Raw genomic sequence first — 71,925 nt, 5'->3', positions numbered from 1 at the left:
CAACATTCATGTGCTTTCAGGCGTTGTAATGTTACAAAGAGTTGCTGTCTCTTTCCTTACTAAATGCCTACTTCTGTTAATCAAGCTTTCCTAGAAGATGCCAGACCCCAAGAATAGGGATGAGAGAGGGAGGGAAAAAACAGTCCTTTATGGCAATAAGAAAAAAAGTTATTTTTAATTTAAAAACATCTCAAAGGGTTTAGATTAATGCATGGATAATAGATTGGTTAAATTAAATTTAGGATGCTGGGAGGCTAGCTTTTGAGGTTGACATTTACATGGTTCTCCCATATAATAAATCATCCTTTTTTTGTTTTTACTCTGATGGACTCAATCTTTAATTGGATGGATTGTGAATATGATCTGTAATGTGGACCCTTTTGTTTTTATGTTATGCTCTTGTGGAAGGTTCTTTAAATGCAATGCAGCTGGTTTTTGAAGCCTGGGTTAGGACTAAACCAGCCGTTGAAGGTGGGAGCATTGCTTACCATTCCTGTCCTTCCATTACTGCTTGAGAGCTGGTTTCCATCATCCAATCAGTTAAATCTTAACTAAATATTGAGAATTAACTTTGTGCTCAGACTCGAAATTTAAATGATGACTCCTGCCTTCAAGAAGCTTACAATATCATTGGAGTTCCGTGATTGACACTTTAAATAATTAAAGAAATAATACAAAGCAAAGTATAATTAAGTGATAAGTTGTCAGATACAGACTTAGTGAAATAGAAATGTAGAGAAAGTGAAAGTTAATGATTACAGGAGTCAGGAAATCCTCTTAGAAGAAGTTGGACTTCAGTTGGGCTCTGCGAATCCAGGAAGGGAGGAAAGTACTCCATGAAGAGAGTACGACATGAACAGACCAGAGAAAGAAACCAGAAAGTTCAGAGCCTTAGCTTCCTCATCTGGGAAATGAGTCAGGAAGCCAGACATGAGCCCCTGTGTGGCAGAGACTGTCGTTTTCAGTTTCGTGGCTCCAGCATCAAAGCAGTTTCTCTCATAGAGTAGGCATTTGATACGTGTGTCTTGACTTGAACAAACATGACATATGAAGGGGATGGTTTGGAGATTTGTCTACCCAGGGCCAAAGTTCATGTTAGCAAGCAATGAATCTCCCTCAGGAATCTGGGGCTTGGCTCTGAACCATCCTGAGAGAGTCACATTACTTCTCCCTGGGCGTGGAGCTAAGTCCTCTGAGAATACAGCGAAAGGATGTCTTGCTTATGCAACTCATTTCCTCTGAGGACACATAGCCCTGGTTGCCTCCAGCATAAGTTTCACCTGGGTTGGGGATGATGGTGACATTGGTAGGTTACTCAGGGAAATTGCTTGCCAGGAAATGAGCAGCTGGGCCATCGGTACATTGATACCTGACCACCTTCCATGGATGCCTTTAATTAAAATGACATTTTATTTTTTTTTAACGATTTATTTATTAGTATTATTTTATTATTTGATTTTATTTTTGGCTGCGTTGGGTCTTAGTTGTGGCGTGTGGGCTCTTCGTTGTGGCGCGTGGGCTTCTCTCTAGTTGCGGCATGCAGGTTTTCTCTCTCTAGTTGTGGTGCACGGGCTCCAGGGCGAGTGGGCTCTGTAGTTTGTGGCACACGGGCTCTCTCGTTGAGGTGCGCGAGCTCAGTAGTTGTGGCGCGTGGGCTTCGTTGCCCCGCGGCATGTGAGATCTTAGTTCCCTGACCAGGGATCGGGTCCACGTCCCCTGCATTGGAAGGCAGATTCTTTACCACTGCACCACCAGGAAGTCCCTAAAATGACATATTTTAATTAGCCATGTATGTGTGATAATGTGAGACAGAAGAATGAACAAACACGTTTCCATTTAATTATTTGGGAAGCGTTCTTAGCCTATTTATAAAAAGTGTATTTATGAAACTGGAAAATTCAATTTAGGTTATTTAGTCTCTTTTTCTCTAAGGGAAGAACTCTCAAATGTCACCTTCTCTTGTGGCTCTACAGGCCACTATCCTGTCTCCTCACCAAGACTCCTCCAACACTGCATACCAGCAGAATGCATTATTTATATTGCTTCCTCTGAGATCTTATGGCACATTATTCACTGGAGCAGTTATCACAGTGCATTTGACCACATTTCTGTTTTTTCCTCTCTGGGTGGTGGATTCCTGGAGGTCAGGAACTCTCTCTGTTTGATCTTTGTAGCCTTAGCACCCAGCAAAGCACCTGGCATATAGTAGGTGCTTAATAAATGGATTAAATTAATATATTGGCTCTATTGGTTTTTAAAATAAATTTATTTATTTATTATATTTATTTTTGGCTGTGTTGGGTCTTCGTTGCTGTGCGCGGGCTTTCTCTAATTGCGGTGAGTGGGGGCTACACTTCGTTGTGGTGCGTGGGCTTCTCATTGCGGTGGCCTCTCGCTGCAGAGCACAGGCTCTAGGCGCGTGGGCTTCAGTAGTTGTGGCACGCGGGCTCAGTAGTTGTGGCGCACGGGCTTAGTTGCTTCGCGGCATGTGGGATCTTCCTGGACCAGGGCTCAAACCCGTGTCTCCTGCATTGGCAGGCGGATTCTTAACCACTGCGCCACCAGGGAAGCCCTCTATTGATTATTTTTTAAGAATTTAAGATAGAATTCATCAGAAAAATTCCTCCTGTTCATTATCTTGACTTTATCTGAGACTGTAAGAGCCTCTTGGCCAAGTAAAAGCTATCCCCAGAACTTGTTTTCAGGGGATTCTAAAATGATTTCTCTCCAAGAGCCTCCAGGAAAGAAAACAGCCCTGCCAACACACCTTGATTGTAGCCCACTGAGTCGTGTGTTAGACATCTCACATCCAGAACTGTAAGATAATCAATCTGTGTTGTTTTAACCCACTAAGTTTGTGGTAGTTTGTTACAGCAGCAATAGGAAGCTAATATAGTGGGTGAGGAAAATATTGTCCAAATCACATTGTTCAGGAATAATTCACTCTTGCTGTATCAGGAGTATTTTGCGTATTCCTCAGTTAATGTCATATTATATTGATTTACTTCCGTGTTCTCGCTCTCGTAGGCTGTGTGCCTCTCCTGGTGCAAGACTGTGCTTTTTTTCATATCTGTATTCTTAGTGCCTCAAACGTCATTGAATCTCTGTGTGTTTCTATAGTGACAAAGGATGAAGTGGGGAGGCACGTGGGGCGGAGACCTGTTGATGGTGGCGTCAGCATTAGGGAGGGAAATTGCGAGAACTGGTGGGGACCGGATGGGCTGACGATAGTTCTCAGCGGTGTGGGCTGGCAGGGCTGGAAGGCAGAGAATCTGCAGGTTCACTGCGGGCATGACGAGGAAGTGCTCAAAGCAGCTTGATTTCCATGGGGCTCTCGGTCCGGGAATGATTGAACAGACTTCTGAGTCTCCCGCATACGCCTCCTCAGTAGTGAACCCCTCTCTGATTCCGTCCCACCCACTCCCTCACCCAGAGTGTTTCTCAACGCTTATAGTCCCATACAGGAAGGCACAGACTTCAGTTAGAATTGGAGCAGCTCCAATCACTAAATTATTCAATTTGGGCTTCCTGCGAGTGACACTGTTTCTGTAGTTTCCCAACACTAGATTTCAGTACGTTGAGGGGCCCTGAATGTGCCCTTTAATAGCAAAACCAAACTCTGGCAGGCTTGGCCTGAGACATTTATTCTAGTACATTAAAGCAGATTGCTCTCTCTGTGTGTGTGTGTGTGTGTGTGGTTAAAATTAAATACAAAATGGAGACTGGACTTGAGAATTCCCTGAGCAGACAAAACCATTTAAGCCAGTAAGCTCAACTAAATCTAGCTTATTTCATGAACATAAATGAAACTTAACCTAGGTTATTTCTTGTAAATACCTCTGACAATCATAAAAAAAAACCTTAAGTCATGGTCTTTAAAATGGTATGAGGTAATCACTTTTAACCAATCCCCTGCCATCTGGAACCCCCCATTGTAATAACCAGTCATTGTAAACGTTAATAACTTTCTCATTTTCACTTTTTTTTCCTCTCATTTTCACTTTATAAGCCTTGCTGTAATTTAATGCCTGTGACCTTCATATCCATCTTTGACTCTGGAAGCTCCCAGTTCCTGTTTTTATATACACAACAAACTCTTACTAAATACTATTTATTGATTTGGTGGTTTTGATTATGTTATTTCTGGATTTTTGACAGTTTTCTGACATCAGAAGTGGTATCCAGAGAAGACCCTCAACAGCTCTGAGGCCAGCGAGCAGCCATGTGCTGGTACCCACTGGGCCCATTGAGCTCACCACTTTCTTGCCAACCTTGCAGTCAGCCTGAATGTTGCTCTCTTTGCATGTTGAGCTCTCGGAATTTATTGTGCATACCTGTATTCTGCTTGTTGAAGCTTCTTGGTAAGTCACCCTTCTGTCTGAAAGGGGAGAAACTTGTGATTCCCTGGGATTTAGGCAATGGTAGGATTACTGAGCTCCTCACAGATTGTTTCAGGGAATCTAGAGGAAGAGATAGGTTCCACCTCATCTAAATCTCATTCTCCTCCTCCCTTAAAAACTCTTGCTTCTTGTATGTATACCTACTATGGACCAGGATCTTGTGCCTTTCTGGCAAAATGGATGAACTTTACAAAGGATAATTTGGAATTGTAGTGGCCACTTCGGGGAAATTTTAACTTAGATAAGATAGTCCACTTTACGGGGTGCCCTTGAAAAGAGGATTGCAAACCTCTCAGAGACGATGGAAGATACTCTTTGATTGGTATGCAGAAGTTTCTAAGAGAAAAAATGACTCTAAAAATAGCTTTTCTAAAAGAATCCTTACAGTGCGCGTGTGCGTGTGTGCGCACACACACACACACACACACGCACAAAATCTTCATTAAAAAACTTTGGCCATCTGAGCAGGTAACCTTAAATTAGTCTGTCTGCCAGAAACACAATTTGGATCCAGATTCTTTTGAGTTTTGTATTATTATACCTGAGATATGGCTAAAATTAAAAACTATAAGACCTTTGTCTCTGTCTACATGTTTATGTATATCCATATATGTATGTATATTATATATATACATATATGATATTTTTTTTGGCCGCCCCGTGCAGCTTGTGGGATCTTAGTTCCCCAACCAGGGGTTGGACCCGGGCCCTTGGCGGTAAAAGCCCCGAGTCGTAACCACTGGACCTCCACGGAATTCCGATGTATATATGATATTTTTTTTTGGTTTTTTTTTTTTTTGCGGTACACGGGCCTCTCACTGTTGTGGCCTCTCCTGTTGTGGAGCACAGGCTCCCGACGCGCAGGCTCAGTGGCCATGGCTCACGGGCCCAGCCGCTCCGCGGTATGTGGGATCTTCCCAGACCGGTGCACGAACCCGTGTCCTCTGCATCGGCAGGCAGACTCTCAACCACTGTGCCACCAGGGAAGCCCTATATATTTTTTTAATAGATCTTTATTGGGGTATAATTGCTTCACAATACTGTGTTAGTTTCTGTTGCACAACAAAGCAAATCAGCCATATGCATACACGTGTCCCATATCCCCTCCCTCTTGAGCCTCCCTCCCACCGTCCCTATCCCACCCCTCTAGGTCATGGCGAAGCACCGAACCGATCTCCCTGTGCTATGCAGCTGCTTCCCACCAGCCAACTATTTTACATTCAGTAGTATATATACGTCGATGCTACTCTCACTTCGCCCCAGCTTCGCCCTCCCACCCCATGTCGTCAAGTCCATTTTCTATGTCTGTCACTTTATTCCTGCCCTGCAACTAGGTTCATCAGTACCATTTTTGTTTTTAGATTCCATATATATGTGTTAGCATATGGTATTTGTTTTTCTCTTTCTGACTTACTTCACTCTGTGTGACAGACTCCAGGTCCATCCCCTCACTACAAATAACTCAATTTCGTTTCTTTTTATGGCTGAGTAATATTCCATTGTATATATGTGCCATATCTTCTTTATCCATTCATCTGTTGATGGACATTTAGGTTGGCTCCATGTCCTGGCTATTGTAAATAGTGCTACAATGAACATTGTGGTACATGACTCTTTTTGAATTATGGTTTTCTCAGGGTATGTGCCCAGTAGTGGGATTGCTGGGTCATATGGTAGTTCTATTTTTAGTTTTTTAAGGAACCTCCATAGTGTTCTCCATAGTGGTTGTATCCTACCAGCAGTGCAGGAGGATTCCCTTTACACCACACCCTTTCCAGCATTTATTGTTTCTAGATATTTTGATAATGGCCATTCTGACTGGCATGAGTTGATGCCTCATTGTAGTTTTGATTTGCATATCTCTAGTAATTAGTGATGTGGAGCATCTTTTCATGTGCCTCTTGGCCATCTGTATGTCATCCTTGGTGAGATGTCTGTTTAGGTCTTCTGCCCATTTTTTAACTGAATTGTTTGTTTTTTTGATATTGAGCTAGCTCCATGAGCTCTTTGTATATTTTGGAGATTAATCCTTTGTCTGTTGTTTCATTTGCAAATATTTTCTCCCATTGTGAGGGTTGTGTTTTTGTCTTGTCTATGGTTTCCTTTGCTATGCAAAAGTTTTTAAGGTTAATTAAGTCCCATTTGTTTATTTTTGTTTTTATTTCCATTACTTTAGGAGGTGGGTCAAAAAAGATCTTGCTGTGGTTTATGTCAAAGAGTGTTTTTCCTATGTTTTCCTCTAAGAGTTTTATAGTGTCTGGTCTTACATTTAAGTCTTTAATCCATTTGGAGCTTATTTTTGTGTATGATGTTAGGTAGTGTTCTAATTTCATTCTTTTACATGTAGCTGTCCAGTTTTCCCAGCACCACTTATTGAAGAGGCTGTCTTTCCTCCATTGTATGTTCTTGCCTCCTTTGTCATAAATTAGGTGACCATAGGTGCGTGGGTTTATCTCTGGGCATTCTATTTGTACCATTGATCTATATTTCTGTTTTTGTGCCAGTACCACCATACTGTCTTGATTACTGTAGCTTTGTGGTATAGTTTGAAGTCAGGGAGCCTGATTCCTCCAACTCCGTTTTTCTTTCTCAAGATTGCTTTGGCTATTCGGGGTCTTCTGTGTTTTCATACAAATTGTAAACTTTTTAATTCTAATTCTGTGAAGAATGCCATTGGTAGTTTGGTATGGATTGTGTTGAATCTGTAGATTTCTTTGGGTAGTATAGTCATTTTCACAATATTGATTCTTCCAATCCAAGAACATGGTATATTTCTCCATCTGTTTATGTCATCTTTGACTTCTTTTATCAGTGTTTTATAGTTTTCTTAGTACAAGTCTTTTGCCTCCTTGAGCAGGTTTATTCCTAGGTATTTTATTCTTTTTGTTGTAATGGTTAATGGGAGTGTTTCCTTAATTTCTCTTTCTGATTTTTCGTTGTTGGTGTATAGGAGTGCCCGAGATTTCTGTGCAATAATTTTGTATCCTGCAACCTTACCAAATTCACTGATTAGTTCTAGTAGTTTTCTGGTGGCATCGTTAGGATTTTCTATGTATAATATCATGTCATTGGCAAACAGTGACAGTTTTACTTCTTCTTTTCCAATTTGCATTCCTTTAATTTCTTTTTCTTCTCTGATTGCTGTGGCTAGGACTTCCAAAACTATGTTGAATAAGAGTGGTGAGTGTGGACATCCTTGTCTTGTTCCTGATCTTAGTGGAAATGCTTTCAGTTTTTCACCATTGAGAATGACGTTTGCTGTGGGTTTGTCATATATTTCCTTTATTATGTTGAGGTAGGTTCCCTCTACCCATTTTCTGGAGGGTTTTTTTCATAAATGGGTGTTGAATTTTGTCAAAAGCCTTTTCTGCATCTATTGAGATGATCATATGTTTTTTTTTTTTTTGATCATATGGTTTTTATTCCTTAATTTGTTAATGTGATGTATCACATTGATTTGCGTATATTGAAGAATGTTTGCATCCCTGGGATAAATCCCACTTGATCATGGTGTGTGATCCTTTTAATGTGCTGTTGGATTCTGTTTGCTAGTATTTTGTTGAGGATTTTTGCATCTATGTTCATCAGTGATATTGGTCTATAATTTTCTTGTTTTGCGATATCATTTACTGGTTTTGGTATCAGGGTGATGGTGGCTTCATGGAATGAATTGCTCCCTCTGCAATTTTTTGGAAGATTTTGAGAATGATCGGTGTTAGCTCTTCTCTAAATGTTTGATAGAATTTGCCTGTGAAGCCATCTCGTCCTAGACTTTTGTTTGTTGGAAGATTTTTAATTACGGTTTCAATTTCATTACTTGTGATAGGCCTGTTTATATTTTCTAATTCTTCCTGGTTCAGTCTTGGAAAATTGTACCTTTCCAAGAATTTGTCCATTTCTTCGTGGTTGTCCACTTTATTGGCATATAGTTGCTTGTAGTAGTATCTTATAATCCTTTGTATTTCTGCAGTGTCAGTTGTGATTTCTCCCTTTTCATTTCTAATTTTATTGATTTGCATCCTCTCCCTTTTTTTCTTGATGAGTCTGGCTAAGGGTTTATCAATTTTGTTTATCTGATCAAAGAACCAGCTTTTAGTTTTATTGATCTTTGCTATTGTTTTATTTGTTTCTATTTCATTTATTTCTGCTCTGATCTTTATGATTTCTTTCCTTCTACTGACTTTGGGTTTTCTTTGTTCTTCTTTCTCTAGTTGTTTTAAGTGTAGGGTTAGATTGTTTATTTGAGATTTTTCTTGTTTCTTGAGATGAGATTGTATTGCTATAAACTTCCCTCTTAGGACTGCTTTTGCTGCGTCACATAGGTTTTGGGTCGTTGTGTTTTCGTTGTCATTTGTTTCTATGTATTTTTTAATTTCTTCTTTGATTTCTTCAGTGATCTCTTGGTTATTTAGTAGTGTACTGTTTAGCCTCCGTGTATTTGTGTTTTTTTACAGTTTTTTTCATGTAATTGATTTCCAATCTAATAGCGTTGTGGTCAGAAAAGATGCTTGATATGATTTCAATATTCTTAAATTTTCCAAGATTTGATTTGTGACCCAAAATGTGATCTATCCTGAAGAATGTTCCAGGTGCGCTTGAGAAGAAAGTGTATTCTGCCACTTTTGGGTGGAATGTTCTATAAATATCAGTTAGATCTATCTGGTCTATTGTATCATTTAAAGCTTGTGCTTCCTTATTTATTTTCCGTTTGGATGATCTGTCCATTGGTGTAAGTGGGGTGTTAAGGTACCCTACTATTACTGTGTTACTGTTGATTTCTCCTTTCCTGGTTGTTAGCATTTGCCTTATGTATTGAGGTGCTCCTATGTTGGGTGCATAAACATTTATAATTGTTATATCTTCTTCTTGGATTGATCCTTTGATCATTATGTAGTGTCCCTCCTTGTCTCTTGTAGCAGACTTTATTTTAAAGTCTATTTTATCTGATATGAGTATTGCTACTCCAGGTTTCTTTTTTTTTTTTTTTTTAAACATCTTTATTGGGGTATAATTGCTTTACAATAGTGTGTTAGTTTCTGATTTATAACAAAGTGAATCAGCTATACATATACATGTGCTCCCATGTGTCTTCCCTCTTGCGTCTCCCAACCATCCACTCTCCCCCTCCCACCCCTCCAGGCTGTCCCAAAGCCCCGAACTAATATCCCTGTGCCTTGCAGCTGCTTCCCCCTAGCTATCTACCTTACTACGTTTGTTAGTGTATATATGTCCATGACTCTTTCTCGCCCTGTCAAAACTCACCCTTCCCCCTCCCCATATCCTCAAGTCCGTTCTCCAGTAGGTCTGCGCCTCTATTCCTGTCTTATCCCTAGGTTCTTCATGACATTTTTTCCCCTTAAATTCCATATATATGTGTTAGCATACGGTATTTGTCTTTGTCTTTCTGACTTACTTCACTCTGTATGACAGACTCTAGGTCTATCCATCTCATTACAAATAACTCAATTTCATTTCTTTTTAAGGCTGAGTAATATTCCATTGTGTATATGTGCCACATCTTCTTTATCCATTCGTCCGATGATGGGCGCTTAGGTTCTTTCCATCTCCGGGCTATTGTAAATAGAGCTGCAATGAACATTTTGGTACATGACTCTTTTTGAATTTTGGTTTTCTCAGGGTATATGCCCAGTAGTGGGATTGCTGGGTCATATGGTAATTCTATTTGTAGTTTTTTAAGGAACCTCCATACTGTTCTCCATAGTGGCTGAACCAATTCACATTCCCACCAGCAATGCAAGAGTGTCCCCTTTTCTCCACACCCTCTCCAGCATTTATTGTTTCTAGATTTTTTGATGATGGCCATTCTGACTGGTGTGAGATGATATCTCATTGTAGTTTTGATTTGCATTTCTCTAATGATTAATGATGTTGAGCATTCTTTCATGTGTTTGTTGGCATTCTGTATATCTTCTTTGGAGAAATGTCTGTTTAGGTCTTCTGCCCATTTTTGAATTGGGTTGTTTGTTTTTTTGTTATTGAGCTGCATGAGCTGCTTGTAAATTTTGGAGATTAATCCTTTGTCAGTTGCTTCATTTGCAAATGTTTTCTCCCATTCTGAGGGTTGTCTTTTGGTCTTTATTATGGTTTCCTTTGCTGTGCAAAAGCTCTGAAGTTTCATTAGGTCCCATTTGTTTATTTTTGTTTTCATTTCCATTACTCTAGGAGGTGGGTCAGAAAGGATCTTGCTGTGATTTATGTCATAGAGTGTTCTTCCTATGTTTTCCTCTAAGAGTTTGATAGTTTCTGGCCTTACATTTAGGTCTTTAATCCATTTTGAGCTTATTTTTGTGTATGGTGTTAGGGAGTGATCTAATCTCATACTTTTACATGTACCTGTCCAGTTTTCCCAGCACCATTTATTGAAGAGGCTGTCCTTTCTCCACTGTACATTCCTGCCTCCTTTATCAAAGATAAGGTGTCCATATGTGCGTGGGTTTATCTCTGGGCTTTCTATCCTGTTCCACTGATCTATCTTTCTGTTTTTGTGCCAGTACCATACTGTCTTGATTACTGTTGCTTTGTAGTATAGTCTGAAGTCAGGGAGCCTGATTCCTCCAGCTCCTTTTTTCGTTCTCAAGATTGCTTTGGCTATTCGGGGTCTTTTGTGTTTCCATACAAATTGCGAAATTTTTTGTTCTAGTTCTGTGAAAAATGCCAGTGGTAGTTTGACAGGGATTGCATTGAATCTGTAGATTGCTTTGGGTAGTAGAGTCATTTTCACAATGTTGATTCTTCCCATCCAAGAACATGGTATATCTCTCCATCTATTTGTATCATCTTTAATTTCTTTCATCAGTGTCTTATAATTTTCTGCATACAGGTCTTTCGTATCCTTAGGTAGGTTTATTCCTAGATATTTTATTCTTTTTGTTGCAATGGTAAATGGGAGTGTTTTCTTGATTTCACTTTCAGATTTTTCATCATTAGTATATAGGAATGCCAGAGATTTCTGTGCATTAATTTTGTATCCTGCTACTTTACCAAATTCATTGATTAGCTCTAGTAGTTTTCTGGTAGCATCTTTAGGATTCTCTATGTATAGTATCATGTCATCTGCAAACAGTGACAGCTTTACTTCTTCTTTTCCGATGTGGATTCCTTTTATTTCCTTTTCTTCTCTGATTGCTGTGGCTAAAACTTCCAAAACTATGTTGAATAAGAGTGGTGAGAGTGGGCAACCTTGTCTTGTTCCTGATCTTAGTGGAAATGCTTTCAGTTTTTCACCATTGAGGATGATGTTTGCTGTGGGCTTGTCATATATGGCCTTTATTATGTTGAGGAAAGTTCCCTCTATGCCTACTTTCTGGAGGGTTTTTATCATAAATGGGTGTTGAATTTTGTCGAAAGCTTTCTCTGCATCTATTGAGATGATCATATGGTTTTTCTCCTTCAATTTGTTAATATGGTTTATCACATTGATAGATTTGCGTATATTGAAGAATCCTTGCATTCCTGGAATAAACCCCACTTGATCATGGTGTATGATCCTTTTAATGTGCTGTTGGATTCTGTTTGCTAGTATTTTGTTGAGGATTTTTGCATCTATGTTCATCAGTGATATTGGCCTGTAGTTTTCTTTCTTTGTGACATCCTTGTCTGGTTTTGGTATCAAGGTGATGGTGGCCTCGTAGAAGGAATTTGGGAGTGTTCCTCCCTCTGCTATATTTTGGAAGAGTTCGAGAAGGATAGGTGTTAGCTCTTCTCTAAACGTTTGATAGAATTCACCTGTGAAGCCATCTGGTCCTGGGCTTTTGTTTGTTGGAAGATTTTTAATCACAGTTTCAATTTCAGTGCTTGTGATTGGTCTGTTCATATTTTCTATTTCTTCCTGATTCAGTCTTGGCAGGTTGTGCATTTCTAAGAATTTGTCCATTTCTTCCAGATTGTCCATTTTATTGGCATAGAGTTGCTTGTAGTAATCTCTCATGATTTTTTTTATTTCTGCAGTGTCAGTTGTTATTTCTCCTTTCTCATTTCTAATTCTATTGATTTGAGTCTTCTCCCTTTTTTTCTTGATGAGTCTGGCTAGTGGTTTATCTATTTTGTTTATCTTCTCAAAGAACCAGCTTTTAGTTTTATTGATCTTTGCTATCGTTTCCTTCATTTCTTTTTCATTTATTTCTGATCTGATTTTTATGATTTCTTTCCTTCTGCTAGCTTTGGGGCTTTTTTGTTCTTCTTTCTCTAATTGCTTGAGGTGCAAGGTTAGGTTGTTTATTCGAGATGTTTCCTGCTTCTTAAGGTGGGCTTGTATTGCTATAAACTTCCCCCTTAGAACTGCTTTTGCTGCATCCCATAGGTTTTGGGTCGTTGTGTCTCCATTGTCATTTGTTTCTAGGTATTTTTTTATTTCCTCTTTGATTTCTTCAGTGATCACTTCATTATTAAGTAGTGTATTGTTTAGCCTCCATGTGTTTGTATATTTTACAGATCTTTTCCTGTAATTGATATCTAGTCTCATGGCGTTGTGGTCAGAAAAGATACTTGATACAATTTCAGTTTTCTTAAATTTACTAAGGCTTGATTTGTGACCCAAGATATGATCTATCCTGGAGAATGTTCCATGAGCACTTGAGAAAAATGTGTATTCTGTTGTTTTTGGATGGAGTGTCCTATAAATATCAATTAAGTCCATCTTGTTTAATGTATCATTTAAAGCTTGTGTTTCCTTATTTATTTTCATTTTGGATGATCTGTCCATGGGTGAAAGTGGGGTGTTAAAGTCCCCTACTATGAATGTGTTACTGTCAATTTCCCCTTTTATGGCTGTTAGTATTTGCCTTACGTATTGAGGTGCTCCTATGTTGGGTGCATACATATTTACAATTGTTATATCTTCTTCTTGGATCGATCCCTTGATCATTATGTAGTGTCCTTCTTTATCCCTTTTAATAGTCCTTATTTTAAAGTCTATTTTGTCTGATATGAGAATTCCAGGTTTCTTTTGATTTCCATTTGCATGGAATATCTTTTTCCATCCCTTCATGTTCAGTTTGTATGTGTCCCTAGGTCTGAAGTGGGTCTCTTGGAGACAGCATATATATGGGTCTTGTTTTTGTATTCATTCAGCCAGTCTGTGTCTTTTCATTGGGGCATTTAATCCATTTACATTCAAGGTTATTATCGATACGTATGTTCCTATTACCGTTTTCTTAGTTGTTTTGGGTTAGTTTTTGTGGGTCTTTCTCTTCTCTTGTGTTTCCCCCTTTGAGAAGTTTCTTTAGCATTTGCAGTAAAGCCGGTTTGGTGGTGCTGAATTCTCTTAGCTTTTGCTTGTCTGAAAAGCTTTTGACTTCTCCGTCAAATCTGAATGAGATCCTTGCTGGCTAGAGTAATCTTGGTTGTAGCTTTTTCTCTTTCATCACTTTAAGTATATCCTGCCACTCCCTTCTGGCCTATAGAGTTTCCACTGAAAAGCCCACTGATAACTTATAGGGATTCCTTTGTATATTATGTTTTGTTTTTCCCTTGCTGCTTTTAATATTTTTTCTTTGAGTTTAATTTTTATTAGTTTGATTAATATGTGTCTTGGTGTGTTTTTCCTAGGGTTTATCCTATATGGCACTCTCTGTGCTTCCTGGACCTGAATGACTATTTTCTCTCCCATGTTAAGGAAGTTTTCAGCTATAATCTCTTCAAATATTTTCTCAGGCCCTTTCTTTTTCTCCTCTTCTTTTGGGACCCCTATAATTCGAATGTTGGCACATTTATTGTTGTCCCAGAGGTCTCTGAAATTGTCTTCAATTCTTTTCATTCTTTTTTCTTTAGTTTGCTCCTTGGCAGTTATTTCCACCATTTTGTCTTCCAGCTCACTTATTTGTTCTTCTGCCTCAGTTTTCTGTTATTGATTCCTTCTAGTGTATTTTTCATTTCAGTCATTATGTTGTTCATCTCTGTTTGTTTGTTCTTTAGTTCTTCTAGATCTGTGTTAAACATTTCTTGTATTTTCTCAATCCATGCCTCCATTCTATTTCTGAGATTCTGGATTATCTTTACTATCATTACTCTGAATTCTTTTTCAGGTAGATTGCCTATTTCCTCTTCATTTATTTGGTCTTGTAGGTTTTTACCTTGCTCCTTCATCTGTGATATTTTTTTTTGCCGTGTCTCTCTTTTTTTTTTTTTTTTTTTTATGAGTGGGATTGTGTTCCTGTCTTACGGGTTGTTTGGCCTGAGGTTTCCAACTCTGGGGTTTGTAGGCTCTTGGGTAGAGATGGGCCTTGGTGCTGAGATGAGGAACTCTGTGAGACCTCACTCCAAAGAATATTCCCTGGGGTCTGAGGTTCTCTGTTAGTCCAGTGGTTTGGACTCAGAGCTCCCACCGCAGGAGCTTAGGCCCAATTCTGGGCTCATGAACCAAGATCCCGCAAGCCACCTGGAGCGGCAGAAAAAGCAAAAAACAAAAAAAAACCCCAATAACAAAGTGAAATATAAAATTAGACTAGGAAACTAACAGATATGTTATGAAGAATATAAAAATAAAAATATAGATGAATCAACAACCGGAAAGAACTACAGTACCACAATAGTAAAAAAGAGGAGGAGGGGGAAAAAAAGGTGGGGGAAGGCCTTGGCTGTGGAGGGCAGGGCCTAAGCAAGGGTGAGGTTTGGGTGGTGGGCAGGGCCAATGCTCAGGACCCACAGGGCTGGAAAAGGCCTTGGGGGCTGTGGAGATTGGGGCTTAGGATCAAGGAACAGAAGGGGCCCAGGTGTGTCCCACCAACCCCTGGTCTCAGAGGGCAGGGGACCTCACCTAGGAGCCCAGCAGGCTTCCTGGGCTCGAGTGGGTGGTGTAAACGCCCTCCTGTCCTGCTTCTCCGGTCTGGGAGGGCCCCTACCGCCTGCTTCTCCTGATCTCCCTGGCCTCAGGGGCACTGATTCTGTCTGGCTTCCACTTCTCCTCCCTGCTCAGTACCCCTACGTCCTACTGGTTCACTTTGGGGTTCCTCCTGTCTCCTTGCGGGACTCCCCACCAGCGGCCGGCAGGCGCCCTAGTTGTGGGGAGACGCTAACTCTACATCTTCCCACACTGCCATCTTGACTCTGCCCCTGATATTTTAAAAAGAATTCTACTTAGTTAGCTTAAAGAGAAATAAGTGCCTGTATAAATTAAATATTCCTAAAACTCTCAGAAATGGAAACTCTAATCCAACTGTTTTCAAGTTCACATGATCAGGATAATCTTTGTTAAATAAAAGTCAGTTTAAGTTTGTTGGTTTAATAAAAACAGCCTTGTCTTTGGAATTGTCAATACTAAATGTAATGCAAACATATAACTTTTTCTACCTTGGTTTATTTGTCAAATAGGCTCATGCTATCTTTATGTTACAAAATAACTTAAGGGCTTCCCTGGTGGCGCAGTGGTTGAGAGTCCGCCTGCCGATGCAGGGGACACGGGTTCGTGCCCTGGTCGGGGAAGATCCCACATGCCAGAGCGGCTGGGCCCGTGAGCCATGGCCGCTGAGCCTGCACATACGGAGCCTGTGCTCTGCAACGGGAGAGGCTACAACAGTGAGAGACCCGCATACCGCAAAACAAAAACAAACAAACAAACAAAAAACAAAAAACAATAACTTAAGATGATGGCTAGCTGTTTGATGGCTAATCTAAGCATAATTGTTAAAAACAAGTAATTTAAATAAATGTAAATAAAATAAAAGTTTATACTAAGCTAAACTAAATAATGAACATTTATTCTCTAGATCATTTCCAAATAAGATAATTTACTGAGACATTGATCACTAAACATAAATTTAAATTTATTTATTTTTCTTAATTTTTACAGAGACAAAGATATTTGGGTCTATTAATAAATATGTCTTTTGCCACATTAAAACCACATTAAATATTGTACTATGAAAAACGTGTTTCTGAAAAATATAAGTTTTTACAATTATGTATTTATAAATTTGCTAATTTACTATAGGGTGCTAATATATGATAGATAGTTCACTGCTGCCTGCTTTGTAATTTTCATATGTAAAAATAGAGCTACTAGAAACAATAAACAGTGAAGGAAAACAACTTTGTATACAAAGAAAGGGAAGAAAATTGGATTTAAAAAAATATCAGTAGAGATTTATTTCATTTCTTCATAAAAAACAACTCCATAAAATATTTGAATAAAAAAGGAACGAACAGTTTTCAGTAAGTGTTTGCATATTTTTTCTACATACTTCCTTCTCCCTTCAGATTTCAAAAACAGAGTAGAACTGAGACATTCTTAATGTTGTCACAGCTACATAGCCTTTAATTCTGTCAACAGAACTTCTATTCATTCTCCATAAAGCCCCTGAATATCTAGCATTAGGAAATTAATAAACTCATTGGTCTAAACCCGAGGATACAAACCCCTAACAAGTGCCAAAGCACTCATTCATTATGAGACTGGCTCTTCCGTTTCCTTGCTAAGGATGTAGAGGTATGTTCTACATCCTGAAAATAATAGACTGAGTTTACATGGCATGGATACGAGCAATAGTTACTGCACAAGTGAATAGGACACAAAACCACCTGAGCTGGTTGTTTAGTGTATTTTAGGGAGAGGAGCTGATGTCTGGTTTTCTCTTTCCCTCTAACTCTTCTCTTTGACAACCAACAGCACATGAACATTATTTGTTAGACTATTCTGCCCTGCAGTTTTGTACTTTGATTCAAAGAAATGAAAACTGACATTGCTCTCCCTCACATTGATTGGAAGAAATCAATATAATAGTGAAATATTGCTGATTCTAGGGATATGGAACATCAAAGTGATCCTTATTATGAGGTTTGAACTTGTAATTTTAAAAAATTGTAGTTGATTTACAATAAAATGTATTTTCATATGAGGAGTATGCAAGGAATATAGGATGTGTTTTTGTTAAGGAGAAAGAGAGTAATGTGTAAAATAAAATGACTGTTTTTTTTTTCAGAAGATGAAAGGAAAAAGAAGAAGGCAAAACCTTAATGAATATAGAAAGATGCAAAAGGTTTGTGGAAGAGAAATTTTATGTTGTGAGGTCACAGCTGGCTAAAATTGAATAGATTTATTTACAAGGATTTTTAAAATGAGCCCAGTAATGTACTGATACAAAACTAGAGTTTAATTTTCTCTCTGTTAAAATCACAAAATTTCTTAGATTATTGGTCTGTTCTTAATAAAATATTATAAAAGGTTTTTCTTTACCTTTAATGTAATCTGCCTAGGAAACAAGGATTCCGTGTCATGGGAAATATTTCCTGTGTTCCACATTGTCTTTATCAGATCTTTAATTAGGAAAACTGAGTTTTTTCAATTTTAAGAGCTAAGGTTTTTTACAACTATATAACTTCCTATATTTGCCTTTGAAATCTTTCAGTTATCACTTTGGTGAACAGATAACTTACACTCCTAATTGATCAAGGGTTTCAAATCTTTTGACATTTTTAACAAACTTCCCCAAATCAAATTCTGAATGAAGTCTTTTTGACCTCAAACTAACTTTGGAATTTTCCAGAGGGCCCCTGGAAGTTCTGAAAAAATTTGCTCTTTCTCCTTATAAAAGAGAAATCTCAGTTTATTGAGGCTTATTTGATATTAAATTGCATGGCAAACATTGTCAAATAAAAAGTAATGTTTGACCTTCTTAGATTATATTTACATAGTATATATTATTAATATGTGTTCTAGAAATTATATGAAATTCCTAAAAACCTGATATGTCCTTGTATAATGTTATCAGTCAAAATTCCAGTGATTATTTTATAATATTGTATGTCACAAAATAATAATTTGGGCATCATTTTTTGGTGAATTCTCACTAGATCTTTAACCATGGATGTTTTTAAGTCTTTTGTCACAGTTATTGTTTTACTCTTGATTCCTCTCTGAAAGCACTTGTAATCATCTACAGGCAAAATGCTTCATCTTCAAAGAGATTTATGGAAAAGATATTAACAAGTACTCTAGAATACAAGTTTCTGATAACTTTAAGATCATGACACTGAACTGGGTAAGAATTTCTAAGACTCTACTGGAAAAGTGATTGATTCATAAAGCTACTAACCCAAGATGAAGCAAAACAAAAATTAATTACAGGAGACTGAATGAACTGATGAAGATGATTATAACTTTTATGACTTCATTTTAAATATTGCTGGTTGTTTAATGTTTTGTTTTCCAGATTTAAAGGACTCCTTTTGCTCCTCTCTTTTAAGCTATTAATATTTATAACTTGACAGCAATTTGAGAAAGTATACTTTTGTAAACAAAATTTGAAACATTTATCTTTTTCTCCCTACCTAATCCCTCCAGAATTCAGAAACTCTTATTAAATACTCTTCTTTTCATGACAATATATGTATTTATATAAACTCAATAAGAATTTGTTCTTCTTGTAGCAGGACACAAGTAAACAAGTCCTTAGCTTGGCTTCTTAGCCTAAAGAGACTTTAAAGGTCTAATCTGAAATTCTTTATTACCAGGCAATTTTAAAGAACTAAAGTTGACTTTATGGAGCCAGTAAAGCCCCTTGGATATTACCAAGGCTTTGACCAAAATCTCATATTTGAGAATCTGCATAGAATTACTATTCTTACTACATTTATGTAAATAATCTATCCAAGTTTAATAAGATGACTTATAAACAAATTAGTTTCACTATAAGTATTTTGACAAAAGTGGGATGACTATGGAAAAAATTGTTTCACTAGAAAACTATGGTTATCATGGTATCTCTCCTACCAGGTAAGTATAGAAAAGTATGGTGTATTCATTATCAAATTCTAGTCCTGTTAATTGTCTTTGAGGTTTCGTTATCTACTTGTAAACTTCAGAGAAATCACCACAATAGATCATGTACGGACAACCTTCATGCTTGTTGCTGTAAAGGCTGCTCAAGAAAGTTCAGTAGAATACTTGATGACATCAAAGACAGTTAAGCTGCAAACCAGGAAAATCCACAGATTGAAACTGCCATCCTTATTCCACTCCCTAAAGATGCTTCGAATTCAAATCTAGAAATGTTCTCAATTGGCTGCTCTCCAAACTCAGAAACTGAATTTATAATTTGCTCGAACTGTTAACCCTTGTTTTTCTTTTATTTCCATAGAAATGCGTCTTATTAAATTATCTTATTGCTCACATCGTATAGAGGCCTAACTTAGGTGGAGGCACACCTGCAGTACCACCTCCTGAACTAAAATATCCTCATGTTCATCCTGTCCTAGGTAATCATGAGGATATATGATTGCTAATACATCACGTTGTGCGTATGTTAAAAAAATATATTTTATACATATATATATATATATATATATATAAAATATGTGTATATATAGGTAAAGCCTGAATTTGATTACAGCCCATTCGAGTTATCTAGTTGGTTAGATCTTAGCTTCTGGGATTCTCTGCCCTTGAGAATTTTTAAAATTCTTGGCTACTATTCTGATTATAGTCATCATGTTAACCTTTCTAGTGCATTGTATCCTCCCAAGGGTTTTAAATGCCTTTTGCTGGCCTCTCATACACCAAATGATATCCATCAGGATTAGACAACCTGAAGAACTCAGTGATCTAACTTCCCATGTCTATGATGATGCAGCTGTTGGTAACAGCAACTACATGACCCTCCATCCTGTTGACTCAACTATTGGAAACAATGAACGTGTGATTCTTTAGCCTGGCTGTATCAACAGTGGTTACCAAGAGTAATGCTAAACTAGTCGGCCACACCCTTAGCTTGCTGAGATAATGACCAGAAAGGGGGGAATTGCTAAACATAACAAAAGGGAGACCAAACCTGAGGCTTCCCTGGGCAGACAAAACCATGCAAGCCACGGAAGCAAAACTAAGTTTAGATTATTTCATGAACATAAGCAAAACTTAGGTTATTTCTTTTTTTCTTTTGCGGTACGCGGGCCTCTCACTGTTGTGACTTCTCCTGCTGCGGAGCACAGGCTCCGGATGCGCAGGCCCAGCGGCCATGGCTCACGGGCCCAGCCGCTCCGCAGCATGTGGGATCTTCCCGGACCGGGGCACGAACCCGTGTCCCCTGCATCGGCAGGTGGACTCTCAACCACTGCGCCACCAGGGAAGCCCCCTTAGGTTATTTCTTATAAATGCCTCTGACAGTCATAATAAAACTTAAGTCATCTTCCTAAAAATGGTATAAGAGAATCACTTTTAACCAGTCTCCTGCCATCTGGAACCCCCATTGTAATAACGAGTCATTGTAAACGTTAATAACTTTCTCATTTTCACTTTATAAACTATCCTTTAATTTCATGCCCATGAGCTTCATATCAATCTTTGAATTTGGAAGCTCCCAGTTTGAGAGCTAAATACTATTTATTGATTTGGTGGTTTTAGTTGTGCCATTTTTTACGGTATCTATATATCTATATCTATGTCTTTATCTATACCTATACCTCCTCAGGGAGATATATATATCTCCTCAGGGAATTTTTACAGTAACTGCTAGGGCCAGGGTGAGGGAGATGCAAGAGCCTGAGCAATACATGGGGAATAACTGTGGGTTATAATAGGAACTGGAGTCAAGGAAAAAATGGCCACTTTGAAGAGCCTTTTTCGGAGTAAAACAAGGATCTTTCTTCTCTCCAGGCTTGGTTTTTTCATCTCCACAGACAAGGCCAGACAGAAGCCATATGTGGTGTCCTGTGCAGTGTGCTAATGAGTTACTTATATAAACAGAACAAAGCAGTCTAGCAATCCCATAAAGATCACATATACCGATAAACCAGCTAGAATAATGCCACTGTTTCTGAAGATAAAGTCAACTAATACTAATGGCACCATCCTGTCTTTGTGTGGCCCCATCTCCAAATAGCACAAGATACAAATTTATACCCGAAAACGTGTTATGTAAATTCAAACAACCAGCATGATTTTAATGTCTATAAAATATACAAATCCTCATCGTAAAGTCAGTTTCGAAAGCTTGCGGGCACTCTGAAGCATGTGCTTCTGCAGAGATAGTGAAGTATGTTTATAGCTTTGTTCCCTCAATGGCTATGCATCCTGGTGCAGCTGTAATTGTATCAGAGGTTCTTGTTGATTTTCCTTGGGCTGAGGAATGGCAGGGTTGGCTCCTACGCTGGCCCAGCTGAATGGGCTGCCTTGGGGTCTGAAGGGAGGCTCTATTTCCCAGCTAGGATGGTAGCAGTTGGGGTGGTGTGAAAAAAATGATGGAAAGTGGGTGGGCAAGAGAATGGAGAGAAATAGGATGCAGAGGGAGGAACGAATGGAAGAGAACTGAATTTGTTGGAGAAAGTGGATGAAGTGGGAGGGAGGGTGGCCATGACAAGGTGAAGAATGATCAGAAGATTAGGCGTGGGTAGGAGAGTTGCCCACTGAAATTTTACCTTTTAAGTCCTATTTTATTGAAAGAGACATCTTTATTGAAGAGGACACCCTGAGATGAAGATGTCCTATCCTAAAGAAACCCTCTGATCCCATGTCACTAACAGTATGACATGGTTTACATGTTTGCCATTTTTAAGCAAGAGGAAATTGTTAGAGGAAAAAGAGCACTGCTAAAGATATAAAACCTTTCAACACTTGGATTTGATGAGCAGTCATAAAGGTGGAGCTGAGGAAAGGTAAGGAAAGTGATAAAAAATCACCACTCTTTTGAAATTTCCTAGCCTGGGTTTTACTTCTGTTGGAACAAGTGGATATAATACTAAGCATTTTCATGTAACAGCTCACTAGTCTTTCAGGTTTAGGGAGAAAATCACCTTTCCATTGTTTCCTCCTCCCCCTCACAACTTTATTTTGTATAATCTCTAGTCTGGGAAATTAGCTATTTTTTAAAAAGTGGTTTCTCTATCCTAATGAAATAATGGCATGAATCAATTTGTTTGAAAGTTGATGACAGTTTTCCAACAACATTTTCTACCTGAATTAGATATCCAAAAGTATGTATGGTTTAGCAGCCCAAGGATGCTTACTAGATACTTTTCACTCTTAATGCTAGGTTGAACTGATAACGTATTGTTAGGTTTTGTTATTTGTTATGATTCTTCTACTTGTAATAATAATGACATTCATAATGTCTTATGTATCTGTCAGTGTATGATGAGGTGTCTTTGATTTTAATGATACATTTGATACCATTTCTGTTACCCTGAGACCATTTCAGAATAGAACTAACGGAGAATAACAACAAACAGGTGGGGTGGACAATCTATTATTCAGGACAGTGATTCTCACCACCATACAACTGTTGTATGTTTCCTGGCCTGATTTTGTGACCACTTTCCTTTCTATCCCTGCTGTCCAAAATTTGGTGTAGCATATACCACACTTACAACCCCACTACCACCACACACATAGAAATCAGGGTTGCTAAGCTGTTTTAAGAATTTTACTCATGCTGCCAACTGAGATAATTGTAGACATGTGGTTGAATGCTGGGATGGCTGGGTTTTAGCAGGGGTTCCCTGAGGTTAGAACTAAGGTAAGTGGGCTAAGTGATGAGATCTTTTTTTTTCTCTTTAAATAACATCTGGGACTTCCCTGGTGGTGCAGTGGTTAAGAATAGCCTGCCAATGCAGGGGACACGGGTTCAAGCCCTGGTCTGGGAAGATCCCACGTGCTGCAGAGCAACTAAGCCCGTGCGTCACAACTACTGAACCTGCGCTCTACAGCCCGCGAGCCACAACTACTGAAGCCCATGCACCTAGAGCCCGTGCTCCGCAACAAGAGAAGCCACCGCAATGAGAAGTCCGCGCACCACAATGACGAAGAGTAGCCCCTGCTCGCCGCAACTAGAGAAATCCGGCGCGCAGCAACGAAGACCCAACACAGCCAAAAAGAAAATATAAAATAAATAAATAACGTCTGCAGTGGGACATCTGTGGGGTTGGTTGCTCTGTACTCCTTTTCTAAGGAGTGCTGCATATTCCCCTCTGAGAGGCTACTTATGGAAATAGCCATACTAGTAGATGGTGACCTGTCCATGGGCCTGGGTAAGGAGGTTCCTGGTAAGTCAAATGGGCCAATCACATCACCTTGCCCTGCTGCCACAGTTGACCTGTCCAGGGGTGTGTACCTGATCCCACCTGGGCCAATGAATCTCTTTTCAGGACTTTTTGTATTTGGGATACAGATTTTTGGGTCAGTCTCCAAGCACGTGGATGTGTCTGCGATTGTAAAATGTGAAGTTCAGGAGACGCTTTGGCCATGTGGAGGAAGCCATTATTCAGAAAAAAAAGAATGAAGCCAGTATGCAAAGTATAGCAAAGATAAATGATGGAGAAGAGGCATCTTCATGGCATTGAGTCCCTGGTTCTAGCTGTTCCAGCCAACATTGACACTGTTTATACCCTGATTATACTGATGAGAATGTGTCTGGCTGGAAGGTGACTTGATTGCACAAAATTACAAGCTACCCCTACGTATCATTACACCAGCTATGTAACCTAAAAAATTCTCTTGAACTTAATTTTTTTCCCTGAACCTACTATTGCCTCAACCGAAAGTTCGAGTAAAAACCAACCAAAAAGTGTAATTTGATAAAATATTTATTGCACTGTGTTAGGTGTGGTAGAGTATAAGGAAGTATTATTACCAAACCAAACCTGGGTCTGCTCACCTGACTCATGGTAAAGCCAATCTACTGACACCGGGTTGTGGTGAAGGAAAGTATAGTGTTTATTGCAAGGCGCCCAAAGTGGGGTCAAGCAACGAGATAGGGCAACTCGTGCTCAAAAGGCCCGAACTCCCTGATGGCTTTCAGGGAAGGGCTTTTAAAGGCCATATTATAGGTGAGGATTGTAGGGGGCCTGATCATCTTGTGGACATTCTTCTGATTGGTTGGCGGTGAGGTAACAGGGTGGTATTTTGGGAGTTAAAAGTCATCAACCTTCTGGTTCCAGCTGGTCTGGGGTCTACGTGCTTATGGGCAGCATGCAGTAAACTTCTTCCACCTGGTGTGAGTTTCAGTGTCTGCCAAACAAATCAAGGACGTGGCTCAGGATATTGTCTATAGCTCTTGAGGAGGAGCTAAAGGTCCTTGACTTTGCTTTATGGCTAAATTATTATTATTTTGTCTTGCTTGACTGTTTTCCCTTTGTTTCTGTATCTTCTCACTTCTCTGAGTAAATTTGCTTCATAGAACTTGGGGAAGGCCTAGGAGGCTAAAGCTTTTCTATAAACGAGAGGCAGGAGATATGGTGGGGGAAGGGGGAATCTGTACCTGGGAAGGCTCTGTGGGGTACTGCTCAGTTTCCGTATAGCCGCCACAAAACAAAACAAAACCGTCAATCATAAGGTATGGACAACATGAATTGAAGGCGAGGTCTCTGCAGGCCAAAAGGACAGTCTTCTGGATGTGGGACTGATAAAAGCAGGGAAAGTTAGGTGGTGAGGAAAGAGGAAGCCAAAGACCGTGCTCCATTTGTAATTCATAAAGTGATTTTTTAAAAAAGCCAGCTTAATTAAAATTGACAAACTTTTAGTAAGCATGGAGTATCAAAAAACATACGGTATCAACCCTGCCTTTTAGGAAATTACCATCTTCAAGGACAAAGCAAGACGGGCATGTATTCTGGAAAGGTCCCCCCTCATTACCTTATTTTATTTCCTCCTTAGACCACTTTATCACGTTTGAAACGATATAATTTGCCAACTTGCTTGCTGACTTGTTTTCCTTCCCTATAAGGTAAGCCCCCTAAGGGCAGGGAGTTTTGTCTGTTTTGTTGCATCTCCAGAATCTACAGCGTCTTGCGCACTGCAAACAGCTGAATAAGAATTCGTTGAATGAAATGGAGAATCAGATCCTAGGGTAAAAATCATCTTAACTTTTTGGCCTTGAATCTCTCTGGGCGGGCCAAGATCTCCAACTGTCAAACACTAGGGGGCAGACCGAGATTAGGAGAGGAACAATTTTTTTCCCCTTCGGGTAAAGGTTTTCAACCTTTGCTTACGTTAGCATCATCTGGGGCGCCTTTAGACATCCTGAAGACCAGGCTGCACCCCTAATTCAGAATCTCCATAGGGTGAGGCCCAGGCATCGGTATTTTGGAAAGCTGCCCCGAAGATTCCAACGTGCGGCTAAAGGCCAACCGGGAGCCGGGGTTTGGGGGTGAAGGTCGCGCAGCCTTCAGCGAAGCGGGATAACGAAGCTCCAAGAACGTGGCTACACCTAGCCTCTAGGCACACCCCAGCGGTGCCGCCTGATGCACTTAATCAACAATGGAGGAGAGAGACTAACTCCAGCTTCTCGCCAAAGAGTGGGCCTTCAAGCGCAGCGTGGCCCCGCCCCCGGGCAACGAGGCCCCGCCCCCGCCCGCGGCCGCGCTGCAAGGGTGTGATCCTGGAGAGCCCGGTCCGGTCAGGCGCTCGCGAACGCTCTCCATCTCCCGCCTTCCATTGCCTCAACTTCCCTCCGCCAACCGGCGCGCGGGGCTCGGGTCTGTGGTCACGTGCACGGCGGCGGGCAAGCGCCATGAGGCGGGCGGCGCTGCGGTAGGTAGCCAGGGGCCTGGCGGGGCGCGGACCGGAGGGCGCCCATGCCCGCCCTCCGCGCCGCTTGCTGGCCCGGGCGGGAGGAGCGGGCTGCGAAGGGCGGAACTAGTGGCGGGGCTTTTGGGCAGAAAATAGGGCCGGGTGGGGAAGGGCGGTCGCCTACCGCGACCGTGCCGGCCTAGGGTGGGGCCCAGCGCCCCCCACCCCCCACCTTCGCGTGTTCCGGCCCGGAGTTTGATGTTAAAAGCGAAGAGGCACTTTAAGGGAGGAAGTTGGGCGTTCCCTGAAATTCCTATCTCTTTGCTCATCAGGGGGGTGGTTTGGAGTTAGCCCCTTGTCAGAAAGCTAGTACTTAGGGCTGCACGTTGCGTTTCCGGCCCTCTGCCCTCCTTTGCAGAGCGTTTTAAAGGTTGAGTGCTTGACTGACTTGGACTCGACTTAAGTGTGTTGTAATGTGGGTAGAGATTGCAGGGCATCTTTTGGGCTTTCAGGACCTCAGGACTGTGTGACCAGGGCCCCAGGTGCTGATTGCACTTTACTTTTACTGAGCAGCAAGGCCGGTAAGGCTAGGTGGGGGAGTGGCTTTGATTGGGCCCCTTTGACAAGGAGGATGCCTTTTTGCGTAAGTCATCATCCCAGCTTGTCCAGTTAAGGTGTAGGGCTTTAGACTCCAGGGCATGTCTGGCTCTCCCCCAACCCCCTTCACCGGAGCACTCCGGCTGTTCCAAGTTCTTTCTGCCTGGTTGGGTCCCAGGGGGCTCACCCCTGTTGCAGCTTCTGAATTCATCCCACTATAGGTATGCCAGCCCCCCTGGTGTGGCCCACAGTGGTTCCGAGTGACAGTGATCCCCAGCAGTTCTCTTGGGGGGCCCTGGATCTCTCTCACTGTCCCTGTGGACCTTGCTCTCATTTGAAAAAGGTTCTCTGTGTCTCTCTGTCTCTCTCATTCTCTTATTTGTTATACCGTTTGAAGGTGGGTTGAAGGTCATTACAAGAAGAGCCACAGTTGGCTTTAGCTTGCATTGGACATGATGTGACAGGCCTTCTTACAAGCTCCAGGGTTTGGTTCATGTGTCTTCTCCCAGGAAATCTTCCTTGGTCTCTCCTCCCCCCCGAGTTTGGAAGTCCTCTGTCTTTGCCCTGAACTCCTTATAAACCTGTGGCTCGTTTCCTTTGAGTCCTGTTGAACCTTAAGCAGGTACTCCATTAGTGTCTAGAGAGAGAAAGAGTACATAAATGAATACAGACTGTCTGACATGATTAGGTTATTTGACTGGTGGGCAATCTTTGTACTTCTTTTTTCCCCCAGCTCACAAAAGAGCCATCTGAATTTGTTTAGTCTCTAAATTGAGGCATTTCCCCAGAGTGGAGGGCATATGAGTGGCATTGCCTGTTTTTGTACTGAAAACTCTTCCCGGACACCCACCCTAAGCTTGGAACCCAGAACAGCTAAGACACTTACGTTCACACCTTCATGCGACTTTTGTGACTCCCTTGGCTAGCCATGGAGAGGTTGGGCTCCTTGGTCTCCTTTTATTGGAAAGGTTGAATCATGGAGTCCTAGGGCCTGACTGTAGAGGCCTCTTGACAGCTTCTTCTAACGGCCTAGGGATTTGCTGTAGGTAAAACTCCTGAGGGCTTCGCAGGGAATAAGCCATTAACCCTGAGGTACTGAGGTGTTAAGCAGTGATTGAACCATTCCCCTGCTCCCTCCACCTCAGTGTTGCATACATAAAGGGAAGTAGCCTGAGATTGTGAGAAGAGCAGTTTCCTTACATGTATGGTGTGTATGAGGTGGGGAGGGATTAGAAGAGCCGGGCTCTATCCAGTGTGCCAGTTGACTAGCAGGGAAAAAGTCATCTAATTCCTTCGGGCCTCAAGTTTTTTCAGGAGGTTGGTCTGAATCACAATTTTTTAAATCTAGGGGCCCATGGGGGTGTCAAAAGGGAGTGGTCTGTGAACCATCTGAAATAGTATATACTATTTTGTGTATCAATAAAAATGTATTCCCCCCCCACCAACTACTAGGCACGAGGGTCCACAGGTTTCATCTGATTATCAGTAGGGATTATATCAAATTGTAGTGAAAGGTTACAATAAGCTGAATGTTCACAAGAGAATAGAAATTTATTATACCAGTATATGATTAGTATAATCAACGATTTTATTTTTTTAATATATATATATTTTTAATAAATTTATGTATTTATTTATTTTTGGCTGCGTTGGGTCTTCGTTGCTGTGCGCGGGTTTTCTCTAGTTGCGGCGAGCAGGGGATACTCTTCGTTGCGGTGCGTGGGCTTCTCATTGCGGTGGCTTCTCTTGTTGCGGAGCACCGGCTTTAGGCGCTTGGGCTTCAGTGGTTGTGGCTCGCGGGCCCAGTAGTTGCGGCTCACGGGCTTCAGTAGTTGTGGCATGCAGGCTCTAGAGCACAGGCTCAGTAGTTGTGGCGCACGGGCTTAGCTGCTCCGTGGCATGTGGGATCTTCCCGGACCAGGGCTCGAACCCGTGTCCCCTGCATTGGCAGGCGGATTCCCAACCACTGTACCACCAGGGAAGCCCTAATCAATGATTTTTTAAAAAGCACTCACATTAGGCCTTTGCTGTGTTACAGGGATATGTTTTCAAATTTATTATGGCAGTATGCAACCAACAGGGCTGCAGGACCACAGTTTTCCAAATAATTTGGCCCAACTGTTTCTCTGTATTCATCAGCCCCCTCTTTACTATCTCCATTTGAGTCTCCATTCAGAGATGGTCCATTGTAGTGCCTGGCTTATTTCCAAATTTCTGGTCATTTTTGACTTTTAGGGGAGACTTTGGAGAAGCTTGCCTTTCTGGAATAGAGTTTTTTAAGTACTTTTTTTTGGCTGCGTTGGGTCTTCATTGCTGCACACAGGCTTTCTTTAGTTGCTGTGAGAGGGGGCTACTCTGCGGTGGGATCTTCCCGGACCAGGGCTCAAACCCGTGTCACCTGCATTGGCAGGCGGGTTCTTAACCAGTGTGCCACCAGGGGAGTCCCCATGGTCAGGCTCTGAACCTCCGTATACTACACTGCTTTTCACTCAGGCAGGATGGGATGGTTTTCATCACTTTTCAGAAAATGCTGCTTCTTAAGGAACAAAACAAATGCTTGTATATATGTGTATTTACCCAAATATGTGAGATCAGTTTTACAGCTCCTGTTAGTTTGTGATGAGTATTCACAGTATTTAGCCATTCAGAGTCAGATCTCATTTCTTATATTGAGATCATCTACAGCAACTATTATTATTGCTAATTAATGTATCGAGGGCATGATTTTTTTTGCTCTTTCAGTTAATAGTAGCAATGGAAGATTTTAGCTTTTTCCAGTGTGCTTTTTAAAACCCGATATATTCAGTTGCAGAACGATAGTTTCTGAGATGGCAGAAGGAAGGACCACATGCTCTTGTTTCCTTCAGTGAGGGATTTGAACCTACAGAAAATACATAAAATGAAATAGTGAAAAAGAAAAAAGTTTAACTCACGTTCTGAGAAAATGCAAATTAGAAGGTCAAGAGCAAGAAGACTGAAATATTAATTCACATATAAAAGTACATAAATTGAAAATTCATTGTGAAAAAATAAACCACAACTATGTAAGGTAGAGGCTTGTTAGCTGTGTGATTGGAGAATAAACACAAAACCAAAACCCCAAACGCTTTAGGAAGCATTCCAGGCTTAGTGAACCAGCAGGGATTGTATCAGGGCCAGTGTGATGAGTGGCTGGCTAAGGAGTTGAATTAGCCAGTGAGCTTGTGCTGCTATTTTTGTGTTCTCTGCAGTTAGAGTAGTTGACTTGGTGAAAGGACCAGGATTTGTTCCAGTAGGACAAGTATCAAAACTACATGTAGATTTTACCAAATATTTTTACTCAGAGGCTCTTCCTTTATGCTGTAATTCAGAAGAGAAATCTATAATAAATTTGGGCTCTAAAGAAAACTTAAAATATGCTTTTTAAAAATAGGTTAGTCGGGCTTCCCTGGTGGCGCAGTGGTTGGGAGTCCGCCTGCCGATGCAGGGGACACGAGTTCGTGCCCCGGTCCGGGAAGATCCCACATGCCGCGAAGCGGCTGGGCCCGTGAGTCATGGCTGCTGAGCCTGCGCGTCCGGAGCCTGTGCTCCGCAACGGGAGAGGCCGCTGCTGAGCCTGCGCGTCCGGAGCCTGTGCTCCGCAACGGGAGAGGCCGCAACAGTGGGAGGCCCGCGTACCGTAAAAAAAAAAAAAAAAAAAAAAAAAAATAGGTTAGTCATCATTGGACCTGGCATTAGGTAGTAAGAATTTACTAGTCACTTGAGCTAGAATGAGTAAGAGTATCTGGGGTTCTCTACCTTTTCAATGCCTTGCCTTCTTCCACTGTGCTCTCAACAGATCAGTTTGTCAGTCCCTGATACTATACGTGTGTTAGCCCTGATAGGATAGTGTGTGGTTAGGAGTCGACAGTTAAGCAATAGTGAGCCAAAATCAAGTTAAACAACTTATTTTGGGAGAACAGTTTCGGCATATTGGGGTAAATAGCTTTGACTTTATTCCATTGGGGAGTAGGAAATTTCTGCCTAGGTCCAATAAATACTCTCTTTGAGTAATCCTGGAAAGGGTTAATTCTGTTGTCAAAGTTGATTGACTTATAATTGGGTTTAGCTTATTTATTGAGGAAGTATGGTATGACAATAACAAAATAAATGTTCATAATTAGTTTACTCAGCTGTTTACCAACTTGATTTTGGGCTTCTGAAGCTAATAAGAATAAACCCATTAAACCTGGTTGATATCTTTTATTTATTTTGTAGATCATTACCTAATTGGTCTCTGCTCTCAAGAAATGTTTACTCTTATTGGAGAGATGATTTACGGAGTAGCCTCATATGCAAATATACATACACTTGAGAAACACGTACAGACCCTATAAGACAGTATTTACTAAGGGTGTGGGGTGGCTGAGTGCTCTGGAGGAGGCACAGGTCTTTGGGGTTGCCAGGGAAGAAGTCATGGAACCTTCTCGAAGCGTGTTTCATCTTGCTTTGTAGGCTTTGTACCCTGAGCAGAGGGCTGCTTGCTCCCAGCAGAGGACTGACTCAAGGATCTCAGAATCCCGAGAGAGTCTTCCACATTCATGAAGGCAAGCATGGGTGTTTACCTTTTAGGCCTATGTGGGGGGAAAACCCTGCTTTATTTATGAAGCATGTAGATAGACAGTTTAGGGCAAATGAGGCATACTAAAGGTAGATCTTTCATAAACTTCTCACTTAGAAAATGACCAGGATAGCTTGGGGTAGAAATCACATACAGTACTTGAGCTTTGGTTCCTGGGAGCCTTGGGGACTGAGCTCTTTTAGTTAAATGATTTCTGTTTCCTTTGTGTAGGTACTGAAGTAGAAGGCATGGAAAAAAGAGATCTAATGCATAAGCAAGAGACAGGCCTTTCAGTTGTACCAACTAAATGCTCCTAGTCTATAGTTTTGTTAGAGGGACCCTGTTAATTGAAGTTAATTTCAGTAACTAATCCATATGCAAACTATGGATGTCTTTGTCAATGTAGGAATATTCATTATAATGAAAACTGGGACTTGTTTAAAGGATCCCAATGAATATATATGCATATATGTAATTTGAAATTCTGCTTTGTTTCTTGGCCCTCAACACCTGCCTTTCTTCTTACACTGAATATAAACTAGTAATAATCATTTTATGTCACTGAGCATCAGTAGTCTGTGTACTACTTGGGATACTTTCTGTCCATTCTTTTATTCAAGGAACTCAGGAGGAAAAAAAATCAGAAATAAGACTAATCTACTAATGGATATTTTTGGTTCAGTACTACTCTATGATTTCATTGTAATTAGAGTTTGCACCTAATTTATGGTATATAACAATTGTGGGTGTTTTTTTTTTTTTTTTCCTTTGGCCGTGGCTTGCAGGATCTTAGCTCCTTGACCAGGGATTGAACCCTGGCCCTGGCAGTGAAAGTGCCAAGTCCTAACCACCGGACCACCAGGGAATTCCCTATAACAATTGATAGAAAAATTAACAATTGATAGAAAAATCAACCACTTTTTCATGAAAATTAAGATGTATGTTCATCTAACCATATTTGGTTTTGATCAGATATTTAGTTGTTGAAGGACCAAGGATTGCTATAGTTAATTTTCTGTAACCAGAATATGTATTTTAAAATGATAGAAAAAAACACATGAACTCAAAACATTTAAAATCCTATAGATTTATTTTTTAGTATTGACTTACTACTGCTTATCTAATTTATTTCCCCTTTATCCATATAGCATGTTCACCAATACATGTGAATCATGGTGTGTGTGGTAATCAGTATCAATTTTTTTATAAGTGCTTAAATTTTTTTTCGCACTAATTCATTCTTGCACTTTTGGGCAATGGGCATTAACTAAACTTAAATTGCTTTTTTTTGCCTTTCCTTTCTTGCTTCATTTTTCTTGCCTCAACTTTTCTAACATTTAGGGTAGTATACATATATGAGAAATCAATTAGAGTGAGACTCAAATTTTGATATTAGTCTTAGTCTCACTGCCTATAAGAAGATAGGCAGGGATTCTGTTCATAATATCTCCATCGTAAAGGGACTCCTACCAACACTGATACAGCCCCAGCAGATGAATAATTGGAGTTATCCTTTTTTGCTTATTTGTATAAATCCCAGTGATTGACACAAGGAATTCTTTTCTGCACTAAGGAGACAATAATTGTTTCAAGTTTTTGGGAAGCAGAGGCCTGATCCCTTCCCTGAGCTGTTTGTTTTGTGGCATTAAATGGAAATTCATGGATCTTTGAAGCTTTTGAGTGCATGAGTCGCTTTTTGTAGTTTTTGAGCTGGTTGCCATAATCCATTTCTTACTTTCTTTGTTTCATGGAATGACCTCTTTATTTTTGTTTCAGTTCGAGATAAGTTGCGGGAGATAGTAGGAGCATCCACAGACTGGAGGTATGTGCTCTGTGTTTATCCGTTCTTCTATCCCTAAGTGGTGTGCTAGCCTGTGTTTAGGCTCAGTTGATGGTCCCACTGTAGGAATGGGGGGAACCCTTTGTTCAGAAATGGGTTGAGAGGTTTTTTTACTTGGGGGAGAAGATCAAAATTACAACATACTCATCAGGTGATGCTTTGTTGTCATAAAATCATGTAATTTACATGTACTCTGCAGTTTTCAAAGTGCATTCAGGAGTATTACCTCACTGATTCTCAGTGAAACTTGTGACGTGCTTATGACATATGTTCCTCTTCCTTTTTTGCACATGATGAGATTGAAACTCAGACATTGAGTGATTGAGTACCAGGTTTGGGACTTGAACCCAAGTTCCTGGTTTTTCTATTTCATGCACCCTGACTACTGCTTCTTGTCAGGTCACAATTAACCAGGCCTCCCATACAATCTTTCTCTTTTCTCTAAGTATTTCCCTGCTTTAAAATAGGATAGTATCCCTCTTGGTGCATAGAATTTTGAGGCTAAAATGAGATAAAAAGAAAAAGCACAATAACAATAATAATCTATTTGGTATAAAAATTATCTAATGACTTCTTTTTATCTCTTTATATGAAAAATTTCAGTTTTCTGAAAAGTAGAAGAAATGAATACCTTTGTTCCCACTATCTGAATTGGATACTTATGAACGTTTTTCTAGATTTGCCAATATACATATACTGGCTAAACTATAAAGGTATCGTGACGCTTCAGCTCCAGTTATATTCCAATACCTCTCTAATAAATAAATATATTTTCCTTTGTAACAAAATCAGCAGTTGTGCATCTCCAACAAATAACATATTCTCTTACATAATGAAATTGACAGTAATTCCCTAATAGCATATTATTTACCCATATTCAGAATTCCTCAATTATTCCCCACATATCTTTTATAGCTTTTTTTTAAAAAAAATCAAGATCCGGTAAACAACTGCATATTGCATTTCATGGTTATGACTCTTTAGTCTCCCCTAATCTAGAATAATAGTTATCCCTCCCTCTTTTTTTTTTCCCCCACGAGCTTGACTTTAAAGAGGCCAAGCCATGTGTCTTGTTGAATGTTCCACGTTCTGGATTTACCTGGTGCCATTTAACTTGTTCGTCAGTTCCCTCCCTATATTTTTGTAGGCTACACTTTTCTGGCAATAATACTTCATAAGTAAAGCTTAGAAAGAGTGATATTGTCAACATTTTAGTTCCCTGTCCCCTTGTCTCTCTCTTTTCTTCCACCTTAATCGTCTCTTCTTTTTCTTCCCTTTCTGTCTCCTTTTCATGTTCCCTTCCTCTTTACCTTTTGCTCTGCCTTCCAAACTTCTTTTGGATATACTCCATTTTTCCTCCTCTGTCTCTCTTTCCTGAAATTGAAGGCAGAGAGAGAGAGAGCTGGGGCACAGAGGTTACGAGACTTGTCAAGGTGAGAAATGGGAATATGGAGTTCAGTGGCTATGTTGTTCTTTAGCGCAGTTATATATATATACGTACATATATTTACACTCTATTATGTCCATTTCTGTATTTTTAATTTCATTTCAAAGATTCTATTCTTTGAATACACTTTTTTTTTTTTTTTTTTTTTTTTGTGGTACACGGGCCTCTCACTGTTGCGGCCTCTCCCGTCGCGGAGCACAGGCTCTGGACGCGCAGGCTCAGCGGCCATATGGCTCACGGGCCCCGCCGCTCCGCGGCATGTGGGATCTTCCCGGACCGGGGCACGAACCCGTGTGCCCTGCATCGGCAGGCGGACTCTCAACCACTGCGCCACCAGGGAAGCCCTGAATACACTTTTTGATGAGGGTGAATATATAGTTCATTTGGATATATCTATATCACTTATAAGTGTATTTTTCTTATCTACTAGCCTGAGAAATTTTAACAGAAATTTTTGATTTCACCAAGTGGCAAGTAGGAAGGGAGGGAAGGAAAAGGAGATGAGGTAGGTCCGGACCTGCTGTTTCCTCTTTTGATGGTGTCTGACTGACCTGTATGTCACTGGAGTTGGGGGATAGCACTGTCCTATGTTTTATGAAGCTTGTGTCCGTTCTTCTCAGAGACCATGTGAAAGCAATGGAGGAAAGAAAATTACTTCATAGTTTTTTGGCTGCGTCACAGAAAGGTCTGCCACCTAGGAGAATGAAAGACAGTTACATTGAAGTTCTCTTACCTTTGGGCAGTCAGCCTGAATTAAGAGAGAAATATTTGACTGTTCAAAACACTGTAAGGTAACATGGCACTATTTCTGTTTGTGTCGTTTGTTTTTATTTTATTTCCTTTCTTTATTACAACTTTGAGATATAATTCACACATCATACTGTTCACTTATTTAAAGTGTGTGATTCTCTGGTTTTTTGTATATTTAGAGAGTTGTGCTACCATCACCATAATCAATTTTGGTAGATATTTATCACCCCATAGTGTTCTTCTTTTTAAAGGGTGATCATTATGATTTTCATTTCATCACAGTTTTCTTTATTTCACAGGTTTGGCAGGATTCTTGAGGATCTTGACAGCTTAGGAGGTACTGATATTTTAGTATTTTTAAACTGGTACTTACAGTAATACATTGAATCCTCTGGCTGGAAAGGGTCTTTTTTTTTTTTTTAACATCTTTATTGGCGTATAATTGCTTTACAATGGTTTGTTAGTTTCTGCTTCATAACAAAGTGAATCAGCTATACATATACAGATATCCCCATATCCCCTCCCTCTTGCATCTCCCTCCCACCCTCCCTATCCCACCCCTTTAGGTGGACACAAAGCACCGAGCTGATCTCCCTGTGCTATGCGGCTGCTTCTCACTAGCTATTTTACATTTGGTAGTGTATGTCCGTGCCACTCTCTCACTTCATCCCAGTTTCCCTGGAAAGGGTCTTTTTATTCTTTAACTTGCAGAGCTGAAGATATTCTAAACGAGCAGAAAAAGAAGGGCATCTGCTACTTCTGAATTGTCATAATTATTTAATTAAATTTACCGAAAAGTTGCAGAGTACAAAGAGTTGTTCTCCCCTGAATCATGTGAGAGTATGTTGCTGACACGAGGCACATCACCCCCAAATATTTTCATGTGTATTTCCTACAAACAAGGACATTCTCCTTCATAACCACAATATAACCCTCAAAATCAATAAATTAACACTGATATTTAGACAGTCTAATCCTCAGACCCCATTCAGCTTTGGCCAGAGGTCCTTTATAGCAGAAGGATCCAGTTCTGGATCCAGTTCTGAATCACATGTTGCAATTAGTTGTTGTGTCAGGGTTAGTTCCTCAGTCTTTTCCTGACTTTAATGACCTTGATACTTTTGAAGGTTATGGGCCAGTTCTTTTGTGGAATTTCTCTCAATTCGGGTATGTTTGATGCTTCCCCAAAGTTAGATTTGGGATGTGCATCTTTGGCAGGAGTGTCCACAGAAGGGATGCTGTGTTTTTATTGCATCTTAGCAGGTAGTGCATAGTTCTAATTTGTCCCATTACTGTGATGTTGACTTTGATTCCTTGATGAAGGTGGTGTCTTCCAGGGTTCTTTGCTGTAGTTACTCTTTTCCCCTTTGTAATTAATAAGTACCTTGTAGGGAGGTACTTTGAGACCTTGTAAATATCCCATTCTTCATTAGACTTTTATCAATTACTTTAAAATCAGTATGGACTCAGGGATTCCTATTTTACTGAATGGATTATAATATATTTCTATCATCTGTTTTGATGCTCAGCTTGTCCCAGGACTGCCCTTCATTCTTCACGCTGGCTTCTGTGGATTTTTTTTGGCTGTGTCCCCATCATTCTTTGAGCACTTCCTCACTTTGTGGTGCAACATTTCTAGGCTCATTTGTACTTTCCCTGCCCCAGTCCTGGAATCAGCCAAATCTCTGAGGAGCCCTGATTCTTTTTAATGGAGAATGATATTTAGAAACCAAGATCTGGGTGCTGGGAGTTGTCATTGTTGCTGGGGTATCACTATTCCTCTGTGCTTTCAGTGGATGAGCTGGGGAATATATGCATGTACATGTACATTTACATCTATACCTGCCTGTATGTGTATTCCTTCCTTCCTTCCTCCCTCCCTGTCTCTCCCTCCTTACCTATCTGTCTACCTGTCTGTCTGTCTGTCTATCTATCTATCTATCGGAACCCTGGGTTCATACTGATAGTTCCAATTCTAATTCAACCACAGGTTCATTCTTAATTCCTCCCTTTTCATATTTGTAATTCCCTTCTCCAGCTGGCTCCATTATCTGTAGTATATTTACTTATTTGATCAGTTCCCCCGTATGTAGCCAATTTCATATTGCTGCCATCCCGAAACCCTCATGAACGCTCTCCTCACCTCAGTGGGATTCTGCTCCATCCCAGGTCCCCCTCCTCGTGCTCGGGCTGCAGCTTGCTGGGCCATCACTCTCATTGCCTCCCTGCATATCTTCCTGACCCCTCTTGGGCTTCAGCACCCGACTCTGGGCTGTCTGTCTTGCTTGCTCCTACGTAATGGCTTTTGGACTGAAATGTTGGGAAAAGGTTTAAAAAAAGGCTGTAATAATCTTTAAAATAGAGACACAAATCCATTGTTAGGCTTACGGCTAGCTACATTTTTCTTTAGATTAAATAAACCTTTAAAATTCTTATTGGCCTTTTAAAAAATAATCACACACACACACACACACACACTCACTCACTCACTCACTTGACTTCGGTTTACTTAGGTGTCCCTAAATATACAAACTCCCCTGCCACTACCCTGTTTTTCTTCATCACCTCCTGTTGATGACCAGTCCCTTTCACCTGTTCACTTGTTTCTATTCCTTCCGTTTCTTCAAGGAACTTGCCTTATCACGTACCCTGAAGATATCTCCCTCGTATCTCAAGCCTTTTCTCAACCTCACTTTTCCCTTAACTTCTAAACATATTCAAGGCTCTTGCATCTTGCAATGAAAAATAGGTAAAGCCTCCTTCCCTTATAACACTCTCCAGTTTTCTTTCTCTCTCACTTTAGAGCTACCTTTGTGTTCTGGCTTCTGCTCCTCCATGCCATTGAGCTGATTGTGCCAAACTCTTTGAAGCTCCTAATGATGTCGAACTCACCCTTGGGCCTTGGTGACATTTCCTCCTGCCTCTCAGGCTGCTACTTCCCAGTCTCCTTTGTAGATTCCTCTTTCTCTGTTGATCCTTTAAATGTCGCTTATCTTCAGGGTTTTGTCTGCTGCCCTTTTTGTTGTTGGTATCTGCACTTTCTCTATAAATAATCTTCAATCCCGGTGCTTCAGTTGCTCTCAGTATGTGGAATACTTCAGAAGCTACATTTCCTGACGTGCTTTGTGAGTTGTAGACCAGTTTGTCCTCCTGCCTGCTGGCCATCTTCATTTGGATGTGCCGTGGACTTCTCAAATTCAGCATGTTGAAAACAGTCCGTTCTGCTCTTCCTGTGCTGTATTCTGTTTCTCAGTGAATGGTACACTATCTTCACTCATGTAAGTTAGAAACCTGAGTTAATTCAGGTCTTGTCAAGCCTGCCTTCTTCTTAGCTCTTGGACCTTTTCTCTTGCTTTCACTTCCACTAATGCTGTGGAAGGTCAAACACTTAGGATTTCTTCTCTGGGTACCACAAGTTTTTTGAATGGAGTTTCTTGCCTTTCGCCCCTCATCCCCCCACTGCATTCTTTAGCAGGTGCATGGATGAAAGGGTTTATTGTTACTCAACGAGTATTTATTGAGCACAGACCCTGTCCTGAGGGTTGATGATAAACAATTTGTTTTTAATAAATTTATTTATTCTTTTATTTTTGGCTGCGTTGGGTCTTCGTTGCTGCGCACGGGCTTCCTCTAGTTGTGGCGAGCAGGGGCTACTCTTCGTTGAGGTGTGTGGGCTTCCCATTGGGGTGGCTTGTCTTTGTTGAGGAGCATGGGCTCTAGGCGTGTGGACTTCAGTAGTTGTGGCACGCAGGCTCAGTAGTTGTGGCTCACAGGCTCTAGAGCACAGGCTCAGTAGTTGTGGCGCACAGGCCTAGTTGCTCCGTGGCATGTGGGATCTTCCCAGACCAGGGCTCGAACCCGTGTCCCCTGCATTGGCAGGAGGATGCTTAACCACTATGCTACCAGGGAAGTCCCGATGATACAAATTTGAATGAATCATAGGGCAAGCAGGGAGACCACTATAAAGAAGTACAGTACAGTTTTAAATGAGTAGAAACATGCTTTGCACCTTTAAATGCTTGTTAAAATATGGAAAGTACACAGATAACCACAGGGTGGTGTAGGAGCTGAGGGTGATTGAGGGAAGGAGGGAGAACTCTGAGGCAAATAATAGCTTCATGATTAGGAAGGAGTCAAGAGGAAAACAGGTAGCTGAGCCCTTGTGATTGGTTTCTCTTTTTTGAAGATATCTGATGCTGTCAGACTCATGTGCTGGGGTCTTTTTCTGATTTAGGCACTGTGTCTCTGTTGAGTGGTAATAAGCCACCTGGCGGGCCTGGGCTTTGGGCTTCAGTTTCCTCACCAAATCTAAAATTGAACAGTCAGAGTAGAGGATTCCCAGATCTCTTCAACGTATAAAACAGTCTTTGGTTCTAGGAAAAGACCACTAGTGGAATATGGAGGATTGGGTCTTCAAAACCAGATAAGACTTTATTTTATTTTATTTTTTACATCTTTATTGGAGTATAATTGCTTTACAATGGTGTGTTAGTTTATGCTTCATAACAAACTGAATCAGTTATACATATACATATGTCCCCATATCTCTTCCCTCTTGCGTCTCCCTCCCTCCCACCCTCCCTATCCCACCCCTCTAGGTGGTCACAAAGCACCGAGCTGATCTCCCTGTGCTATGCGGCTGCTTCCCACTAGCTATCTGTTTTACATTTGGTAGTGTATATAAGTAAGTCAGAAAGGGTTGTTATTTTTTATCTGCAGTTCTGAGCCGTGGATGCTCATTGAAATCACCTGAGTAGCTTTAAAAACTGATGCCTGGATTCGACTTTTGCAGATTCTGATTTAAATGGTCTATATAGTTCAGCCTGGACATCAGGATTTTGTATCAGGTTCCTGTTTTTCATCTTTGTTCTCACATATCAATTCTTTTTTAAAAAATTAATTAATTAATTTTAACATCTTTATTAGAGTATAATTGCTTTACAATGGTGTGTTAGTTTCTGCTATATAACAAAGTGAATCAGTTATACATATACATATGTTCCCATATCTCTTCCCTCTTGCGTCTCCCTCCCTCCCACCCTCCCTATCCCAGCCCTCTAGGTGGTCACAAAGCACCGAGCTGATCTCCCTGTGCTATGCGGCTGCTTCCCACTAGCTATCCATTCCATGCTTCGTAGTGTATATATGTCCATGCCACCCTCCCGCCCTGTCACAGCCTACCCTTCCCCCTCCCCATATCCCCAAGTCCATTCCCCAGCAGGTCCCCGTCTGATTTCAGGGAGTAAATTGCGAATGTTAAAAAATAATTTTGCTTTTCCTTTATTTGGTTCTCTTCTGTTTTCCTACAGTTCTTATTTGCTACATGCACAACAAAATTCATTCAGCTAAGATGTCTCCTTTATCGATAGTTACAGCCCTGGTGGACAGGATTGGTAAGTGATATTATTTTCTAGACATACTTAGAATTTTTAGTAATTATAAAATATTACTGAGATTAGAGGAAATGTTTTCCTTTTATGGGGGAATTTTTATGTATATATGTGCATATGAAAATGTCTAGATTGCAATATACCAAGATATTTATTATAATTATCTTTGGGTAGAAGAGTTTTGCATGATTCCAGTTTTATTTTTTATATTCTCTGCATTGTCTAATTTTTCAAAAATTATTTTTGAAAAATTAGTTTTGAAGACAAAAAGGAAATATAGTGAAATTTGCCAAAATTTCAAATGAAATTGTCCATTTACAGTATAGAACATTTGGAGTATGGTTTGGGCTCAGGTTGATTTTTCTGTTTTGTAGATATGTGTAAGAAGAGCTTAAGCCCAGAACAGGACATCAAGTTCAGTGGCCATGTTAGTTGGGTTGGGAAGACGTCCATGGAAGTGAAGATGCATATGTTCCAGGTGTGTCTGTGCCCGAAGACTGCCCCCTTGTTCCAATACAACCAGCTAGTCTCAGTGAAAGAAAAGCTTATTCACCTGTCTATCCATAGACAGATATATAGTTCACCCATTTATAGAAAAACAATTCAAGTTCATGTCATACAGATGGTGTGTTATTAATATCCTCCTCCTGGACATAGACTGACACGTAATTTGGTGTTTATGCTTACTGTTTATTACTTTGAAATCATATACAGCTCCATGTTAAGGTACTTGTTTCTAGTTTTGCCCCAGAGAATTTCCCTACAGTCTGAGTTCTGTTAAGCATGAATCGGATTGGTGACTGTTAGTTTCCTAGGGCTGCTGTAGCAAAGTACCATAAACCATGTGGCTTAAAATAACATAAATTAATTGTCTTAACAATTGAGAGGCTAGAAATCCAAAATCAAGGTCTCAGTAGGACCATGCTCTATCTAAAACCCGTAGGGGAGAAGCCTTCCGTGCTTTCTTCCTAGCTTCTAGTGGTTTGCTGGCCCTTTGGCATACCTTGGCTTGTAGTTGTAACACTTCAATCTCTTCCTTCTTCATCACATAGCATTTTTCTCTTGTGTGTCTGTGTCTCTTCTCTTCTCTTCTTTTATTTATTTATTGGCTGCGTTGGGTCTTTGTTGCTGCATGTGGGCTTTCTCTAGTTGGGGCGAGCGGGGGGCTATTCTTTGCTGCAGTGTGTGGGCTTCTCATTGTGGTGGCTTCTCTTGTTGCAGAGCATGGGCTGTAGGCGTGTGGGCTTCAGTAGTTGCAGCATGTGGGCTCAGTAGATGCGGCATGCGGGCCCCTAGAGTGCACGGGCTTCAGTAGTTATGGAGCGTGGGCTCAGTAGTTGCAGCACATGGGCTCAGTAGCTGTGGCTTGTGGGCTCTAGAGCACAGGCTCAGTAGTTGTGGCACACGGGCTTAGTTGCTTCGCAGCATGTGGGATGTTCCCGGACCAGGAATCGAAACTGTCCCTTGCATTGGCAGGCAGATTCTTAACCACTGTGCCACCAGGTGAGTCCTCTTCTCTTCTTATAAGGACATCAGTGATACTGGATTAAGGGCCCACCTACTCTGGTGTGACCTCATCTTACCTGATTACATCTGCAGCAACCCTATGTCCAAATAAAGTCACGTGCACAGGTACTGAGGGTTGGGACGTCAACATATCTTGGGGGACACAGTTCAACCCATAACAGTCACTGAGATTACTACAGCAGTTAGGAACAGCCTCTCTAATGAGCATAACTCAGAATAGCTATTATAAAGAAATGAAGAAATTTGTCAAGAAAAAGTACCTCAAAGAGGGTAATAGTACAGAAATCAAATAATTCAGAGTGTGTTGAAGATTTCATTGTGAAAACTTACTTAAGAGTGACTTATTCAGTTATGTCAGGGTATTCAGTGGATCTGTCATTCAGATACGTGAAATTATGAAGCCTTTCACGTTTTGGAAAAAGTCTGAAGGTTGCTCTGCAGTAATTAAAGTTATTTGTCAAAATAGGTAAGTAGTTTTTTATTTGATGCTGTATGTAAACAGTTGAATTTTTTAACTTCCATGTTGCTGTAACTGACGGTAATACTGCTTTTAAAGCAAATATCGTAAAGTTGTTGGGGATGCTCCTCTGATTTGTTCGCACCCTTTTTTAATCTTCATGGTTGATGCACGGTGAATTCCTGGCATAAGACCTGCTTTCTAAGGAATCTTGGACAAATAGGTTGAAAAAGAGATACAGGAATTATTGGGAGAGAGCCAGTGAAAATCAGTGCCAGGGAAGTACAGACTTCTGTTTTAAATTTGCATTTCTCATTGGCCATTTTGATTAATAACTCACGGCTTGAGTGATCCTTTATTCCAGAGAGGCAGCTTGGCAATAGGTACCCTGCCTCTGGTTTGGCTGAAATGTAAGTTCAAATCCCAGCTCTGCTGCTTATTAGCCATGTGACTGTGGGCAAATTTCTTGCCTTCTCTGAGATGCTGTTTTGTTATCACAGTAGCCACTAATCAAATGTTGGCCATTATATTACTTTATCGTCATTACTATGGAGGTGGTCCCGCTTGACCGTCAGACCTGCCTTTTGGGGTTCCTGTTAGATCTCTCTTCCGAGTGTGCTCTCGCTACCTCAAGTCCAGTGTGTTCCAAACTGAGTGCATCAGCTTCCTTTCCGATCCTGACCCTCCTCCTGTTTCCCCTTTGCCACCCTCCGATTTCTCCCAGCTCCAAACCTTTGTGAAAGCTTTAATTTTTTTTCCCTTTCCTGTGCAGCCTTTTGCCAAGTCTTGCGAATTCATCACCCACAGCTACTCACCAGAGTCCTTTCTTTCCCTTCCCTTTGGCCTCTGTGTTTCATTCAAGCCCTCACTGCCTCTTGTGTGAGTACTTTAGCTATCTTTTAATTACTCTGCCTGCCTCTTGTCTGTTCTCTCTGTGTTAATTTTACACATCTCTTCCAGATAGGTCTTGCAAAGCCGATCTTCAATCACATCTCTTCCCTTCTCAAAACCCTTCCGTGACCATTATCTGTGGATCAAAGTCTAAATTGCTTTGACTAGTTAGGATCTAAGGTGCTCCATAAACTAGCACCAACCTACCTTTGCAGCTATACTCCCTCCAACTTACCGTTCACGCACCTTATTGGAGCGCACAGCTGGAGACCTTGAGCATCCTAAGAGTAGAGAGTTGTTCACCTTGCATCCCCGATGCTCAGCACTAGTGTTCATTGTAATACACTGGAACGTAAACAGTAGGTGAGCGGATGAGCGTCCTCGCGCACACTTTTCCTTTTGCCGGGATTCCTTGGGCTCTGTCTCTGCATATCCGTATTCCACCTGTGCTTCTGGGTCACTTCATGCTCGAAACCTTCCCTGATCTTTTCAGCTCATAGTACCTGTTCCTTCCCCACGCCTCGTCCCTCTGACTTTCTCTCCTGGTACCTGCTGTCCTCTGCCTTGCAGAGCTGTGTATGAACGTCTTTTCTCTTCCACTCGACTATGTGCGCCTCAACAACAGGATCCGGGCGTGAGTCACCTCACCCACTTCCTGACGGCATTCATTTAACGTTGACTTAGCAGTGATTTATGGAGTGCCCCGTCTGTGCTTGGGGTACAACAGTGAGCAAAACAGGACGTTCCATTCTCTTGGAGTTCACACTCTAGTAGTGCTCAGTAGTTAGCTGCCTCAGTTCATTCGTCGGCAGTTGGCAGCCATTGATCCGGTATCTGCTGTCTGCCAGCCTTTGTGTCAATTGCTGGGAAACAAATGAGAATAAAAATGGTCATTGTCCTCAAGGAGCTCTTGGTGCAGTAGGGAGACAGACACATAAATAAATGATTATGATACAGTAAATTATTACGCACTATTTCTGAACAGGGACAGTATTGGCATTGTATGTGGGAAAATTCTTTGCTCTGCAGGACCGTTCCCTGCCTTGTGAGCTGTTTAGCTCTTTGGTTACCCCTCGCTGCGCTAGTAGTGTCCCCCAGCTCATGGGACAGCCATCACTAGCGCTGCACATTTCCAGATGCCCTCCGGGGGATGACATCTTCCTCACTTATGTTGAGAACCGCTGTCAGGAGAGGACTTTGTTTCCACTTAGGTGGCAAACAAAGGAGGGAGTGATGAACTCTACCTGGGGAGTAGGGCTGGGGCCGGGGAGGGGAGGAGTGTCTTGAGGAATCCGGCCCTGAGGAAGGCATCTGGCAGAGGCCTGGAGGGGAGGCGGTCAGGTGACAAAATGGGACATTTCAGGACCTCCAAGTTGTTAGCTGTGGCTGGAGAAAGGAGTGCAGGCATGCCGGGAGTGTTTGGTGAACAACTAGAGTGGAATCTGGGCTCCGTGGTGGAGGCTTTACATAGAATGCCAGCAGGCGTAGACCAGATGCTGGGATAAAGGAAGACCTCTTGCAAGGTTTGAATAGGACAGGGACATAGTAAGATTGGTGAGACTCTTCTGAAAGTCGAGGGGGAAGGCTCATAACGGCCTGAACAGGTAGTGGTGATGAGGGCTAGTGGTCGGTTTGTTGAGGATGGAACCACCTGTACCCTCAGGTTACGATATGACTTGATGATATGACTCTCCTGGAAGTACAGACTTCTAGGGGAAAAAAAATACCTTAAAAATCTCAATGGCCTCTGCATTGTAAATATTTAGCTTAATCCACAGAATTCTCATTGATCTTACCCTTTCTTGGAAGCCCCCGTGCCAGGCTAAGGAAACAAACACATCCTGGTAGTTGGCACACTCAAGTTCCCTGAAAATACAAATGTCTGGGAGAGCGATGGGAGGTCCGCCTGGCTGTGTGTGCCTTTGGGAGGACAGGTAGGCCTGGAGAAAGCCAGCGTTCTGCAAGATGCAGGACACTTAAATGATGGTGATGCACAAGGTCCCCCCGTGACCCTTGCCCTTGGATCCCAGTCACTCACAGCTCCAAGGCCCATAGTTTGTGCCCATCCCAGCACTTCTCACACTGTGCACTGTTTGGGTTTTTGGGTATCTCTCTCCTCCGCTAGACCACAGACTCTTTACTCTTGCTGCCTTTTCCCCCCTAGAGCCCAGTTGTGTGCCTGGCATCTCAGCAGATGGTGGTTAGTGAAAGCACTCGTCCTCTTTTGCTAATTTCAGCCTTTCCCAAAGGCTGTGATATCAGTTAGGATTGTAGTAGGTCTTCCCAGTAAATGCATTTTTTACATCTGCATTTTCTTTCCTTTGTTCTCTAGTTACACGACAATGAATTTTCCCCTGTTTTGGATGCGACATTTGTAATGGTGGCTCGTGATTCTGAAAACAAAGGGTAATTGCAGTTTTTTTCCTAATTCTTTATTTTGAAAAATATCAAAGATACGTAAAATTGAAGAGAAGACTTTAATAAATTTCTAGGATACCATCACCTAGACTTAAGAGTTTTAAAATTTTGCCATATTTGCTTCTTCTGTTTTTTTTAAAGTATATTATTTTCTTTATAATATTTTAAAGCAAATCCCAGACATAATGACATTTCACCTCTAAATACTTCAGTGTAGGGCACTGCTTTAAAAATGAGGCTATTTCCTTAAATAACTACATTACCATTCGCACACCTAACAAAAATAATAGTAAGTCCTTAATATATTCTAATAGTTCATATTCACTTTTCCCCACGTATCTTCAACGACTTATTCAAATCAGGATCCAAACAAGGTCCACATGTTACATTTGATTTGTATATCTCTTAAGTCTGTTTTTTTTTGTTAACAGCTTTATTGAGATATAATTCACATACCATACAGTTCACCCATTGGAAGTGTACAATTTAATGGCTTTTAGTATATTCAAAGAGTTGTGCAGTCTCATCAGTCTGTTTTAATCTGGAATGGTTGTGTGTCCCCACTGTCCCCTTATCCTTTCATATCATCAACTGGTTGAAAGCCCAGATTGACTGTTCTTTACAGTGTCCCACTTTCTGGATTTGTCTCATTGCTTCCTCGTGGTATTTTTTTTTTATTTCTGTAAATGGTAGTTACAATTTCTGTAAATTGAAGTTAGGTCTAAACCTTGATTAGATTTGAGTTCAGCGTATTTGGTGAGAGCGCTTCCTAGGTGATGATGTCTCTGTATCTCATATTGTATCATGTCAGGAGGTATAGATTGTCCCACTCATAGTAATGCTGAGATTAGTGTGTGGGTTCAAGTAGCGACACACTTTAATTTTTGCCTTGTGTAGTTCAGTTTATCCTCTTGTGATCAGCAATAATCTACAGGTGTAGTACAGTACAAGGTGTATCCAATGTATCCAGTCTTATGAATAGCTAGTTTCCTGTCAGTCTTCCTCCAGTGCTTTTTTTTTTTTTTTTGCGGTAGGCGGGGCCTCTCACTGTCGTGGCCTCTCCCGTTGCGGAGCACAGGATCCGGACGTGCAGGCTCAGCGGCCATGGCTCACGGGCCCAGCCGCTCCGCGGCATGTGGGATCTTTGCGGACCGGGGCACGAACCCGTGTCCCCTGCATTGGCAGGCGGACTCTCAACCACTGCGCCACCAGGGAAGCCCCTTCCAGTGCTTTTAATGTCCTTTGCTGATCATTGCTTTTATTATTTTCATTAGGGGATGTAAAATGATTCTCAAATTCTGTCATTTCTTTCTATATTTATTAGCTGGAGATCTGTAAAGAAGAGCTTTCCCTTATCAACTAGGGCAATTTGGTTTGTAAAGGAAAGTTAGGATCAGTGTTTCATTCTTGCTTTTATTTACACATTTACTAGCTAGTGATGACATAGTTTTTCTGCTATTTTGCTTTTTAAAAAAGTATCATTGTGTGTTCGTGGATTTTAATATAGTAAATATGTTTTAATACATTGCAGCCATTGTTCTTCCTGTTTCTCAGAGTGAACATCTTTGGTCAGTGGGAACTCCTTTAAGCTGGCTGCTGTGATAAGCTATTTTGACATTTCCTAGTTAGTCTTTGATAACTTCCTGCTCTCTGGTACAATGAGATGTCTTGGACTCATTCTGTACATTTCCTGCCCCAGGGCTGGAATCAGCCAGTTTTCCAAGGAGTCCTCAGGTTCCTTTTAGTGGGAAACTGGTATTTAGACACCAAAATCTGGGTACTAGAACTATACGTTGTTACTAGTTTGTCATGTTTCTAGGCCTTTTCAGTAGACAGGGCTTGGATGTATGTTAAAAAGCAAACAAAAAACCTCATAAATTTGTACTGTCATTTCCAAGTCCAGTTTAACTGTACAGACTTTAACACTTTATCATTTTTCTCTTACACTGGATTCCTGGTTCCCTAATGCCAGTTACACAAGGCATTCAGACTGGGAAAAACTGTTTAATTATGTGTGTGGGAGTGGGGTGGGGGGGAACGTTTCAGGATTGCTGTTTGTACAGACGGAGTCTAGAGGCCTATGGGAAGTCTAATTTGTTTTAGAAACTTGAGTTAGGAGTCTGCAATGAGAAATCTCTTCTGCTGCATGGAAAGCTGACTTGGAAACCCGACTTAAGATCAAAAAACCCCTTGGTGACTCTGATCTGAGCAAAGAATCCACCCATCTTCTCTAGCTCCTCTCACCAGCTCCAGCTGACCTGCCGCTCCTAGGGGCTAAGCCTGGGGCTCCTTTTCCAGCACTGAGGGCGTTACTTAAAGCTTCTCTCCCAGCTGGTGCATTCTAATTTTCCAAGCTGCCATTTCTGTACTTTTGTGTTGTTTTTTGTTTTTTTTGCAGTACGTGGGCCTCTCACTGTTGTGGCCTCTCCCGTTGTGGAGCACAGGCTCCGGACGCGCAGGCTCAGCGGCCATGGCCCACGGGCCCAGCTGCTCCGCAACATGTGGGATCTTCCTGTACCGGGGCACGAACCCGTGTCCCCTGCATCGTCAGGCGGACTCTCAACCACTGTGCCACCAGGGAAGCCCCCATTTCTGTACTTTTGTTTCCGTTTTTCTTTCATCCAACCTTTGGATTCTACCACAGTGAAGTACTATCCCTTTCTCAGTGTTTTATTTTGGAAAATTTCACATCTACAGAAATGTAGAAAGAATAATGCAATGAGCACCCATATGCCCTTCACCTAAATTCTCGAATTAACATTTTACCACATTTGCCTTACTCTTGTCCTTTCTCGATAAATACAAACATATATACTTTTTCCCCTGGAATCGTTTCAAAGTAAGTTTGAGACTACTTTAGCCTAATTCAGCATGTATCTCCTAAGAATAAGGCCATTCTCCTACATAACCTCAGTGCCTTTATTATATCCAAGAAATTTAACGGTGATACAATTATATTATCTAATATATGATTCATATCATATATGAATTGCCAATTGTCCCTAAAATATTCTTTTCCCCCGAGTCAGGGTCTGATTAAGGACAATATATTATATGCGGTAATCATGTTTCTTTAAATAATTCCCCTTAAAATAATCCCCCTGCTGCTTTCTGTCTTTTAAGACATTGACTTCTTACAATTTTTTATTGAAGTATAGTTGATTTACAATGTTGTGTTAGTTTCAGGTGTACAGCATAGTGATAGTTATATATCTCTATCTCTATCTCTATCTATATTCTTTTTCAGATTCTTTTCCCATATAGGTTATTACAAAATATCGAGTATAGTTCCTTGTGTTATACAGTAGGTCCTCGTTGGTTATTTATTTTATATATAGCAGAGTGTATATTTTAATCCCAAACTCCCAATTTATCCCCCCCCAGTTTCCCCTGTGGTAACCAGAAGTTTGTTTTCTATGTCTGTGAGTCTATTTCTGTTTTGTAAATAAGTTCATTTGTATCATTTTTTTTAGATTCCACATATAAGCGATATCATATGATATTTGTCCTTCTCTATCTGGCTTACTTTACTCAGTATGATAATCTCTAGTTGCATCTATGTTGCCGCAAATGGCATTATTTCATTCTTTTTATGGCCGAATAATATTCCATTTTGTATATATACCACATCTTCGTTATCCATTCATCTGTCAATGGACTCTTAGGTTGCTTCCATGTCTTGGTTATTGTAAATAGTGCTGCAGTGAACATTGGGGTGCATGTATCTTTTCAAATTATGGTTTTCTCCAGATATATGCCGAGTAGTGGGATTGCTGGATAATATGGTAGCTCTATTTTTAGTTTTTTAAGGAACTCCCGTACTGTTTTACATAGTGGCTGTACCAATTTACATTCCCACCAACAGTATAGGAGGGTTCCCTTTTCTCCACACCCTCTCCAGTATTTATTATTATTATTATTTTAAAATATTTATTTATTATTTACTTATCTTGGCTGCACCAGGTCTTAGTTGCGGCATATGTGATCTTTAGTTGTGGCATGCAGACTTCTTAGTTGCGGCATGCGTGTGGGCTCTAGTTCCCCGACCAGGGATCGAACCTGGGCCCCCTGAATTGGGAGCTCGGAGTCTTACCCACTGGCCACTAGGGAAGTCCCTCCAGCATTTATTATTTGTAGACTTTTTGATGATGGCCATTCTGACTGGTGTGAGGTGATATCTCATTGTAGTTTTGATTTGCATTTCTCTAATAATTAGTGATGTGGAGCATCTTTTCATGTGCCTTTTGGCCATCTGTATGTCTTCTTTGGAGAAATGTCTATTTAGATCTTCTGCCCATTTTTTATTGGGTTGTTTGTTTTTTTGATATTGAGCTGTATGAGCTGTTTGTATATTTTGGAGATTAATGCCTTGTTAGTTGCACCATTTGCAAATATTTTCTCGCATTCTGAGGGTTATCTTTTCATTTTGTTTATGGTTTCCCTTGCTGTACAAAAGCTTCTAAGTTTAATTAGGTCCCATTTGTTTATTTTTGTGTTTATTTCCATTACTCTAGGAGACAGATCTAAAAAGATATTGCTGCGATTTATGTCAGAGTATCCTGCTTATGTTTTCCTCTAGGAGTTTTATAGTATTTGGTCTTACGTTTAGGTCTTTAATCCACTTTGAGTTTATTTTTGTGTATGGTGTTAGAGAATGTTCTAATCTCATTTTTTTACATGTAGCTGTCCAGTTTTCCCAGCACCACTTATTGAAGAGACTGTCTTTTCTCCATGTATATTCTTTGCCTCCTTTGTGATAGGTTAATTGACCATAAGTGCATGGGTTTATTTTTGGGTCTTTTATCCTGTTCCATTGATCTATATTTCTGTTTTTGTACCAGTACCATGCTGTTTTGATGACTAGTTTTGTAGTATAGTCTGAAGTCAGGGAGCCTGATTCCTCCAGCTCTGTTTTTCTTTCTAGCCAAATTGCTAGATTGCTTTGGCTATTTGGGATCTTTTGTGTTTCCATACAAGTTTAAGAACTTTTTGTTCCAGTTTTGTGAAAAATGCCATTGGTAGTTTGATAGGGATTGAATTGAATTTGTAGATTGCCTTGGGAAGGCATTGACATTTTTGAAGAGTCCAGGCCGGTTGTCTTACAGAATGTTCTACAACCTGTATTTTACTGTTTCCTCATAATTAGAATCAGGTGAAACATTTTGGCAAGTGGCCATATCCTTTTACAACGTGAACTTTCTAGTGTGTAGATAAGTCTGTAACCAGAAGAGTCCCCTAATTGTTCAGAGTTCTTATGTGAAGCAATCAGTAAGTGTTACCCAAAATGAACACCTTCAGTTTTTATTAGATAATGGCATGTCTTAAAATTTTTCTTTTCTTTTCTTCTCTTTAGGCCGGCATTTGTAAATCCACTCATCCTTGAAAGCCCAGAGGAAGAAGAGATCTTTAGACAAGGAGAATGTATATTAATTTGTTCATAATAAGATACAATTTAAAAAGCACATTAACTGTACTGCAGAGGAGATTATTTAAGAGTATGTATGGACTCCTCATACCAGTAAAGTATCCACAGAGTCCATACTTTGAACGGTTTTTTTTTTTTTTTTTTTTTTTTGCGGTACGCGGGTCTCTCACTGCTGTGGCCTCTCCCGCCGCGGAGCACAGGCTCCGGATGCGCAGGCCCAGCAGGCATGGCTCACGGGCCTAGACGCTCCACGGCATGTGGGATCTTCCCAGACCGGGTCACGAACCCACGTCCCCTGCATTGGCAGACGGACTCTCAACCAGTGCGCCACCAGGGAAGCCCCGAACGGTTTTTATTGATGATACAATATTAAGTGAAGTAATTTGTTTTCTCACATTTAATGAAATGGGAAATGTATCTTAATGAGATAACTGCTGGTTGGGGCTGTAGGTCAAGGTGATTATAAGTGGTCTCACACTGAGCAGACATGATTTCCATCTGAAAGCAAAAAATCACTGAAAGTGTTATGTAGCCTCAGCAGCCTTCTCTGGCATAGATGTGCAATTTCCAGTGGGCTATTCGAAATCTGGAAATACTGCGTTTATAGGGTCCGAGGCAGCCCCGGTCGGCAACCCAGTGCTGTAGTGTGGCCCTCCTGATCATAGCTCCTTACTGTCTCCTGTTCCAGTGAACAAGGGGACAAGGGTCGCCTTCAGCTCCATGTCATTACTGAAAATGGCTCCCACTGCTGAGGAGAGGACAACCATACATGAGATGTTTCTTAACACGCTGGATCCAAAGTAAGTTAGGACGGTGAGATTCCTGGTTGGGAAAGCATCTAATCCTTGGCCTTCTCACAAGCTACACTTGCTTGAACATATTGTGCATTGTTTGCAAATATTTTACTTTTCAGCAGCAAAACCATGGCATTGACAGGGTTTACTCGATCTCCATTTGTACAGGACTGTAAGTTTTCGAAGTCGAGTTTTGCCTCCTAATGCAGTGTGGATGGAGAATTCAAAACTGAAGAGCTTGGATATTTGCCACCCTCAGGTATTGGAATTTAGTGAAAAATCTTCTAAACAGGATAACTTGGACTCAGGACACTCATCTAAGAGTTGACACGCCTTCAAACTGACCTCTGTTCTATGGCATTGTGAATTCCTTTGTTCTACAGATTCGGATTGTCACAGGGCTTGTATTTATTAATATTTATTTTATGTCCTGTAGGAGCGGAACATTTTCAATCGAATCTTTGGTGGTTTCCTTATGAGGAGAGCATATGAACTTGGATGGGCTACTGCTTGTAACTTCGGGTGAGTTGAATTTCAGGTAGTCTTAACTCCTGAGAAGCCGTTTATACTGCCTCACTCAGTCTGGATGTGTTTGGGAATATATTGTGTTTTTAAATAAATGCTACACTTGTACCAGGTGGGTTTGACCTTCATTTTAGAAGGCTCTCGCTCTGATGTTGTCACTTAGTACATTAAATGCCTGCTGAGAAAAAGGGGTGATGACACGCAGAAGGGAAAAGATGATTTAGATACTGATCTGGTCACAGTGTCATCTCTTACCATCTGGTATGGTTATTCCCTCCTTCTCTAGGTTTATTCTTTGACCATTTAAAGTTTGCTTCAGCTGATTGTCAGGAAAAAACTAGAGATCATCTGAATTTTGCAGTTGACCCCAAGTACTGTGTTTTCCCAACAGTGGTTCCCGACCATTTATAGTCACCGTGGATGATATCATGTTTCAGAAACCTGTTGAGGTTGGATCATTGCTGTTTCTTTCTTCGCAGGTAGGTGTGTGATGAGAGATGAAATACAATTTTTATTATTTGGGCCTAGAAGAGAGGTTTTTATATTCTAAAGCCACCGTTTCTCTTATGACTGCTTTCTTCCCCCTTCCTAATGCAATTAACTAACTATCGTGTCCATAATCGCTTAGGTTTGCTTTACTCAGGGAAATTACATTCAAGTCAGAGTACACAGTGAGGTGGCCTCTCTACAGGATAAAGAGCATATGACCACCAATGTCTTTCATTTCACGTTCATGTCGGAAAAAGAAGTGCCCTTGGTTTTCCCCAGAACATATGGAGGTAAGTGGCAAATGACTGCTTGTCCCTAACGAGGGGAACTTTTAAAGACATTTCTCTCCTTTTAAATTGTTGTAGGAAGTACTCTGATGCCCATCAGCCCTAGAGCATGTCTTTAGGGGATTGTGCTTTTGAGATTCTGCAGCCCTGAAGGTCAGGATGCCTCATGGCGTTCAGGTGGCCATTGCTGGTCTGCCTGCCTGGCTGTTGTCTGAAGGGCCAGTGTCAGCTGCAGGCAGCCACTGGTGGTCAGGACTGGTCCAGCCAAAGGGCCAGAGTCGAGGCACTCTCTGGCCCAGCAGCACATGCCTGGTGCCGGTTTTGAATTTTCATTGTTGTCCCAGTGTTCCCAAGTAGTTTTGTGTTCGTATAGTGATTTTCTTAGGTGCTGCACGTGTCTCCAGAGCTCTCTCTCTTATATTCCAGAGTCCATGTTGTATTTAGATGGGCAGAGGCATTTCAGCTCCATGAGTGCACCAGTGACCTTGAAAAAGGACCACCTCATCGAGCCCTAGGAAGACTGCGTTTGTTGAAGGCCAGTGCCCCACAGTGACACGGTGCCTGATGAAGGCCTGAGCAAGTATATTGCCCTTAGTGTTTATTCTCATGCTCCATAGAGAAGAAGGATGTATTCAGCTTTTAGGTTGATCAGAAAAGTAGAATGAGAGAATGGCTGGGTGGGGCAGAGGGGGAAAGAATTATTGAATAATAAATACTTTCAAGACAATTTAAATTGTGAACCTACCACGTTTCCTCCTGTCTACTCAGGAAATGAGGGCTGAATGCCTTTTTATGTGACTGGACACATTCTTTTCTTACACGTATTGCAACTATCGATCTACATTGGTTTCCTGCCAGGGCATTTGGAGGGCATTCTTTAAACCTGACCTTTACTGCAATTCCCCTGTATTATTTAAATCCCATCAACCCTATGTGATTCCTTTGTATTTTTGCCTCCTTCTATTTCCCAGCTTTTGTTGTTAGCAGAGGGTAGATGAAAAGTTGTAGTAAAGGGATTCAACAAAAGACACAGCATTTGTAAGGATTTGTGGGAAGCTTTAGATCTGAAACATACCAAGGAAACACAGAAGACCCCAAATAGCCAAAGCAATCTTGAGAAAGAAAAATGGAGCTGGAGGAATCAGGCTCCCCGACTTCAAACTATACTACAAAGCTACAGTGATCAAGATGGTATGGTACTGGCACAAAAACAGAAATGTAGATCAATGGAACAGGATAGAAAGCCCAGAGATAAACCCATGCACATATGGTCACCTAATTTATGACAAAGGAGGCAAGAATATACAATGGAGAAAAGACAGCCTCTTCAATGAGTGGTGCTGGGAAAACTGGACAGCTACATGTAAAAGAATGAAATTAGAACACTCCCTAACACCACCATACACAAAAACTCCAAATGGATTAAAGACCTAAATGTAAGAGCAGACACTATAAAACTCTTAGAGGAAAACATAGGAAAAACACTCTGACATAAACAACAGCAAGTTCTTTTTTGACCCACCTCCTAGAGTAATGAAAATAAAAACAAAAATAAACAAATGGGACCTAATGAAACTTAAAAGCTTTTGCACAGCAAAGGAAACCATAAACAAGACGAAAAGACAACCCTCAGAATGGGAGAAAATATTTGCAAATGAAACAATGGACAAAGGATTAATCTCCAAAATATACAAACAGCTCGTGGAGCTCAATATCAAAAAAACAACGCAATGTAAAAATGGGTGGAAGACCTAAATAGACATTTCAGCAAAGAAGACATACAGATGGCGAAGCGGCACATGAAAAGATGCTCCACATCGCTAATTATTAAGAAATGCAAATCAGAACTACAATGAGGTATCACCTCACACTGGTCAGAATGCCCATCATCAAAAAATCTAGAAACAGTAAATGCTGGAGAGAGTGTGGTGAAAAGGGAACCCTCCTGCACTGTTGGTGGGAATGTAAATTGATACAGTCACTATGGAGAACAGTATGGAGGTTCCTTAAAAAACTAAAAATAGAACTACCATACGACCCAAGCAATCCCACTACTGGGCATATACCCTGAGAAAACCATAATTCAAAAAGAGTCATGTACCACAATGTTCACTGCAGCACTATTTACAATAGCCAGGACATGGAAGCAACCTAAGTGTCCATCATCAGATGAATGGATAAAGAAGATGTGGCACATATATACAATAGAATATTACTCAGCCATAAAAAGAAACAAAATTGAGTTATTTGTAGTGAGGTGGATGGACCTAGAGATTGTCATACAGAGTGAAGTAAGAAAGAGAAAAACAAATACCATATGTTAACGCATATATATGGAATCTAAAAACAAAAATGGTACTGATGAACCTAGTGGCAGGACAGGAATAAAGATGCTTTATAGAGAATGGACTTGAGGACACTGGCGGGTGGGGGGAAGGGGAAGCTGGGGTGTAGTGAGAGTAGCATTGACACATATACACTAAATAGCTAGCTAGTGGGAAGCAGCCGCATAGCACAGGGAGACCAGCTTGGTGCTTTGTGACCACCTAGAGGGGTGGGATAGGGAGGGTGAGAGGGAGGCTCAAGAGGGAGGGGATATGGGGATATATGTATGCATGTGGCTGATTCACTTTGCTGTACAACAGAGAGTAACAGCACTGTGAAGCAATTATACTCCAATAAAGATGTATCAAAAAAAAAAAAGGAACCATGCCAAGAGGAGGTGTTCACAGATGGTGAACACAGGAGACACAGGACCAAGTGTTCATTCCTCCATTCACCTGACAGCTGTTCAGCACACTCTGCTAGGGGCTGGGCAGCATATATCTGATTAAAAAACATGAACAGTAATAATAATTACAGATGCTTTTGCTCACAGAGCACTTGCCACTTGCTAGATAGGCACTCTCTTAAGCACTTGACGTGTTTACTTCTTCCACCGACGCTATGAGGTAGGTTCTGTAACCCGCTTGTAGGGTTTGGCCACTCAGGAATCTGAAGCATAGAGAGGTTGATAATTTGCTCAGACTCCCCCAGCTAGTAGATGGTGGTGCTGGGATTCACACTACCTGGTTCCGAAGTAAACAGTAAAGCTGGGAATGTACTGATAGTAAGGGAGGCCGTACCCAATGTCACAGTGCCACCTAGGAACCCAAAGGGACGTATTCCGACGAGTCTGCAGCCAAGACCCAGTTTCTCCTTTGATGGGATGGGAAGTTGATCAAGTTCAGAAGAAAGAGAAACCAGGCTGCACAGAGGGAAAGAATTCAGCTCTGAAAAGGGCCTCCCAGGAAAGAGACAGTCTTGAGTGTGGGTTCTAAACACAGAGCGGTCACAAACTTGGCTCTGCGTCAGAATCGGCTGGAGTGCTTTTAAAAACATTTGTATTAATTTAATGTTTTTTGAAATCACAGTTAATGTGAATGAGCACTTCTGGCATAAATAGTTACGGGAACAAACAACTACTCTGGAGGCGTGCAGTTGGACTCATGGCACCCAGCGTGTGCTGCATCGTAAGCTTGCTAGCATCAGTCCTCGCCCCCGTCGCTGTACTTACTACCATCCTAAGCTTCACCTGGCCCTTCAGTACAGCATTTTGCAGATCTGCCTGTAACCCGGTGAGGTCCCTGAGCTGCCTCGCAGGAAGGGACGGCCCTGGGGAGTTGTGTGAACGTGTTAAGCGGAGTTCAGTTAAGAGACCTACTGCATGCTGGTGTATAGATTGTACGTTATGCATTTAACCACTTAGTGCTGTACACGGAAGCTTTTGCAAGAACTTTTCTCGCTGTTGTAAGAAATGTTGCAGTAAATATCCTAAAACTAAAATATTTAATCATTAAACTATTTCCTTTGGAAAATTGTTGATAAGTGATCTGTAGGTCAAAATCGTATGCACACATTCAAGGCTTTGAATAGTTCACGTATCCCTCCAGAGCAGTTGTACACATGCACTTAACTCATTAGCAATTTCCCTGAACTTGGCTGAATTTTATCCTTTACTTTTTTTAAAAAATTTATTTTATTTATTTTTGGCTGTGTTGGGTGTTTGTTGCTGTGCGCAGGCTTTTTCTGGTTGCGGTGAACGGGGGCTAATCTTCGTTGCACTGCGCGGGCTTCTCATCGCAGTGGCTTCTCTTGTTGCAGAGCACAGCCGGGCTCTAGGCACGTGGGCCTCAGTAGTTTTGGCACGCGGGCTCGGTAGTTGTGGCTCGTGGGCTCTAGAGCGCAGGCTCAGTAGTTGTGGCGCACGGGCTTGGTTGCTCTGCGTCATGTGGGATCTTCCTGGACCAGGGCTTGGACCTGTGTCGCCTGCATTGGCAGGCGGATTCTTAACCACTGCACCACCAAGGAAGCCCTTATCCTTTACTTTTCAAAACATCTTTGCCATTTCAGTAGGTGAAAAATGACATTCATTAATTGCCTTTCTTTGAATTCTATTGAGACTGAACTCTTAAAAAATTGCTTATTGTCTTTTTAGTTAAATTACTTGTTCAATTAATTTTGAATATCAGATTTTTAAATCAAAGTACGTTTTCTACCAGTAAAAGTTTTTGTAAGAGCTAGAGATTTTTATTTTTAATACAGGACTTTAAGAAGATGAGACGAAGGAAAGTCCAAGGGATATACAGTAGGTTGTCGATGTTTAGTGTTTTGTTCCTCTTCTTTAAGGAGTAGTGGGCTTTTAACCAGTACCGGCACTGCTACTTGTCTAGCACAGAACTTCCTAATGTGGGTTGGACATAGTTTTGTATTGAATAGTCCATGCTGAGATACCCCATTTTACATCAGGCATTTATTACCAAGTTCTTAGTTTTTGCTTAGGTAGTTCTTCATTGGGCAGTCTTCGAGGATGGTGTCTTTATTTTTGGTTTCTTTAGAAGAGTTCACTTCACGCTAGTATGCTCTGCACTGTGTTCCGTGTGCCCATGTGGTGCTGTGGCTCCACTTCTCGTGGTAGCCCGAGTATTCTGCATGTCTACGTGTTCCCTTTGCTACTGGCATTCTCTATACCGTCTGCTCTTTCTCCTCTCTGTGAATAGAGCCAGTAGCTTGAGTCCTGAAAAACTGAAGTTTGCCCTCCACCCCCACCCCAGGGAGTTCAACATTTTATTTTTCTTTTCAATGAACTTGGGCAGAGAAAAAGGCCTTTCATCTTTCAAAAGACACATTTGATTCTGTGGGGTGGCTGGGCTCATCTGGGAGGTTCTTCTGCTCTGTGTGGCATTGGCTGGGGTCACTCAGGCAACTGTGCTCACCTGGGAGCTCGTCAGGGGCTAGACCATCTGGCACATCAGCTGGGGAGGCTGGAACGGATGGGGGCCAGCCAGGCCTCTCTTAAGAGGCTAGTTGGACTTCTTAAATGGTGGCGGGGGGGCTCCATGAGCAAACAGCCGGATTCCCAGCTCCTAACCACGTTATCCTCCTGCTTCTCAAAGCCATTTTTGTGCAGAGTGATCAGTGGTGTCATGGAAGTTCACAAAGATGATCACTGGGGAGAGGCGACTGGTTGGATGATTGAAAGGCCGCTGGTAAGAAAAAACAGTTTCAAAAAGCGGTGGTATCTAGGGCTGGATGGCAAGGGGCTGAGTAATTCCAAGCATCCAACTCTCTTTCCTGGGTGAAGTCCTTGGACACTGGTGAGATGCTCTTTCATAAACATTTTATATGTTTATATTATAAACAGCTTAATACAATATATGATTTTATAAAATGTCTTAAACATTTTATTGACAAGTAACATTAGGAGATACTGCATCGGATACCTCTCCTCTGGTATTTTATAATGCGTATTAGCTTACAAAGGACTGAAAAGTAGGGCCATTAGAACACCTGTTTAAGTTTTTATGTCAGCTTTTGTGAAACTTATTTGATAATGGACTTTGTTGTTGTTGTTAATACCTATGAATAAATGGAACACACTAGGAGTTTTAATAACTTTTACAGAGCCGGGATTATACTCTGTATTCTATTGTCTAAGGGGTAAATCGTTATGCCCTCTTTTGCTATGAAGAATCAAGTATTAGTATTATGTTTCTTAAAAACAAATTTAGGGCAGCATTTTAGATCTCACTGACTTTCCTGCTTTCCAAGGGTTGGCAGTCTTGCTTTTCAACAGGAGCATAATTTCTTGCTGTCACTGCTGATGTTTTATAAAACGTTAACTTGTAACAATGCGTTTAACTTTACAACAAATTCTGAATAGTAATTTTTTAGCATTATGCTCCTTTATAGATTAGAAGAGGGAGGCGAAAGGAAGTACATCAGGAAGATGGTGAAGGTTAGTTCATAAGATATTTGCCTCCATTTTGATACGGAGAATATAAGTTTGTGTTATTCTGTTTCTGTATAAGAGCCTCAAGCTCAAATTCAGTGCTTTAAGCTTTAACATGAAAACATTTGGAAGTAATTACGGATTCTTTATTTGGTAATATAGAACCCCGTGGCAACTTGTATGTTAGTGCAGTGCAGGAAAAAATCAGTCACAGTATGTAATCATCATAAAATAAGACATTTTATATATGGCTAACACATATTGGATTCTTAGCTCTGTGCTGCTAATGACATCAAAATGTATTTTCTAATTTAATCCTTAGAATCAGCCTTTGAGGTCAATACCATTATTACCCACTTTTTCAGACGAGGAAAGTGAGACTTAGAGAGGGAAAGTAACTTCCCACAGCCCACCTTGTAACTGTATATAGGTGAGGTTAGGTGGGGTAGGCCTAGACCAGGTCTAGAATCTTGGCCCTTTGCCACATTTCATATATATTCTCTCAACTAGTGTGATAAAGGGTTAACTTGTGAGATAAACACACACACACACACACACGCACACACATACACAGACACATACATGAGAATACAATCTGGTCTCAACCATAAGAGACAAGGATGGCTGAAATATTTTGGGCATTTGTTTTAATTTGCTCTTAGAGAAAAACTTTTGCTGCAGTTGTGATTGACTCTCTAAATTGACTTGTGAATGTTTTCTGTCCCTCCCTGGGCAACAAATAATGAACTACTTTAAAATAGATAACAAGAAAGAGGAATTAAAAATAGGGATTCGGCAAGTTCAAAAACGGATTTAAGGGCTTCCCTGGTGGCACAGTGGTTGAGAGTCCGCCTGCTGATGCAGGGGACACGGGTTCGTGCCCTGGCCCGGGAAGATCCCACATGCCACGGAGCGGCTGGGCCCGTGAGCCGTGGCCGCTGAGCCTGCGCGTCCGGAGCCTGTGCTCCACAACGGGAGAGGCCACAACAGTGAGAGGCCCGCGTACCGCAAAAAAACAAACAAAAAAACCCCCCAAAAAACGGATTTAAGGACCCCTGACCAGTCACGTTGCTTCTAGTAAAACTGTTGTATCGTGGGATTATTTTGATGTAAGGGGATCAATCTGAGGTGGATTTGGGGTCCTTTGGTCCAGCAGGTGGGTTTCGGGCAGGCAGTGTGACGTGGGAGGAGTGCTGCTGGCTCGAATGCTGGCTCTTAGGCACCTCTGAGGTCTCAACTGTGTCTGCAGCCAGCTAGTTCAGGGCATAGGGTAGAGGATTCATCTCTTTGAGTTCTGTTTCCTTCTCCATAAAAGGAGAGGCAGCTTTCTCATTCCAGAGTTTCCTGATTTCGACCTACTTCCCTTCACTTGATTTGCTGTTTGGTTAGAGAAACATTTTAATGACTATATTGCACGTAATTTAAAAAATCAAGTTCCAGTTAAGATGTGTATGCTAAGAAAAAAAAGGATCTTCAGAATGAAACAGGACCTTCTCAAAACCATTCAGTAAGCCAGAGGCATCGATAAAAGTAATACCTCAGAGGAGGGGTTGTAGTAACAAAAGAAAGGGTAGGATATTTTTGGTTTTTTTGTCACAGAAATTGTGTACCTTTAATAGAGGGAATAGTATGGCTAAAACAAATGAACTGTACCATAATGGAAGGAAAATTACGTGACAGGGTATTGATATGCCAGGCATTTACTGTATCCTGATTTTATTTATACACACACACATATATAAATTTAAATTTATATTTTATATGTATGTACTTGTTAAAAAAAAAAGTGACCCATTAGTAGGTCATGAAATTTAGTGGGTTGTGGCCAACATGGCAAAAATAAAAGACTGCATCACCCATAGTATTGTGTAACTTGTTATGCATGGTGCACATGCACATGTATGGGTGTGCTAGGTCACCGTGTAAAATACACATCTAAATGGGTCATGGTCATTAATGGAAGGGGTCCTCTCAGTACACGTTAACATGCTTCTTTGAGTTGTACTTAGTTTTGATTGGTCTGAATTTAAAAGGTTTTTTTCCATTTTTTTCTGTAAATTAGATTGGTTTAAACACAAAACTCGTTTGAGTTAGTTGATGCTCTTTTAGCTTATCCTGACAGGGTGCCTCAGGACAAGGGGATTTCGGTGTGCTGGGAGCCATCTCATGGGCTTTGGGTTACAGTGCACAGATGGCCAGAACTTGAGGTTAACAAACGCAGGCCTGCAGATTCAATTCTCACCTACTATCCTTGGCCGCACACTGGACCCCTGAATCTAGCCAATCAACTCTGTAGTATGTGCCATCTCCCAGTAGATGATCACGAGAGAGGAAGAGCAGTCAACGCTCTGTCTCGAGGCTGGGTCACAAGCACTGCCTTTTTATTTTTATTTTAAATTTATTTTAGTTTTGGCTGCATTGGGTCTTCATTGCTGTATGCGGGCTTTCTCTAGTTGCGGAGAGCAGGGGGGGCTACTTTTTGTTGCCGCGCACGGGCTTCTCACTGCAGTGGCTTCTCTTGTTGTGGAGCACGGGCTCAGTAGTTGTGGCACGTGGGCTCAGTAGTTGTGGCTCACAGGCTCTAGAGCACAGGCTCAGTAGTTGTGGCGCATAGGCTTAGTTGCTCCACAGCATGTGGGATCTTCCCTGACCAGGGCTCGAACCCATGTCCCCTGCATTGGCAGGCGGATTCTTAACCACTGTGCCACCAGGGAAGCCCCAAGCACTGCCTTTTTGTATAAGGACAGTACACTGGCAGGAGATAACAGCCTTCAGTGGACGAATAGCAAATGGGCTTATTCCTCCCCTCCTGTGACACATTCCATCATCCCTATATTTCCTTGTTGTTGCTCATGCTGGCCTTGGAGCCAACACAGGTGTCAGCATTTTTAGCATTTATTCACCGTATTGCTCTTTTTACATGCTGATTTTGGGAAACTGTGGGCTTCTTGAGGGAACGGATTGTGTCATATCCTTTTATCTGTATTGCGTAGCAAAGTACATTGCATGTGTGCAGGTCGTTCATAACTTCCATATGAATGAATGTATGATTCAGGTGAATTTGGGTGTTTGACTTTTTTGTTAATTTAAAAAATTTAAGCTTAAGGCTCAAGAAGGTGGATCTTTAAAAATTTTTTTTTAGGATTTTACTTGTGTACAGCATTATGCCCAAATTGTGTTATTACGTTAATAATGGAATTGCTAAAAGTTGCTTTGCTGTCTGAGACTAAATACACAGTAGCTATGATATTTTATTTCCTTTTAAAAGCTAAGTAAAAAATTTAATGATTTTATAGACGTGTGTAGGTATATGTGTATGTGTATGTATATGCATGTATACACAAACATTAATATTTATACACACCCCCCCCACACACACTGGCATGGAGACCTTTATGGACATATTTACCTGAAATATACATTTCTTCACATTCATATGTTAAGAATTCTACTCAAAGATATTTCAGTGACATAACATCAGAATTCATGGGTAACAAAATACAAGGATGCATTCCATGGTATCATATGGGGGGGGTTAGGGTATAAAAATATCATTAATAAAATAGTGGTTAATGTATTTAAGAACAAAATATAAAACCTGGAAGTCTACTGACATAGAAAGTTTAGGGTGTAGGATTAGATGTGCCCTTGGATATAGAAGAAATGATGGGGGTGGGGAATGATTCCTTGCATGAGATTCTGGGGACTAAGAAATCCCCGAAAGAGCAGTCCACTCTGATCATTGTAAAGGTCAGAACACTGGCTAGGCTTAATTGGGAAATATTCAACAGAAGGTCAGAAATTTGAGGGAGAAGCAGGGGATCACAGATGTTATTCATATATATGTAAGTGCACTGAAAAGACATTGCCTAGTGTGTTTCATAGAGACTTCGGGCCACCTCTTGACCTATTATTTTGGATGAGCTACTGTCACGTCATGGTCTGTCCTCCTCTTGCACAGGTAGCTACTAAACTATACTGGTCTCCTTTCCATAATCTGTTGGCAACTGTCCCTAGAGGAGGGTTTCTCAACCTCACTACTATTGACAACTTGGACCAGATAATCGTGTTGTATGTTCTGTGCATTGTAGGATGTCTAGCAGCATCCTTGACATGTACCCACTAGATGCCAGTAGCATTCCCATAGTTGACAACCAAAAACATCTCCAGACATTACTATGTCCCTTGGGAAAATTGTGCCCAGTTGAGAACCACTGCTGTAGATTACGGTAGGTCAGCATGTTTGGGAGTTGTCTCTTGTAGCTCATCCTGGTCAGGCCTGGGCCCATCCTCTCCAGCAGAGCAGGGGACTGTGCTTTTGGAACACTTTCTAGCCTTCTGTAAATGGCCACATGAGATCATCTTTAGGGTATACTTTTGGGCCTGTGGACTTTCAGAAATCAGCTGTTTGAAGGGATAAAAGGCACTGAGGAGTGCATTTATCGGCTATTAACATTACCCAGTTAATATGAAAAGTGGTGAGTCAGGATGTATTGTCACTTATTTGTAGGTACCTGGAAATTATACTATTAGGACCTGCTTGTAATCAAATACTAAGCTCTTTGAGGGCAGAAATTTGTCTTCGGTCACTGATATATGCCAGGTGTTTAGAGTAGGTGATCAATAGTTCCTGAAAGTTGAATGAAAACATTAATGACTGGCTTTTTTGAATGGATCCAAAAATAGCTGTCTTCCTTGTAAACATACCTAAAATGAACATGAGGCTAGAAAAGCTCCAAAGAATGGAAACTATTAATCAAGAGGATACAAGCTTATTCCATGAGTAAAAAAATTTACACTTTTCAGATTGGAAAGAGGAAACCTGAGAATAAGATTCCAATTGTATTGCAAGTATTGATTGACAGGATTATCACAAACCTGTCTGAACACCAAAGTAGTAGCAGTCTTCAACTTTACTAATAGTTGGCTTCTAAAATGTTGACTGTAAGGTAGCACTTAGAACATACTTTGCTATGGCAGAGGGTTATAAATGGCAGTTGAATTCCTGTGTCCACGTCTGAATGCCCGTCACTAATCCCCTGCCGTTTATGACAGAACTCAGAGCATCAGCCAGGAGGCCAGGGACATCCCCAACTCTAGGACGGCCTCCCCGGGGCGAGGGGCTTTTTGCGAGCGTTGAGAGGGGATTAGCGTGGAAGACAGGACGAGGCAGATGCTCTCGGGTCCCAGTTCCCTTAAACTACATGGCATGTATGTAACTATAGTAAAGCCATTGCCATACTGGGGTGACGAAGTACCACTGGAGTTCAGCTTTATATGTGGTCATTTGTGAATAGCTGGCTACATATACTTAGGGATTCAACTTCTGTTAAACTAAATACCATTTTTTTTTTTTTTTGGCTGCACCACGTGGCTTGCAGGATCTTAGTTCCCCGACCAGGGACTGAACCCGGGCCATGGCAGTGAAAGCCCGGAATCCTAAACCCCAGGCCACCAAGGAACTCCCATTGTTAATCTAAACATGTAAGTTGTTACTTATAAATTTAGTACAAGCTGTAAATGTAAATTTAGAAAAAAGGAGTAACCAAGGGGCTTTATGTTGTATACAGAGAGTCTGGGGTTCACCGTCCCTACCAGACTCTATAGAAGGTGACTGTGCTCACAACCTATTCTTTCCTGCCACCCTCAAAGGTACAGAGAGGTGAGCCACAGTGGAGTGGTAACAGCCCCGAAACTAGAAATTAGCCTGTCTGGGTTCAAAGACTGAGTCTACCTTTGCTAGCTAGCTGTTTCCTTATCTGTAAAATAAAGAATTCAAAGAGTTCCTGTGAGAATTAAGTGAAATAATACACCTAACCTCCTAACACAATGCCTGGTAGATGGCACGTACTCCATAAATGTCAGTTATTACTCTTGTTACGAGTTTGAGTCAGTCTGACATTTTTGTATTTTGGAAAGATAGAGAATAACTGCCTACCTTTTGGCATCAGTGTCTACCAAACACTAAATATCTTTGGACCCTGACATGGATTTTTATATTATTCAAGAAATTACTACTGCAACACAATGTGGTAATAAAACAGTGAACTTTACTGAGAAGTTTCAAACATCATGACCCGAGGAAGTATTTTTCAGTTCAGTTTATCAAAATACTTCAACTTTCCGGCTGGATCTGGGATTATCTGTTAAAGAAAAAAAGCAAATTATTCATTTTAAAAGCCAAAGTATATCAACAGTAGTCTGACATTAGTTGCTTATCTCTTGACTAAAGATAAAGATTATTTTGTGTACCAAATTATATCATATATATTTAGGAAAAACTGGATTTGTCGTGCTAATCTCAGCTCTCCCAGAAGGCAGATAATTTGCTAGTAAATTAACATCTGTACTCAAGCACCTCAAATTTACTTACAGCTCTTCTCTTTGCCACCAGGCTTTCATGGCATCTTCAGGTATGGTGTAAAATCAAACATGTTGAGAGAGCATGGCCACAGATGTTAATGTATTTTTAAAATTATCTGCTGATGAAGTGATGGTATGCTACAACCTGAAAAGGGGGCAGTGGGTTCAAATGGATTGCTTGGAGGTCCAGAACTGTAACCTTTTAATCTCAAACCGCAAAGTAGAAGAAGTACTCCAAAAACAACGTGGGTACCTATTTAGTGAATGGACAAATACTCTGAATGAAAGAAAAAGTGTTTCCTCCTAGAGCGTTACAGCCTTAGAAACCTCCTAGGTTTCTAACTTCTCACATTAACTGTTACTTGCTAGTTACAGGTAAAGTACATTTATCCCTATATAAAAAAATAACCTTGTACTTTATTGTAACCAGCTTATGATAGTTCTATATGCATTTTCTTCAGCATAAAATAAACGTTACCTCATTTCAGGCATCACTCCAGGAGTATTTTGTCTTTGCCAATGTATAATCTCTCTGCATTCCAATTCAATTCAAGAGTACTTATGGCATAACAACTGGGTGCCAACAGTATGCTGCATGGTGGGGGATCCAGTGGTAACCACCGAAGTCCCCGCCTTGGAGGCTCGTACAAGCACGTGGGGAAGATGTACGTGTACATAACTGCTTTTGGTGCAACACACAAAACTAGGACACAGGCTCTGTGACTCAACAGAGGCTGAGATGGCATCAGGGAAGGCCTCAGAGTGGAAGTAGCATTTAAGTTGGTCTTGAAAGAAGAATTTGGGGAATTTAGGGAAGGGGAGAGAGGTACTCCAGGCTACAGAAAGAAAGACCTGAGCAAAGGCACAAAAGCGTGACAGAGTAGGGCTTAGTTTGGGGAAGGATGAGTCACGTGATTTGGTGGGAGCATAGCATGTGTGCATGTGTGTGTGCGTGTGTGAATCATGGGATGATGACCAGGGAGAGGCAGTGGAACGAGAGAACGCAGAAGCTTGAAGGCTGTGCCCGAGCATGAGGACTTTGTACTGCAGAGCCACTAAGAGGTTCCGGTCTGCAGAATGACATGTGTTGGAGAGGAGAGAAACTGAGGTCGGGGAGACAAATCAGGAGGCCTGTGCAATGGAGATGAAAAATTCATCTGTCTTCAAAGAAACGCCACCACCAAACCTTTTCTGATCCTACACCCCCCCTCCAGCTGTTTTCTTTCCTTCTTTTCCTTCTTGCCCTATCCTCAAACCACCTGCTGCCCTCCCTGTGGTCACGAGGGACTCCACATTGCTCAGTCAACTCATGGGACTCCAACCCTCCGTGCACTGGGACACTGGCGTCCTCTCCCATTCCCACAGCTCAGCGTTCTGCCCGCGCCAACCCTTTCTGCTCCCCCGCCACGCTGAGCCGCTACCGGCCTCAGGGCCTCTGCCCCTGATGCTCTTTCTGCACGGCTCCATGCACGACTGGCTCCCTTTCTTCACTCACGTTTCAGCTCAAATATCATCTGAAAAGTCTTTCCTGACCACTTTATCCCCATCCCAGGCACTGTCTCACCAACTGCCATCAACCTGTTTCTAAAAGCATTGGCCACAGCTGAAATTAGAACGTAACTCTGAGGGCTGGGACATTGGCTGTGGTGTTCAGTAGTAAGTATCATCTGGCTATCATCCAAGTTCGAATAGTTGCCATATAGCAGGTGCTCAAGGAATGTCTGTTGAATGAATGCCCATAAAAACAGAGTAGAATGGTGGTTGCCAGGGGCTGGGGCTGGGGGAGATGGGGAGACGCTGGTCAAAGGGTATAAGCCTTCAGTTTTAGGATGAATAAGTTCTGGGGAGCTGATGCACAGCACGGTTGACTATAGTTAATACTGTTGGTATACCTGAAATTTGCTAGAAGAGTAGATCTTAAGCCTTCTCACCCCACACAAAAAAGGCTAACTGTGAGATGATGGATTTGTTCATTAATCTGATTGTTTTCAACTATAATCTCTTCAAATATTTTCTCAGACCCTTTCTTTTGCTCTTCTTCTGGGACCCCTATAATTCAAATGTTGGTGTGTTTAATGTTCTCCCAGAGGTCTCTGAGACTGTCCTCAATTCTTTTCATTCTTTCTTCTTTCTTCTGCTCTGCAGTAGTTATTTCCACGCTTTTATCTTCCAGGTCACTTATCTGTTCTCCTGCCTCAGTTATTCTGCTATTGATTCCTTCTAGAGAATTTTTAATTTCATTTATTGTGCTGCTCATCATTGTCTGTTTGCTCTTTAGTTCTTCTAGGTCCCTGTTAAACGTTTCTTGTATTTTCTCCATTCTATTTCCAAGATTTTGGATCATCTTTACTATCAGTATTCTGAATTCTTTTTCAGGTAGACTGCCTATTTCCTCTTCATTTGTTTGGTCTGGTGGGTTTTTACCTTGCTCCTTCATCTGCTGTGTGTTTCTCTGTCTTCTCATTTTGCTTAACTTAATGTGTTTGGGGTCTCCTTTTCACAGGCTGCAGGTTCGTAGTTCCCATTGTTTTTGGTGTCTGCCCCCAGTAAGCCAGATTTTCTTAAAAGCTTTTAATATACACTGAAGGTTTTGCTTGTGACTGTCTTCTTTGCCCTGAATTGATTCTACCACGTCTCCACTGTCGCCCTCCCCTTTTTTAATGGTATCTTTCTCTGTATACTTGGCTTTAAAATTCACAGCGTCAGGTCCCATATTCTGCTTTCCCAGTTGCAGCTACTCTCCGTTACAGTCCAAAGAATGTCTGTAGTCTTATGAGTTCTGCCTAGCAATGTTTACTTCATTTACAAAATCAAGGGAGTTCTTTTACAAGGAAAGATTATCCTAGGGTTGGCTTTTTTTTTTTTTTTTTGCCCCAGCCATCCTCTTAACAGAAAAATCAATTTGACTTACTGTTTCACTACCAGGTTTCCATCCTGCAGGGCAGACTGAAAGAAACAAAAATTGGCAAAAGACAGTTTAAAAACAGAGTTCAGTTCTCTTTAGCAGCTCTTGTGTTTTCTTTTTCCAAATGAAACTGAAAATAGAGCCTATATTAATGAGAACATTGCTACAGGACAGTTGACTTCTGTTAGCTTACTGGCTTGCAGCCAGAAATTTTAGTCATGGAGCTTATCAGCAGGCAGCTAATCTATTTTCACTTTTGTCAATTATGTTTAGTTACATTTACAATAGAAGAAACCAAATTGAGTGTTCCTGTAATACAGTTGGAAAGTTTGGGAATCTGGTAAACTGAAAGGTCTTGGTACAGCAAAAATTCCTTGAATGTACATTCCCTTAAGCTTATCTGCTATGTCCTGCAGTATTCTGTACTGATGCCATGGTTCACTGTTTGTCGAAAAAGACTTTAACATTATTTGGAAGGTAGGATTTCCCCTTGATTTAGAGTGCACCCTGACTCAGGCACTGAGTTACACGTTTGAAAGGAATATATAACATGTGTTCTATTTTAAGAAGATCTGACCTTTTCCATTTGGCTACTACAAAAACTTGAAGTGAAAGGATGAAATGACAGGTTACCAGTGTGATACTGAATAACCTTAAGGATTTCTGAATTACTTTGAGGAAAAAAAGCTAAATCAAATAATGTAAACATGCAAATAAAACCTACGTTACTAGATACTGCCAGATTGGCAGGTGCATTTTAAGTTTATAGAAACATAATTTGAAAAATTACAGTAGCAGAAACTTCTCTGAGCTTAGCCAAAAGGACTATGAAAATAATATTTTGTCCATCGTATTCAGTAAGTAGAAAATATTAGTGATGTTTTGTTAAAAGCACTTTAAATTATAATTTGATCTGTTCAAAAGACCTAATAATCTGAAAACAATCAGAAGATTTGGAACCATGAAAATTACTTGTAAGATAAGAAACCAAACTAATTATGCTAGTATCTCTCAAACTAAAAAATCAAGAGGCTATGATGGTTAGAAGGGAAGGGCACCTTCTCCATGTTTGTCGGTGTACTGGAATGCTTGAACCAAACGCAGTGTCTCATCCACAGATCTACCCACAGGAAGGTCATTCAGAGTAATCTGTCTTAGGATTCCTTTGTCATCAATAATGAAGAGACCTCTGTAAAACATAAGAATGGTAAAGGTGAGGACATTTGTTCTCAGTCAAGAAAAATATGAGTTAACATGAATCCCTGTACCGCTCACACAGAAGGATGTTATACAGAACCAAAAACTCACTACTTACCTACCTGACTGGTATGCACATGCACACACCCCCATACCCACACTTATCTACTGTATATTTTGGGATTATCACTGTTAAACGGTAGCTTTAATGATTTGTTTTTGTCTATGAAATGTACCGTAGTATTATCAGTTGAATCTTGACGTGTACTAGGTTTGGGATTGTACTGTAAATGAAATGATTAAACTACCTAGCAGAGCTTTCCTTTGGGTGAAGGAGTGATCCATGTTTCTTATCACTGGCTGTTTAGAATGTCTTTGTATTTCCTTTTTCAGTGGTGGAAAAAGACAAAGTCACCAATATGAAGTTGCCTTTCCTTCTGAATCTTTCTATATGTGATTCACTACTAAGGCCTGGGGAATAATGAGATAGTTCGACCTAAAAGACCTGCTATTGAGATCGGGGTGGCACTTTAAGAGTTAAAGTATACTAGAGATCAAAATTGTCAAAGGATTTTACTATCTATTTATTTCAGTCAATATGGATTTCAACCCAATACTTACTTTGGATTAGAAAAGGATCTCGGGTACTAGGGCTAACTGCTTGTGTACAAGTATTAAAATAATGATGAGATATATATATTTAGTAGAAATACATGGCATTACATATCTATTACATGAAATCTTATTCCATAATCACGTTAAACATTACTGAAGTGTTCCTCCTCATTCTACAACAGCTTTTTTGAATGAGCAACTCAACGTCTGAAGTAACTAGGGCTCAATCTCCTTAGACCAGATCAACTTGGCCAAACTCAGGCAAAATTGTTAATTACTACTCATATGGGTATCCTTTCATGTACTACTTTTACAGTTGAAAATTCTCATCAAAGGTGATCAAGTCTGTTCTGAAGTAAGTGACCCTGATGGGAAATTTTGACCTTGCCTCTGTAAGGCACATCATACCAACACACACCACACAAAAACAAATCTGCCTTTTCTTTGGTAGCAAATTGTAGCTTCTGTTTTCTGTTCTGATTGTGTGAACTGCTTCTTTGGTAGACTATGAGACTAAGGCATTTGCCATACTTGGTGTAATATGTATATATGTCTCTTCCACAGAACAGAGACAGGTCATTCTTACAAAAAGTATGAAATTAAAATGGCAACAGACATCTCAATAACAGCCCCAGAAGCTAAAGGTATCAGGGCAATGCTTTCAAATGTCCACAGGAAAATGCCTCTCAATCTAGAATTCTACACCCAGCCACATTATTAATCAAGCATGAGAGCAGAATAAAAACATTTTCGGACACAGAAGGCCCTCAAGCATTTTACCTTCCAATGACCTTGTATTCGGAAGCTATGAGGATGTGCTTCACCATAACAAAGAATTACATAAAGAAGGCAGGCAGGCATGGGAGCCAGAAAATTGGGTATCTGATAGAGAGGAGGTGAAGGAACGTCCCAGGATGCTGGTGCAGAAAGTGCTAGGACAACAGCTATGTAGCAGGCCTAGCGAGCCATCAGTCTGACTGGAAGCAGGAGGATGGAGGAAAAAAACTGACAGAGGAAAAATGCAGTACTTAGAGGGGTTACGATCCAGGTGTGGAATTGAGGAATAATTAGTGATGGATATATAGAAAACTAAGGGAATGAAAGAAATGAAGTAGTTTATTAGCTACAAGAAAATAAACAAATTTGCCACAGGGGAAGGTAATCTTCAGCACACTACACTTAAAGGCTTAGCAGTGAATAATATTTATATAAACACTGAATATTGACTTAATCCAAAACTGTGACACATTATACTGGGAAAATTAATTTGGGGATGATGTAAGAAAGATGAAGTCCTATTTACCATG

General features: G+C 41.0%; 2 protein-coding genes across 3 annotated transcripts in view; one reads left to right on the top strand and one right to left on the bottom strand.

Annotated features, from left to right (window-relative positions):
- The first annotated feature begins 25,687 nt into the window (after positions 1-25,687).
- ACOT9 (acyl-CoA thioesterase 9) lies at positions 25,688-54,000 on the top strand. 2 transcript variants are annotated; one of them, XM_065900712.1, is made up of 16 exons: positions 25,853-25,872; positions 30,922-31,013; positions 32,176-32,202; positions 32,804-32,849; positions 34,935-35,105; positions 35,364-35,401; positions 40,374-40,457; positions 40,829-40,932; positions 45,662-45,735; positions 51,101-51,168; positions 51,861-51,972; positions 52,135-52,225; positions 52,403-52,488; positions 52,883-52,970; positions 53,120-53,270; positions 53,694-53,782. In XM_065900712.1, exons 1-16 carry the CDS (start codon positions 25,853-25,855, stop codon positions 53,780-53,782), a joined length of 1,341 nt encoding a protein of 446 aa, XP_065756784.1. The 2 variants fall into 2 exon arrangements, with proteins under 2 accessions (XP_065756785.1, XP_065756784.1); XM_065900713.1 differs by lacking the exon at positions 32,176-32,202 and having other exon boundaries at positions 25,688-25,872; positions 53,694-54,000.
- An 11,573-nt stretch (positions 54,001-65,573) lies between these two features.
- The window catches only part of PRDX4 (peroxiredoxin 4), an 18,234-nt gene continuing 11,882 nt past the window's right edge, over positions 65,574-71,925 (bottom strand). The window contains exons 5-7 of the mRNA XM_065900498.1: positions 69,865-69,995; positions 68,813-68,847; positions 65,574-65,681 (exon numbers count right to left, since the gene is read on the bottom strand). Coding sequence (XP_065756570.1) covers positions 65,631-65,681; positions 68,813-68,847; positions 69,865-69,995 — 217 coding nt within the window. The 3' untranslated portion in view covers positions 65,574-65,630. The remainder of the gene's footprint in view (positions 65,682-68,812; positions 68,848-69,864; positions 69,996-71,925) is intronic.

The sequence above is a fragment of the Phocoena phocoena genome, chromosome X (genome assembly GCF_963924675.1).
Source record: "Phocoena phocoena chromosome X, mPhoPho1.1, whole genome shotgun sequence".
Taxonomy (NCBI): Eukaryota; Metazoa; Chordata; class Mammalia; order Artiodactyla; family Phocoenidae; genus Phocoena; species Phocoena phocoena.
Note: the sequence above shows the minus strand (reverse complement) of the source record. Positions and strands in the feature narration are given on the sequence as shown.

What these genes read in the sequence shown, in the direction of transcription:
- ACOT9 (XM_065900712.1), top strand. Translation starts at nt 25,853, where the DNA reads ATGAGGCGGGCGGCGCTGCG. An exon ending in GGAGCATCCACAGACTGGAG is followed by an intron (nt 32,850 to 34,934) that starts GTATGTGCTCTG and finishes CGTTCTTCTCAG; the next exon opens with AGACCATGTGAAAGCAATGG. An exon ending in GATCTTTAGACAAGGAGAAT is followed by an intron (nt 51,169 to 51,860) that starts GTATATTAATTT and finishes CTCCTGTTCCAG; the next exon opens with TGAACAAGGGGACAAGGGTC.